At 39.6% G+C, this 72,089-nt stretch overlaps 1 protein-coding gene and 1 long non-coding RNA gene across 2 annotated transcripts; one reads left to right on the top strand and one right to left on the bottom strand.

Annotated features, from left to right (window-relative positions):
• Nucleotides 1-26,886: 26,886 nt before the first annotated feature.
• LOC125096396 (uncharacterized) lies at nt 26,887-35,614 on the bottom strand. The gene is made up of 3 exons (XR_007126166.1): nt 35,519-35,614; nt 34,971-35,057; nt 26,887-27,736 (listed from the first exon to the last, which is right to left on the bottom strand). It is a non-coding gene; the product is annotated as an uncharacterized LOC125096396 (long non-coding RNA).
• Nucleotides 35,615-57,726: 22,112 nt separating this feature from the next.
• LOC125096395 (ATP-dependent RNA helicase DDX18-like) lies at nt 57,727-59,947 on the top strand. The gene is given in 3 exon segments (XM_047723351.1): nt 57,727-58,007; nt 58,010-59,463; nt 59,465-59,947. Coding segments are annotated over 3 exon segments (1,974 nt in total). The 5' UTR covers nt 57,727-57,758; the 3' UTR covers nt 59,736-59,947.
• Nucleotides 59,948-72,089: the final 12,142 nt, after the last annotated feature.

Genomic DNA, 72,089 nt, shown 5'->3' with positions numbered 1-72,089 from the left:
GCCAATTAACTCCTATGTGATTGATAAATAGGGAATGTGTCCATATATGGTAGAAATCTTACAGCCTTATATGATTTTTTTCCCGCCACCTTAACATGTTGAAGAGATTAAGAGTGAGCTATTTTAAAATAATAAAAAAAAGCCTTATCAATATACTTCAAGAAAAAAAGAGTATAATAAAAATTATTCACAATGCTAATACATTCTTTAGTGAATTTCATTAGTTTAAATATATTTTTAAGTTTTGATAAGACTGGTATCTATTATAAGCAAATACCCTGAAGGACTTAACTCTTTAAGTAGGAATCGTGAGTCCCAGTATTTAAAGCTGATAAAGATCGTCTATTGGCAATGCTGGGTCAAATGCCTGAGAAGACTCAACGGTGCTCTTGTCTTAATTATTTTTGTTAGAAAGTTCTGTAGATTTTGAGAGGGCTGTCTGGACTATTTTTTTTTAATTAAATTTAATTTTTTTTCTTTTCAGTGTTCCAGGATTCATTGTTTTGCACCACACCCAGTGCTCCATTCAATACATGCCCTCCATAATACCCACCACCAGGCTTATCCGCCGAACCCCCTTCCCCTCCAGAACCCTCAGTTTGTTTCTCAGAGTCCACAGTCTCTCATGGTTTGTCTCCCCCTCCAATTTCCCCCAACTCACTTTTCCTCTCCATCTCCCAATGTCCTCTGTGTTATTCCTTATGCTCCACAATTAAGTGAAACCATATGATAATTGACTCTGTGCTTGACTTATTTCACTCAGCATAATCTCCTCCAGTCCCGTCTTGTTGGTACAAAAGTTGGGTATGCTTCCTTTCTGATGGAGGCATAATACTCCGTTCCATATTTCGACCATATCTTCTTTATCCATTCCTCTGTTGAAGGGCATCTTGATTCTTTCCACAGTTTGGCTATTGTGGCCATTGCTGCTATGAACATTAGGGTACAGATGGCCCTTCTTTTCACTACATTAGTATCTTTGGGATAGATACCCAGTAGTGCAATTGCAGGGTCATAGAAAGCCCTATTTTTAATTTCTTAAGGAATTGCCTCACTTTTCCAAAGTGGATGCACCAACTTGCATTCCCACCAACAGTGTAAGAGGGCTCCCCTTTCTCCACATCCTCTCCAACACGTGTTGTTTACTGTCTTAATTTTGGCCATTCTAACTGGTGTAAGGTGGTATCTCAATGTGATTTTGATTTGAATCTCCCTGATGGCTAGTGATGATGAGCATTTTTTCATGTGTCTGTTAGTCATTTGTATGTCTTCATTGGAGAAGTGTCTGTTCATGTCTTTTGCCCATTTTTTTTTTAAGATTTAATTTATTTATTTGACAGACAGAGATCACAAGTAGGCAGAGAGGCAGGCAGAGAGAGAGTGGGGAAGCAGGCTCCCCGCTGAGCAGAGAGCCCGATGTGGGCCTCCATCCCAGGACCTTGAGATCATGACCTGAGCTGAAGGCAGAGGCTTTAACCCACTGAGCTACCCAGGTGCCCCATTCTGCCTGTTTTTTAACATGGTTATCTGTTTTGTGTGTGTTGAGTTTGAAGAGTTCTTTATACATCTTGGATATCAGGCCTTTGTCTGTAGTGTCATTTGTGATATCTTCTCCCATTCTGTGGGTTGCCTCTTTGTTTTTTTGAATGTTTCCTTTGCTGTGCAGAAGCTTTTGATCTTGATGAAGTCCCAATGGTTCATTTTTGCCCTTGCTTCCCTTGCCTTTGGCAATGTTTCTAGGACGAAGTGGCTGTGACTGAGGTTGAAGAGGTTGCTGCCTGTATTCTCCTCAAAGATTTGGATGGATTCCTGTCTCACCTTGAAGTCTTTCATCCATTTTGAGTCTATTTTTTGTGTGTGGTGTAAGGAAATGGTTCAGTTTCATTTTTATGCATGTGGCTGACCAATTTTCCCAACACCATTTGTTGAAGAGACTCTCTTTTTCCCATTGGACATTCTTTCCTGCTTTGTCAAAGATTAGTTGACCATAGAGGTAAAGCTCTATTTCTGGGCTCTCTATTCTGTTCCGTTGATCTATGTGTCTGTTTTTGTGCCAGTACCATACCGTCTTGATGATTACAGCTTTGTAATAAAGCTTGAAGTCTGGGATTGTGATGCCACCAACTTTGACTTTCTTTTTCAACATTTGTTGGCTATTTGGGGTCTTTTCTGGTTCCATATAAACTTTAGGATTATTTGTTCCATTTTTTTGAAAAAATTGATGGTATTTTGATAGGGATTGCTTTAAATGTGTAGATTGCTTTAGGTGGCATAGACATTTTCACAATATTTGTTCTTCAAATCCATGAGCATGGAACATTTTTCCACTTCTTTGTGTCTTCCTCTATTTCTTTCATGAGTACTTTGTAGTTTTCTGAGTATAGATTCTTTGCCTCTATGGTTAAGTTTATTCCTAGGTATCCTTTTGTTTTGGGTACAGTTGTAAATGGGATTGACTCCTTAATTTCTCTTTCTTCTTTCTTGTTGTTGGTGTATAGAAATGCAACTGATTTCTGTGCATTGATTTAATATCCTGACACTTAATTCCTAGTTCTAGCAGTTTTGGAGTGGAGTCTTTTGGGTTTTCCACATAAAGTATCCTATCATCTGCAAAGAGTGAGAGTTTGATTTCTTCTTTGCCAATTCAGATGCCTTTAATTTCTTTTTGTTGTCTGATTGCCGAGGCTAGGACTTCTCATACTATGTTGAATAGCAGTGGTGATAGTGGACATGCCTGCCATGTTCTGACCTTAGCGGAAAAGCTCTCTGTGGGTTTTTCATAGATGGCTTTGATGATATTGAGGTATGTGCCTTCTATCCCTACACCATGAAGAGTTTTGATCAAGAAAGGATGCTGCAATTTGTCAAATGCTTTTTCAGCATCTATTGAGAGTATCATATGGTTCTTGTTCTTTCTTTTATTAATGTATTGTATCACATTGATTGATTTGCAGATGTTGAACCAAACATGCAGCCCTGGAATAAATCCTACTTGGTCATGGTGAATAATCCTTCTAATGTGCTGTTGGATTCTACTGGCTAGTATTTTGGTGAGAATTTTCACATCTGTGTTCATCAAGGATATTGGTCTGTAATTCTCCTTTTTGATGGGATCTTTGTCTGGTTTTGGGATCAAGGTAATGCTGGTCTCATAAAATGAGTTTGGAAGTTTTCCTCCCATTTCTATTTTTTGGAACAGTTTCAGGAGAATAGGTATTAATCCTTCTTTAAATGTTTGGTAGAATTCCCCCGGGAAGCCATCTGGCCCTGAGCTCTTGTTTATTGGGAGATTTTTGAGAACTGCTTCAATCTCCTTACTGTTTATGGGTCTGTTCAGGTTTTCTATTTCTTCCTGGTTCAGTTTGATAGTTTATATATCTCTTGGAGTGCCTCCATTTCTTCCAGATTGTCGAATTTTCTGGTGTATAGTTGCTCATAATTTGTTCTTATAATTGTCAGTATTTCTTTGGTGTAGGTTGTGATCTCTGTCATTCATGATTTTATTTATTTGGGTCCTTTCTCTTTTCTTTTTGATAAGTCTGGCCAGGGGCTTATCAATCTTATTTATGCTTTCAAAGAACCAGCTCCTAGTTTTGTTGATTTGTTCTGCTGTTATTTTGTTTCTATTTCATTGATTTCTGCTCTGATCTTTATTATTTCTCTTCTCCTGCTGGGTTTAGGCTTTCTTTGCTGTTCTTTCTCTAGTTCCTTTAGGTGTAGGATTAGGTAGTGTATTTGAGACCTTTCTTGTTTTTTGAGAAAGGCTTATATGGCTATATACTTTCCTCTCAGGACCTCCTTTGCTGTGTCTCACAGATTTTGAACTGTTGTGTTTTCATTATCATTTGTTTCCATGAATTTTTTCAATTCTTTAATTTCCTGGTCGACCAATTCATTCTTTAGTAGGATGCTCTTTAGCCTCCATGTATTTGAGTTTTTTCCAACTATCATCTTGTGATTGAGTTCTAGCTTCAGAGCATTGTGGTCTGAAAATATGCAGAGAATGATCCCAATCTTTTGGTACCAGTTGAGACCTGATTTGTGACCCAGGATGTGATCTATTCTGGAGAATGTTCCATGTGCATTAGAGAAGAATGTATATTCTGTTGCTTTGGGTTAGAATGTTCTGAATATATCTATGATGTCCATCTGGTCCAGTGTGTCATTTAATGCCTTTATTCCCTTGTTGATCTTTGGCTTGGATGATCTGTCCATTTCAGTGAGGGGGGTGTTAAAATCCCCTACCATCCTTGTATCATTGTCCATGTGTTTCTTTGATTTTGTTTTTAATTGGTTTATATAGTTGGCTGCTCCCATGTTAGGGGCATAGATATTTAAAATTGTTAGATCTTCTTGTTAGATAGACCCTTTGAGTATGATATAGTGTCTTCCTCATCTCTTAATATAGTCTATGGCTTAAAATCTAATTTATCTAATTTATCTGATAGAAGGATTGCCACCCCAGCTTTCTTTTGATGTCCATTAGCATGGTAAATTTTTTTCCACCCCCTCACTTTAAATCTGGAGGTGTCTTCAGGTCTAAAATGAGTTTCTTGCAGACAGCATTTTCATGGGTGTTGTTTTTTTTATCCATTCTGATACCCTGTGTCTTTTGATTGGGGCACTGAGCCCATTTACATTCAGGGTAACAATTGAAAGATATGAATTTAGTGCCATTGTATTGCCTGAAAGGTGACTGTTACTGTATATTGTCTCTGTTCCTTTCTGGTCTACTACTTTTAGGCTCTCTCTTTGCTTAGAGGACCCCTTTCAATATTTCCTGTAGGGGTGGTTTGGTGTTTGCAAATTCTTTTAGTTTTCATTTGTCCTGGAGGCTTTTTATCTCTCCTTCTATTTTCAATAACAGCCTACCAGGATATAGTATTCTTGGCTGCATATTTTTCTCATTTAGTGCTCTGGTTAAATCATGCCAGTTCTTTCTGGCCTGCCAGGTCTCTGTGGATAAATCTTCTGCCAATCTAATATTTCTACCATTGTATGTTACAGACTTCTTGTCTTGTGCTGCTTTCAGGATTTTCTCTTTGTCACTAAGACTAGTAAGTTTTATTATTAGATGATGGGGTGTGGAGGCACCTGGGTGGCTCAGTGGGTTAAGCCTCTGCCTTCGGCTCAGGTCATGATCTCAGAGTCCTGGGATCGAGCCCCGCATCAGGCTTTCTGCTCAGCAGGGAGCCTGCTTCCCCCCCACCCACGTCTGCCTCTCTGTCTACTTGTGATCTCTGTTAAACAAATAAAAAGAAATCTTAAAAGATGATGGGGTGTTATTTTTATTGATTTTGAGGGGGTTTCTCTGTGCCTCCTGGATTTTGATGCTCGTTCCCTTTGTCATATAGGGAAATTCTCTACTATAATATGCTCCAGTATACCTTCTGCCCTTCTCTCCTGTCTTCTTCTTCTGGGATCCCAATTATTCTAATATTGTTTCATCTTATGGTTCACTTATCTCTTGAATTCTCCCCTTGTGATCCAGTAATCGTTTGTCTCTCTTTTGCTCAGCTTCTTTATTCTCTGTCATTTGGTCTTCTATATCACTAATTGTCTCTTCTGTCCCATTTATCCTAGCAGTAAGAGCTCCATTTTTTATTGCATCTCATTAATAGCTTTTTAAATTTCAACTTAGTTAGATTTTAGTTCTTTTATTTCTCAAGAAAGCATTTCTCTAATATCTTTCATGCCTTTTTTGAGCCCAGCTAGCACCTTAGTAACTGTCGTTCTGAACTGTAGTTCTGACATATTACCAATTTCCGTATTGATTATGTCCCTAGCCATCGGTACTGCCTCTTGTTCTGTTTTTGTGTGATGAGTTTTTCCTGCCTTGTCATTTTATCCAGATAAGAATATATGAATAAGAGAATAAAATACTAAAGGGGTGACAAAGAACCCAGAAAAATGTACGCTAACCAAATCAGTAGAGACCCCAAGCCAGGGGGAAAATAAAGGGGGTATAAAGAAATTTAAAAAAAATACATATATATATATATATATATATATATATATATATGTGTGTGTGTGTGTGTGTGTGTGTGTGTGTGTGTGTGTGTGTATACACACACATATATATATGACTGGTGAATAGAACAGAGCCAACCACTTGATTTTGGGTATATTTTGGTCTCTTAGAAGAAACTACCTCCCAAAATTTAAAAGAAAGAAAAACTCATATATATGCAAAAATAAGGGTACATAAGATGAAGGGATGAAATATGACTGTAGAGGTGAAAATTTAAAAAAAAATTCTAAGAAAGGAATTGATAAGTTGGTTGGAAAAAAAAAGAAGATAAAAAAGGGGAGGGGGAGAGAATGTGCTCAGGCTGGAGATGAGAACAAAGCCCTGTGCTAGATTTAGGGTATATTTTGATCTATTAGAAGAGATTATATCCCAAAATTTTTTAGAAAAATCCCCACCCTATATGTATGAAAAAATAAGGTTAAATATAATGAAGGATAAGATATGACTATAATAATGAAGGTTTAAAAATATGTTTTTTTAAGGAAAGGTATTATTAAGGTAAACTAGTTAAAGAACTTTAAAAGAGGAAAGAGGAAAAGTTAAAAAATCAAATAAAAAATAAAATAAAAAAAAACTAAATTTAAGTTTGCAAGACTAAAGGATCATGGGGAGAAAGCCATGAATTCCATGCATTGCTTTCCCCTATCTTTGGAGTTCCACTGTCCTACTTGATTGGTGAGCTTGGTCTTGGCTGGATGTTCTTGCTGATCTTCTGGGGGAGGGGCCTGTAGTAGTGATTCTCAAATGTCTTTGCTGAGGTGGAATTGCACCACCCTTGCTGGGAGCCAGGCTACGTAATCTGCTTGGGTTCAGTCTTGGGAGCTTTTGTTCCCTGAATGCTTTCTGTAGAGCTCTAGAGAATGGGAATGAAAATGGCAGCCTCCCAATCTCCAACCTGTAGGAGCTGAGAGCTTGGGACCCTACTCCTCAGTGTGCCCTCAGAGAAAAAGGGTCAATCAGTCCTGTCTCCCTGGTCTCCAGCCACGCTGTGGGCTCACCCAGCCAGTGACCGAGTGTTTCTGTCTCTGGTGCACAGTCCCATTTGGAGTTACCAAAGCCAAAATTTTCCTGCCTCCAGAGGAAGAAGGTGAGTCTCCCTGGATCTGCCACTTGTGGGGTCCCTGCTCAAAGAGCAGTGGTCCGATTGTGCTGTGGATCATGTTTAAGGTAACCCCAAGCTGAGATCTCACTCTTCAGCTCTGTCTCTGTAGTCAGCTTCCCCACTCTAATACATGGGAGCTGTGCCACACTCAGACACCCCCATCTTTCAGTGACCCCGCGGGTCCTGAGACCACACTCGTTGCAAGGGCTCCACCCCTGCTCAGCCTTTGGAGCAATATCCCTCAGTGGAGCAGACTTCTAAAAGTTTTGATTTTGTGCTCCACTGCTCTGCTGCTTGCTGAGAGCTGGCCCCTCCCCCTGCAGTCTATCTCCCCCACGCTTCAGATTCCCTTCTCCGCCCCTCCTATCTTTCCTCCTATCTTCTCCTATCAATTCCTGGAATTGCTGCTCTTCTTCTCTTCAATCTCCTGTCGAGTTTGTAGGTGTTCAGAATCTCTTTTCATTTTAACTGTCTTTGTTCCTTTTGGTCAAAGCTAGTGATGTTTCTCTGAATCCTATTCTCTTAACAATACACATTACCTGTATAAGGTATTCATACCTATGAATCTTATTTGGGCTCATTTAATTAGATAAAAGCAACATTCATAAATCTCTTAAAAATTAAATAAAATTAAAAATTCAAACCTGGGGCGCCTGGGTGGCTCAGTGGGTTAAGCCGCTGCCTTCGGCTCAGGTCATGATCTCAGGGTCCTGGGATCGAGGCCCGCATCGGGCTCTCTGCTCAGCAGGGAGCCTGCTTCCCTCTCTCTCTCTGCCTGCCTCTCCATCTACTTGTGATCTCTCTCTGTCAAATAAATAAATAAAATCTTAAAAAAAAAATTCAAACCTGTTATATATGTATATAAACATAACACACATACATGTTTATGTATGTTTATTAAATGTGCATACATAAAACATGCATGTGTGTTGCATTTCACAAAATGTCTTACAGTTACATCTTTAATTTTTATCCTGAGACCATTTCTTACTTTGAGACCCTTTTGCTGGACAGGTAGATTATGTTAGATATCTTTAATTTTCTTTAAATTCTATTAAAAAATGGAGCAGTTCTGTTCCTAACTCATCTCTTTTTACCTGTACCTTATCACATGTAGCTAAAAGAAACTCTTTGGCAACTTCAATGTTCTGCTTAGAATTTTCTAGCCAAGTTCACCAATTCATTAAGAATTCTTTTTGTTTTCTACGTTATTGTGGGTGACATATTGCCAAACTTCTCACCACTACATAACACTAGTCCTTTCTTTCATCCTTCAATAGCATTATCCTCAATGTTTTTCTGGCCTTAATTTACAGCCTCTCAAGACCTTCTGGCCTCTACCCAATGTCTGATTCAAAGTCAAAGTCACCTGTTTTGGATTTTATTATGGTAGCACTCTAGTTCCAGGCACCAACTCCTATTGTGGCTATCTGTGACTGCAAAACCATCCACTCCAAAAGTTAGTGACTTAAAACAATTATTTTGTGCCTTACTGTTTCATGGGTTGACTAAAATATGCTTTGTGGCTCTCATTTGAAGTTATTCATGAGGTTATAGTCTGATGGTGGCTGGGACTAGAATCCAAGGCTTGAGTGAGCTGAATATCTAAGCTTACTTCTTCATTTACATGGTTTTTGTGCCTCAGCTAGGGTAATTGGAAGAGTGGAGACTAGCTGGGCAATTTGTTGCCTCCACGTGGCCTCTTCATTTAGGTCCCTAGGATGTCTCCAAGCAGAAAGGTCTCATGGTATCTCAACTTCTTACATGGCAGCTGGCTTCTCCCAGAGCATTGTTCCCAGTGATCAAGATGGAATACTCAAGTTTTTTAAGAACAATTTTGCACCACTTTTGCCACATTTTATTAGACACCCCTGCCAGCCTTGATTTAGTGTGGGAAGGGCCTGGACAAGAACATGAATCCTAGAGGCTTTGATTCATTGGAGGGTCTTCTTTGCAGAATAGTTACCATATGTGGATATACCATAATTTATTTAACCATTCCTCTGTTGATTATAATAACTTTAGATTACTTAAATTTGTTACTGTAAACTTCACAGCAGAGAGCATCCTTTTCATGTGATTTTGTCAGTTCTCAAATGTACACATTAATATAATGCTTTTTAATTGAACATAAATGAGGATTTTTAAGGAACTCTATAGATTTATTATAAAACTTTATGGAAGAGAAAACATGTAAGATTTGCCAATAAATTTTTGAAAAAGAATAGCAAAAAGACATTTGCCCAGATATTTCAGCAGACTCTAAAGCTACTATACTAAGAATAATAAGGTACTTACAAAGGAAGACAAGTAAATCAGTGGAATAGAGAAGAACCTAAGAACAAACTAAGGCATTTCAAATCAGTGGGATACTGATGTATCATTAAGAAATATATATTAAGATATTGATATTTTAGAAGAAAATATTGTTAGATTTCCTTGCCTAACAAATACAAAACCACATTGTAAATAAACTAAAGACTGAGATATAAAATGTAAACTTATAAAAGTATTAGAAGAAATTTAAAAACACTTTTTAAGAGTAAACTCAGAGGAAAGACCTGAAGCAAAAGAAAGATGTATTTGATTATATAAAGATTTAAAACTTCGATTTTTCAAAAGATATTACATTAACTTTAACATTTTTGTCATTAAAATGCAAACAGAAGGAAAGTATTGGTAACATAAGAAATTAATATTCTTAATATATAAAAAGCTTCTGTATATCCATATAATGATTTTTTATATAGAAAAAGAAGGCAGTGTAGATAAAATCTGCAAACAAGTATTTCATCAAAGAAGAAATAAAAATGACCAATAAATATGTGTAAAATTTTTATCCTCACCTCAACTTAAAATCCAAATTTTTTTTTTTTTATAAACATATATTTTTATCCCCAGGGGTACAGGTCTGCTAATCGCCAGGTTTACACACTTCACAGCACTCACCATAGCACCTACCCTCCCCAATATCCATAACCCCACCCCCCCTCTCCCAACCCCCCTCCCCCCAACAACCCTCAGTTTGTTTTGTGAGATTAAGAGTCACTTATGGTTTGTCTCCCTCCCAATCCCATCTTGTTACATTTATTATTCTCCTACCCCCTTAACCCACCATGTTGCATTTCCTCTCCCTCATATCAGGGAGATCATATGAGAGTTGTCTTTCTCCGATTGACTTATTTCGCTAAGCATGATACCCTCTAGTTCCATCCACGTCGTCGCAAATGGCAAGATTTCATTTCTTTTGATGGCTGCATAGTATTCCATTGTGTATATATACTACATCTTCTTTATCCATTCGTCTGTAGATGGACATCTAGGTTCTTTCCATAGTTTGGCTATTGTAGACATTGCTGCTATAAACATTCGGGTGCACGTGCCCCTTCGGATCATTACGTTTGTATCTTTAGGGTAAATACCCAGCAGTGCAATTGCAGGGTCATAGGGTAGTTCTATTTTCAACATTTTGAGGAACCTCCATGCTGTTTTCCAGAGTGGTTGCACCAGCTTGCATTCCCACCAACAGTGTAGGAGGGTTCCCCTTTCTCCACATCCTCGCCAGCATCTGTCATTTCCTGACTTGTTAATTTTAGCCATTCTGACTGGTGTGAGGTGATATCTCATGGTGGTTTTGATTTGTATTTCCCTGATGCCGAGTGATATGGAGCACTTTTTCATGTGTCTGTTGGCCATCTGGATGTCTTCTTTGCAGAAATGTCTGTTCATGTCCTCTGCCCATTTCTTGATTGGATTATTTGTTCTTTGGGTGTTGAGTTTGCTAAGTTCTTTATAGATTTTGGACACTAGCCCTTTATCTGATATGTCATTTGCAAATATCTTCTCCCATTCTGTCAGTTGTCTTTTGGTTTTGTTCACTGTTTCCTTTGCTGTGCAAAAGCCTTTGATCTTGATAAAATCCCAAAAGTTCATTTTTGCCCTTGCTTCCCTTGCCTTTGGTGATGTTCCTAGGAAGATGTTGCTGCGGCTGAGGTCAAAGAGGTTGCTGCCTGTGTTCTCCTCAAGGATTTTGATGGATTCCTTTCTCACATTGAGATCCTTCATCCATTTTGAGTCTATTTTCGTGTGTGGTGTAAGTAAATGATCCAATTTCATTTTTCTGCATGTGGCTGTCCAATTTTCCCAACACCATTTATTGAAGAGGCTGTCTTTTTTCCATTGGACATTCTTTCCTGCTTTGTCGAAGATGAGTTGACCATAGAGTTGAGGGTCTATTTCTGGGCTCTCTATTCTGTTCCATTGATCTATGTGTCTGTTTTTGTGCCAGTACCATGCTGTCTTGATGATGACAGCTTTGTAATAGAGCTTGAGGTCCGGAATTGTGATGCCACCAACTTTGGCTTTCCTTTTCAATATTCCTTTGGCTATTCGAGGTCTTTTCTGGTTCCATATAAATTTTAGGATTATTTGTTCCATTTCTTTGAAAAAAAAAATGGATGGTACTTTGATAGGAATTGCATTAAATGTGTAGGTTGCTTTAGGTAGCATAGACATTTTCACAATATTTATTCTTCCAATCCAGGAGCATGGAACATTTTTCCATTTCTTTGTGTCTTCCTCAATTTCTTTCATGAGTACTTTATAGTTTTCTGAGTATAGATTCTAGTCTCTTTGGTTAGGTTTATTCCTAGGTATCTTACAGTTTTGGGTGCAATTGTAAATGGGATGGACTCCTTAATTTCTCTTTCTTCTGTCTTGTTGCTGGTGTAGAGAAATGCAACTGATTTCTGTGCATTGATTTTATATCCTGACACTTGACTGAATTCCTGTACAAGTTCTAGCAGTTTTGGAGTGGAGTCTTTTGGGTTTTCCACATATAGTATCATATCATCTGCGAAGAGTGAGAGTTTGACTTCTTCTTTGCCGATTTGGATGCCTTTAATTTCCTTTTGTTGTCTGATTGCTGTGGCTAGGACTTCTAGTACTATGTTGAATAGCAGTGGTGATAACGGACATCCCTGCCGTGTTCCTGACCTTAGCGGAAAAGCTTTCAGTTTTTCTTCATTGAGAATGATATTTGCGGTGGGTTTTTCATAGATGGCTTTGATAATGTTGAGGTATGTGCCGTCTATCCCTACACTTTGAAGAGTTTTGATCAGGAAGGGATGCTGTACTTTGTCAAATGCTTTTTCAGCATCTATGGAGAGTATCATATGGTTCTTGTTCTTTCTTTTATTAATGTGTTGTATCACATTGATTGATTTGTGGATGTTGAACCAACCTTGCAGCCCTGGAATAAATCCCACTTGGTCGTGGTGAATAATCCTTTTAATGTACTGTTGAATCCTATTGGCTAGTATTTTGGCGAGAATTTTTGCATCTGTGTTCATCAAGGATATTGGTCTGTAGTTCTCTTTTTTGATGGGATCCTTGTCTGGTTTTGGGATCAAGGTGATGCTGGCCTCATAAAATGAGTTTGGAAGTTTTCCTTCCATTTCTATTTTTTGGAACAGTTTCAGGAGAATAGGAATTAGTTCTTCTTTAAATGTTTGGTAGAATTCCCCCGGGAAGCCGTCTGGCCCTGGGCTTTTGTTTGTTTGGAGATTTTTGATGACTGTTTCAATCTCCTTACTGGTTATGGGTCTGTTGAGGCTTTCTATTTCTTCCTGGTTCAGTTGTGGTAGTTTATATGTCTCTAGGAATGCATCCATTTCTTCCAGATTGTCAAATTTGTTGGCGTAGAGTTGCTCATAGTATGTTCTTATAATTGTCTGTATTTCTTTGGTGTTCGTTGTGATCTCTCCTCTTTCATTCATGATTTTATTGATTTGGGTCCTTTCTCTTTTCTTTTTGAGAAGTCTGGCCAGGGGTTTATCAATCTTATTAATTCTTTCAAAGAACCAGCTCCTAGTTTCGTTGATTTGTTCTATTGTTTTTTTGGTTTCTATTTCATTGATTTCTGCTCTGATCTTTATGATTTCTCTTCTCCTGCTGGGTTTAGGGTTTCTTTCTTGTTCTTTCTCCAGGTCCTTTAGGTGTAGGGTTAGGTTGTGTACCTGAGACCTTTCTTGTTTCTTGAGAAAGGCTTGTACCGCTATATATTTTCCTCTCAGGACTGCCTTTGTTGTGTCCCACAGATTCTGAACCGTTGTGTTTTCATTATCATTTGTTTCCATGAATTTTTTCAATTCTTCTTTAATTTCCTGGTTGACCCATTCATTCTTTAGAAGGATGCTGTTTAGTCTCCATGTATTTGGGTTCTTTCCAAATTTCCTCTTGTGATTGAGTTCTAGCTTCAGAGCATTGTGGTCTGAAAATATGCAGGGAATGATCCCAATCTTTTGATACCGGTTGAGACTTGATTTAGGACCAAGAATGTGATCTATTCTGGAGAATGTTCCATGTGCACTAGAGAAGAATGTGTATTCTGTGGCTTTGGGATGAAATGTTCTGAATATATCTGTGATGTCCATCTGGTCCAGTGTGTCATTTAAGGCCTTGATTTCCTTGTTGATCTTTTGCTTGGATGATCTGTCCATTTCAGTGAGGGGAGTGTTAAAATCCCCTACTATTATTGTATTCTTGTCGATGTGTTTCTTTGATTTTGTTATTAATTGGCTTATATAGTGGGCTGCTCCCACGTTAGGGGCATAGATATTTAAAATTGTTAGATCTTCTTGTTGGACAGTTCCTTTGAGTATGATATAGTGTCCTTCCTCATCTCTTATTATAGTCTTTGGCTTAAAATCTAATTGATCTGATATAAGGATTGCCACTCCTGCTTTCTTCTGATGTCCATTAGCATGGTAAATTCTTTTCCACCCCCTCACTTTAAACCTGGAGGTGTCTTCAGGTTTAAGATGAGTTTCTTGTAGGCAACATATAGATGGGTTTTGTTTTTTTATCCATTCTGATACCCTGTGTCTTTTGATTGGGGCACTGAGCCCATTTACATTCAGGGTAACAATTGAAAGATATGAATTTAGTGCCATTGTATTGCCTGTAAGGTGACTGTTATTGTATATTGTCTCTGTTTCTTTCTGATCTACTACTTTGAGGGTCTCTCTTTGCTTAGAGGACCCCTTTCAATATTTCCTGTAGAGCTGGTTTGGTATTTGCAAATTCTTTCAGTTTTTGTTTGTCCTGGAAGCTTTTAATCTCTCCTTCTATTTTCAATGATAGCCTAGCTGGATATAGTATTCTTGGCTGCATGTTTTTCTCATTTAGTACTCTGAATATATCATGCCAGCTCTTTCTGGCCTGCCAGGTCTCTGTGGATAAGTCTGCTGCCAATCTAAGATTTTTACCATTGTACGTTACAGACTTCTTTTCCCGGGCTGCTTTCAGGATCTTTTCTTTGTCACTAAGACTTGTCAATTTTACTATTAGGTGATGGGGTGTGGACCTATTCTTATTGATTTTGAGGGGGGTTCTCTGAACCTCCTGGATTTTGATGCTTGTTCCCTTTGCCATATTGGGGAAATTCTCTCCAATAATTTTCTCCAATATACCTTCTGCTCCCCTCTCTGTTTCCTCTTCATTGGAATCCCAATTATTCTAATGTTGTTTTGTTTATGGTGTCACTTATCTCTCGAATTCTCCCCTCGTGGTCCAGTAGCTGTTTGTCCCTCTTTTGCTCAGCTTCTTTATTCTCTGTCATTTGGTCTTCTATATCGCTAATTCTTTCTTCTGCCTCATTTATCCTAGCAGTGAGAGCCTCCATTTTTGATTGCACCTCATTAATAGCTTTTTTGATTTCAACTTGGTTCGATTTTAGTTCTTTTATTTCTCCAGAAAGGGCTTTTATATCTCCCGAGAGGGTTGCTTTAATATCTTCCATGCCTTTTTCAAGCCCGGCTAGAACCTTGAGAATCGTCATTCTGAACTCTAGATCTGACATATTACCAATGTCTGTATTGATTAGGTCCCTAGCCTTTGGTACTGCCTCTTGTTCTTTTTTTTTGTGGTGAATTTTTCCACCTTGTCATTTTGTCCAGATAAGAGTATATGAAGGAGCAATTAAAGTACTAAAGGGTGGCAACAACCCCAGGATAATATGCTTTAGCCAAATCAGTAGAGATCCCAAATTGTGAGGGAGGAGAAAGGGGATAAAAAGGGGTTCAGAAAGAAAAAAAAAAGAAACTATTAAAAAAAGAAAGCCGATAAAGAAAAAATATAAAAAGAGGAAAAATATATATATCTTAGATAAACTATTTAAAAAACATTAAAAAAAGAAAACGGTAAAAGTTAAAAAAATTTAGCAGAAGGAGAGAAAAAGAAAAAAAAATTGAAAAAGAAAAAAAAATTAAATTAACTGCAAGGCTAAAAAATCATGGGGAGAAAGCCATGAGTTCCGTGCTTTGCTTTCTTCTCCTTGGAATTCCGCCGCTCTCCTTCGTATTGAAACTACACTCCTTGGTAGGTGAACTTGGTCCTGGCTGGGTTTCCCGTTGATCTTCTGGGGAGGGGCCTGTTGTAGTGATTCTCAAGCGTCTTTGCCCCAGGCGGAGTTGCACCGCCCTTACCCGGGCCGGGCTGAGTAATCTGCTAGGGTTTGCTGGGTTTGCTTTCGGGAGCTTTTGTTCCCTGAGCGCTTTCCGTAGAGTTCCGGAGGGCGGGAATGAAGATGGCGGCCTCCCGTTCTCTGGCCCGGAAGAGCCAAGAGCCTGGGGCCCCACTCCTCAGTGCGCCCCCAGAGAACAGCGCCCAATTACTCCCGTCACCCTGGCCTCTGGCCGCGCTCCGAGCTGACCGAGCCTGCGACCGGTTCAAGGTAACCCCGAGCTTAGAGCTTACTCCTCGGCTCTGTCTCTGTAGCCGGCTTCTCTGTTCTAATACCTGTAAGCTCTGCAACACTCAGACACCCCCGATCCTTCTGTGACCCTGTGGGACCTGAGGCCGCGCTGACCCCGCCTGGGCTTCACCCCAGTTAAGCCTCTGGAGCGATGTCCCTCAGCGGAACAGACTTTTAAAAGTCCTGATTTTGCTCCGTTGCTCTGCCGCTCGCCGGGAGCCGGCCCCTCCCCCCGCGATCTATCTTCCCGTCGCTTTGGATTCACTTCTCCGCCAGTCCTACCTTTCAGATAGTGGTTGATTTTCTGTTTCTAGAATTGCTGTTCTTCTTCTCTTCAATCTCCCGTTGGATTTGTAGGTGTTTGAAATCTTTAGATAAGCTATTTAGCTGATCTCCCACTACCCGAAGTAGTCTCAGCCTGCTACTTCTCCACCATCTTGACTCCTCCTTCCAAATTTTTTTTAATTTTAATTTTTTTCTCAAGTTTTTATTTTAATTAAGTTAGTTAACATATAGTGCAGTATTAGTTTCAGGAGTAGAACTTAGTGTTAAAATCCAGATTTAAATGGGCTGATATAATTTATTGCCCATCAAGTTGTTTAAAAACCTGTAATCTCCAGTGCTGGTGAGAATGAGGGGAAATCAGTTCTCTTACACACTGTCGCTCAGATTAAATACATCACTTTGACACAGAAATCTCATGTCTAAGAACTTATCCTCTGGAACAAAGATGTTGGCTTTTTTTCTGTCATTTAATTTCATCTCAGGAACATTTTCCCATATCAGTAAATAGGCTTTCAAACAATGATTTTTTTAAACCGATTGTATATTATTTCTTTTCATAGCTATGACATGTATTTAAACATTCTTCTGTAATTGGGAATTTATGTCATTTTTGAATATTTTGCTTTTAGATTTAAGAGAATATAGCTGGATCTAATAAATAGATATTATTTAGATCTGATTGGAATGAACAAAAAGTTAAAAGATATTTTGGAAATAACTTGGACATTTGTAATATGGACTGGGTATTCAATGATTAAAAAGTAGCATTAGTTTGTTTTGTTTTATATTGGCTCTTTGGATCAAGGGGTCATATCAATCTCTCTACTCTTTTTAAGTCTCTGAACCATATCTTCATGAAAATTTGATTGCTGAAATTCCTTCTGGTATTTCAAGAAGGAGATTCTGTGTTTCAGCTATCCCTTTGAGAAGAGGAAAGACCTCAGGGATCCAAAGCCTTGTTTTGTTTTGTCCCTTGGGGAAAAGAGAGGGATGGGGGCATATTCTTTTAAATTCTTTTTTATTTCATGAAGATAACAAGGAGCTATGATTGCTTATTTGTTTACCAGCATTCTGTGTCACATTTTTTAGAAACATACTTGCAAATAATTTAGATTCTACTAAGACAGTAAAACGATGTTATTAAATTAACAAAAAACCGATTTGTATGTTTACAGATCCATACAAACCTAATAGGGAACAATGGGGCTTAAGTGAGAATTGGATCAATGGGATGAGAAGTTTATTTTTACAATTTCATTTATTTACAAAAATAAGGCAGTTGTATGTTCATTGTAGGAAATACCAGTAATATCTGAGGTGTCACTATTCAAAGATACTAATATTTTGGCAACTTTTCTTCCAATCTTTTCAATGTATAATTATTACTTATCTTACATTTTGTAAAATTCTCTCTCTCTCTATATATACATATAATGTAATATTCCACTCTTCATGTAAGAATTTTTCATATAATCATAAATTCTTGCAATACATCATTTCTAATGATTCTATAATACAAAGTCTATATATCACTATTTAATTATTCTATCATTATTGGAAAAATAATGTTTGCTATTAAACCTTTTAAATATAAGTTTTATCATTTTTTGAGCTGTTTCCTTAGGGATGACCAAATACATTTTCAACATGTTTGCTAACAACTTGTATTGACTCTCAAGGACTGTTTGTATTATTTGCATATTTATTTCTGTTTCCTATCCTATTGCATTGTTCAGCTATTAATCATTTAGGGGCACCTGGGTGGCTCAGTGGGTTAAGCCTCTGCCTTCAGCTCAGGTCATGATCCCAGGGTCCTGGGATCTGCCCTGCATCACGCTCTCTGCTCGGCAGGGAGCCTGCTTCCCCCCCTCTCTCTGCCTGCCTCTCTGACTACTTGTGATCTCTCTCTGTCAAATAAATGAATAAAAAATCTTTAAAAAAATAAATATTAATCATTTAGCTTAGGGGTCTATGACATTTTTTCACATTTTGTGGAGTAATTTTTAATATATATTTTTAAAGATTTTACCTATTTGTTTATGTTAAAGAGGGAGAGAGAGAGAGAGAAGGAGAGAACAAGTGCATGGGGGAGGGGCAGAGGGAGAGGGAGTCTTAAGTAGACTCCGAGCTGAGTGTGGAGTCGGATGCAGGGCTTGATCTCACCACCCTGAGACCATGACCCGAGCCAAAACCAAAAGTTGGGTGCTCAACTGTCTTTGCCCAGGCATTCCACCCCTGTTTTTAGATATTTATTCTTTTTTTATGTATACAGAAAATTTTCATTTTAGTATGTAAAATCTGCTGGTCTCCTACTTTGTGATTTCTTCTCCCTGATTTACAAATTTTAGATTCAATGACATAGAAAAACTATTAGAGCACAAAGCTGGTTTATAAATATTAAAATAGGAGACTGCCAAGGTTCTCCCTCTCTTGTACCATAGTGAAGGAGAAGGGAAGATGGCATATGGAACTGGCGTCAGGGCCTTTACAATCAGAGAAACCCAAGCAAGAGAGAGTGATGGTGATTCTTGAAGGTTTCGCGGTAACGATTAGTATGCAAGGTTGGTGGCTTTGGGTGGGTGAGGTGTGGCAAAATGCAGGGACACCTGGTTATGCTGCAAGTGATCACTATTCAGCCATTCTATTTTGTGTCTCCTTTCTTACCCAGGGACAACTCTGAGCCTGTCTTGTTCCTGCCCTCAGCTGTGTGGTATTGCTGTAGTGTCTGTAACACCAGCTGCAGCTGGGAATAAGCCATTATGAATACCATCCTCCTTCTGTTTCTCATGGGTTCAAGAAGTGGGCACCCACTTAGTACTGACTACCTTAGTAGGTGCCAGTCATTTACTATGAGAGGCAAAACAGACAAGGTGGAAAGAAATAGTCGGATTTGGGATATGTTTTAAAGATACAGGTGAGAGGATTGTTGAAGGACTGGATGAAGGGTATGACCAAGAAAGAAGCTAAGATTCATCCAGGGCTTTTGTCATTAACGCTGGACTAAGGAACTGCTATATACTGAGATGGGACAGACAGCAGAAAAAGAAGGTTCAGGAGGGAGAGATCAGGAGATCAGTATTGGGTGAGTTAAGTTTGATATGCTGTGAGCATCCAAATGGAGATGGACAAGTCCAAATGAAGATTATGGAGCAGGCTAGAGCTCAGAAGAGATACAGGCTAGAGACTCAACAAATAGGCATATGGGATCACCAAGGGGTCAGAGTACCTGGAAACATGAACAAGATGAAGGACTAAGCCCTGGGGCCTTCCACTGGGACATTATTTAGAGGACAGAGAGATAAGAATAAACTAACAAAAGAGATGGAGGGCAGCAACCAGTGAGACAAGAGGAAAACCAGGACAGTGCAGTGTCCTAGAAGCAAAGTGAAGGGAGTTTATCAGGCAGGAAAAAGTGATTGACTGGGTCCAATGTTGCTGGCAGGTCAAGTAAGATATGGGCTGAGAACTGACCTCTAGATAGAGCATAATGGAGATTACTGGGGACTTTGACAAAAATGATTTTATCGGAATGGTGAGGACAAAGGCCTGAATGGAATGGGTTCAAGAGAGGATGGGGGGAGAAATCAGAACAGCACCCAGCTGCACTGTCCAGTATGGGCCACTACACACTGGGTGCTATTGAGCATTTGAAATGAGGCTACAGTGAATTGAAATATGCTGTAAGGGTAATATACACATCAGATTAGAATTACAAAAGGAATGTAAAATATCTCAGTAATTTTAAAATAATCACACGTTTACAAGATATTTTGGATATATTGGGTTAAGTAAAATATATTATTAAAGTTCATGTCACTTGTTTCTTTTTAGTAAGAGGATTTAATGCAGCTATTAGAAAAATCAAAATTACAGATATGGATCATTGTATTTCTACTGGACAGCACTGGTATACATGATGTTTTCAAGTAGTTTTGTTATAAAGGAGAACAGATAAACAGGGTAGTAGCTGGTGGTGAAGTGGAGTTAGGAGGAATCCACAGCATGAGGGAGTGAATAGTCATACAGAGGAACCAGAGGGAAGTGATGGTCTGGAAGCAGAGAGGTGGGTATTTATGGAAGTTCCTCTTCTGCCTTCTTAGTGACATAGGAAGCCAATCTTCAGCTGAGAAACAGCCTGGGGGTGGAGGTTCTCTTTTGTAATCACACCATAGACCACAGAGTTGGACAAAAACCGCGTGGCTATAGACTGCCTAGAAGAGAAAGGACATCATAGGGTACTTTCTGGGTTCACTGGTAGTTCATTACCGAAGATGTAAAATGCAATAAACCATTGGAGAACTCGTCCCACTTGGTCATCTTCTTTTTTTTTCTTGGATCTTGATTTCTTTTTATCAGAGCAGGAAATAAAAGACCCACTTTCAACCACCTCTGATTGCTCAGTGTGCAACATGTGTCCTTCTGCTCCAGGCAGGCTTGGTTCCTTTATAATTTAACTGCCACAAAAATGTTTCAGTTTAGAGCCCTACATTTTCCAACTCATCCTTTTGTGTTTCATGTTTTCCTACTTCTTTTTTGCCTTCAGGAAAGAAGCAAGAAGGTAACTCGCTTGTCTCCACCATACTAGAGAAGACCACGTGGGCTGGGGAGGCAGCTTCCACATACACCATCGCCCTAACTTGGCTGCTCCTGGCCTGGTGGCAGCCAGGCTTCAAAGAAAAACCACTACTTCCTCCCCCAGCCCCAACACCAGCGTCACAGGCAGCTGGGCTGATTAAACATTGAAGTTTCACTTCGGGCTACTTTAAACATTTGCATTATTCCAAAACTTATTTTCAGGTATCCCATAAGGGATTTTATGCTCCAGGGTATTGTGTGGTTTTGAAACTTTTCTTCATAGTTGCAACACACAGAGGTAAAAAGTAATGTTTAAATAAAATCTTTATACTGACCTCTGAGCTCCTGGATGGGACCCTGGGCAATGTCAAAACTTCTAGACAGCCAGCCAAGCTGTGCCAACTCTGACTTCTAGACTTCTGACTCTTAGAGGTGTCAAATGATTATGTTCTGGTGTGGAGGAAATCAAAAGGGGTCTGAGGTGACCCATCTCAGACTCACATTTGGTTTGAGGTTTGGCTGGGATCAAAACTTAAAAATGGTCAGTGTGCTGAATTTTTTTTTTTCTTCCCTTGCTGTCTTGGAGCAATGATCACATAAAAATAGCCCAAGTTTATTTTCTGTGAAATAGTTGCCATTTACCTTTGAGCTGATGAGCAACTTCACTTTAAGAGAACCATAAAAATTGGAAGAGTTTGTAAGATGCTGTGAGTTGGCATAATCTGGCAGGAGTGGAGAAAGCACTCAGGCCAAGTATTTGTTTTACAGCACCCACAGTTTCAGATTGTTACTGCTTTAAAGTATAACTGCCTTTTGGTCTCCTGGCTCCCTTCTCCTCTCTTTTCCCTTTCTTGTGGCTTGCTTTCTTTCTGCCACGTTTTTGTCTCTCTCAAAATTAATTTTTTGTATTTAATTCTATCTGCTTCCTCCAGTAGTTAACTTGTTAGTGAACTATTTACACATGTTATAGAACTCTCTGAGCTTGCCATAATTATTTTCTTGACTGACCATCTGGAGTCATTCCATGGCAAGAGGTAGTCTGAACTGGAAAGACGAGAATTTGGGGGTAGGTTGAGTTGGGTTACACCTACTGTTTAAAAGCCAGGCTTTATGAAAACAGAAACAGAAACAAAAACAAACAAAATAAAAGTTAGTAAATAGCCAGCCTTAGTAAGGTACATGCCTCCTTTTTTACCTGTTGTCATTTGTGTGTGTGTGTGTGTCTGAGATTTGTTTGGGTTTTGGAAGGGATACTTCGATGTACAATCCCCATAATCCTCACTGAATTAGTTTATGGTGAAATAAGTCATTCCAAGGGGAGCCCGTAAGTTCAAGAGAGTGATTTTTTTTTTTTAACTCTAAGGAGCATTGGTTTTTGACAGCAGTTTGTTCCACAGAAATGCTCATTTAAACAGTGAAAAGTATAATGGAAGAAAAAGTGTTTGTAGACATTGTTGGGTTTTGTTCTTAGTTTAGGGCTGAGCATTAGGGCTAGTTAAATGTTTTTTCAGGTGAATGAATTTTCTTAATTTTTATAATGCTGAAAACTCAGTGAGCAGGTGGTAAAATACTCTGACTATGAGCATTATGTAAGGCATTGAAGGACACTGCCCACTGGAGGCAGCCTCAGTTGTATCCTCTGTCCTGATGACAAACTTAGATTTTCAAATGCAGTTGGGTTTCATATTCTATCTTTGTTGTCATTCCATGGCATCATGTCAGTCTACCATAAAAATTAAAGAAAGTGTCTATTGGTCAGGGAAAAAGAAAGAAAAAAGTAGAGATAAAATTGCTCTATTGAGAAGATAAATCAAGTTTATGAGGGAATAAAAATACATAGTATGTATGTGGCAAAGCTTCTTACATGAGGGCTTTCACATTCTGCTGGTGTGTAGACCAGCTCCAAGGAAGTCACAAGAAAAATAATTTGTTTCATACTTTTTTTTTTAAAAGATTTTATTTATTTATTTGACAGAGAGAGATCACAAGTAGGCAGAGGCAGACGGCGGGGGGAGGTGGGAAGCAGTCTCCCTGCTGAGCAGAGAGCCTGATGGGAGCTCGATCCCAGGACCCTGGGACCATGACCTGAGCTGAAGGCAGAGGCTTTAACCCACTGAGCCACCCAGATGCCCCTGTTTCATACTTTTTGCAAGAGGCCTGGTTTTACAAGGATCTGACAAAAAGTGTGTGGGCCGTTGAGAAGAGATGCAAATGTAATCATCAGAAAGCTAGTTCCCAATGTTTAGTGAGCATTAGGTTGAACTTTTTCTCATTTAACTCTTAAGGGGGGGCAGTAAGGAATGTTAAAAATAGTAGCAGTGGTGGGAGGAAGTCCTCTTAGTATTTATTCAAAAGTTTCAGTAATGCAGACTCAGTAAGTTCTGGAGAGCTAATGTACGGCATGGCAGCTATAGTTAATAATGCTGTATTATTACTAGAAATTTGCTAAGAGGGCAAAACTCAAGTGTTATCTCTCTCACACACACACACATACACACACACAAAGAAAATGGTCACAATGTGAGGTGATGGGATGGGAATGAGTTGGATTATGGAAACATCAAGTTGTACACCTCAGATATACATAAATTTTATTTGTATATTATATCTCATTAAAACTGAAAAAAGGGGAATATGAAAACATACAAACAAAAAACAAAAAGAAAAACTCATTGCGGAACTGAAAATGGCATAGATTTTCTTGTATGTTGTCTTCTAAAAGTTTCATAGTTTTGTATTTTACATTAAAGTCTATGAGCCATTTTGAATAAATTTTTTAAAAGGTGGAGGAAAAAAAGTGAGATTTTAAATGAAGGACAAATCCTTTAAAAAAAAAAAAAAAAAGGAAAGGAAACAGAGGACAGATAGTCTTTTGTAGCTCTGGGGCTTCTTTACTTTAGGCTGGGGCCAGAACAACTGATCCCACGCTCCTGTTGGATTTCCCAGGCATGACAGGATGAGCTGCTCAGGCAGCCACCTTGGCTCCATTACTTGTTTCCATGATGTGGACTGAAGTCCAGTATAGCTAGGTTGGCTTCTTTACAATTATTTCATTTGTGTCATAGGTTAAGTCATAATGCTCCACCTATGCTCCACCTTTTGGTCTCACTCCCTGGCCTTCTAATACGTATCTTTTCTGGTGACATCACCTCTGGAATTTTTTAAAATTATTTTTTTGTTGTGAAAAACCACTTATAAAATTTCCCACCTTAACCATTTCTAAGTATATAGTTGAATAATGTTAAGTACATTCACATTGTTGTATAAACAATCTCCAGAACTTCTCCATCTCACAAAACTAAAACTCTACTACTATTACATGACAACTCCCCCACCGTTTTCGAGCCCCTCAGAACCACCATTCTTTTGATTTCTATGAATTTGACTATTCTAGATAATGCATGCAAGTGGAATCATAAAGTATTTATCTTTTGTGACTGACTTATTTCAATGAGCATCATGTCCTCGAGGTTCATCTGTGTGGTACCATGTGTCAGAATTTCCTTCCTTTTAAAGGCTGAATAATTCATCATGTGTATATGCTGTATTTTATTCCATTCATACCTCAATGGACGCTTGGGTTGCTCTCACCTCCAACTCTGTATTTTTTAGGATTCAACAGTTTGAATGGCAGTGCTTTTCTATGAATATTTCACAACAATCTTTCCCAAAGCCTTAGTTGTCTAACTATATGAGACGTCTTTTCCTCGAAAAGTACTTGACTGATGTTAAGGGAGTATCAACTTGAAAAAGGCAAAAGGAGGGCTGAATGTTCTTTTACTGCCTTACTGGTACATTTTCTAACAGGCCCATCCAAGGACTAACTGATTCTCTGAGGGAATACACCTTATTTGACAAACTATTTGCTATTGACTAAAGCTCAGACTCTAGGAAGTGACATGTTTATTGGTAGAATTCTGTTCAGTAGCGATGCAATGCAAATGATTTCAATTTAGTAGAAGAGATGCCCCTAAAGGTTGCACTTTTATTGCTGTGTGTGACATTAAGCAATGTTCTATATAATCTAGCAAACTTATTTGTTTTTTAAGATTTTATTTATTTATTTGAGAGAGAGAGAGAGAGAGAGAGAGATAGTGAACAAGCCAGGGGAGAGACAGAGGAAGAAGTAGATGCCCCACCTAGCAGGGAGCCCGACATGGGGTTTGATCCCAAGACTCTGGGATCACAACCTGAGCTGAAGGCAGACGCTTAACCAACTAAGCAACCCAGGCAACCCTAGCAATCTTACTTGTATATGTGTTCTCTAGTTATATATTCAGTTCCTCAAATTCTCTTTGCACTGGCTTCACCATTTTGCTTGCTCTCACGTTAATGAATTAAATCCTTGCCACAGGCTCATGTTATGTTTATATGGGAGCCATATTTATGACTTTAAAAAAATTACACTTTCTTTCCAGAAACTGCCAGAACAGCCAGTGTAAATTACACATTCCTTCATTTCAGTGAGGTTTTTGTTCCCAAGCTATAGAGAAGCCTGATTGTGTCAGAAGAGTAGGCGTGAGCCCTATACCAGGATTAGGTAGAAAATGGCTTCCCTTCCCTTCCTTTCCCCCTCTCCCTTCCCTTCCCATCTCTTCTTTTCTCTCTTTCCTCTTCTTCTTCTTCTTTTCTTTCTTTCTTTTTTTTTTTTTAAGAAAACTAGTCAACAATGCAACAACACATTGAGCCTGTAAGTGTGTCCAAGCATTTTAATCTAATACGAGGGCAAGGTACATCTATATGTTGACACTTAGACTGAATGAGAACTACTAGATATCTGTCCATCACAACTTAACTCTGCAGCATGAGCCAGGAGGCTGGGGAGGCCTCAAGGTGTGTTTCCCAAAAGTCGGGGTGGGAAGGCTGACTAAGCTCACAGGTTTCAGGAAAGATAATAAAATAAACAAAAAGCTAAGTTTCCTTAAACTCTGCATTTCCATAGCCACCTGCAGCCAAACCTCCCTAATTTGGAGATGTGCCCCCTTTCTTGCTAAGGGTTTACTATATGACTCTGCTCTGTTTTGGCAAAGTGTAAGTGACTGTAGAAAGCAAGCCAGAGACACACTCAACCCCTTTTCCTTTCTACCTAGGTGTGTGTGGGGGGGAGGGGTGTGGGGGTGTGTGTGTGTGTATTATTGCACTGCACAGCCACAGCTCCGAGCATGGAATTTTAAGAACTCTAGAAATCAATTTATATGACATTTAGTGAAAAGCAACTGGCTCATTTTAAGAGCATTTCCCCAAAGATCAGGGAGTTACTCTCAAGGATGGAAGTGATATCTTAGTTGCCTTCCTTTCTAATATCTGATACCTAGATGAGAGAGCAGCATGAACTATTCAGGGCTTTATTGAATTCCGTAAATTTTGTTGCTTCTTTTGCCCCATGTGAGAGAGAATACTAAGATAAATGGTAATTTCTAGACTAAAACTGAAGGAAGATTAGAAAAGCAAATTATGTATTTTCAGCGAGTATTTCAATGCTACAGTAAACTCTGTTAAAAGTCTCCTGTACAGGTTAATCATTGCCACATTGCAAACTCTTCTTTGATAAAAAGAAAAATTTTAAACTATTGCCTTCCTCAGTTTTCTCTATGTGTGGGAGCTCCCCTCTTATGATGATCTGTTGAATTTGACTCTAAATTCTTTAGTCAGCCAGTGCTTCATTCTAAATGGAACTAAACTTGGCCAAATGGAAAGGTTGGTGGTCTCACCCCGGGACTACAAAGATACCTCCCTGGCATGTGACTTTTCCCTGTTTAGTCAATGGGGTGACAGATGAAGGAATTTGTCCACTGGAGTTGATGAGGCTACCACCTATTTCAGGAAAATCTTTCTTAATCCTAGTTTTACAATTTTATGAGCCTCTGCTTTACATGCAATACTTGTGTTTAGGACGATTTCAATCTTTGAACAAAATTAGTACCCACATTTGTTGTTGTTATTGTTGTTTTTTGTGGTGGTTTTATTTTTCATTGTTTTTTTTTTTTTTAAGATTTTATTTATTTATTTGAGAAAGAGAGAGAGAGAATGTGAGCCAGGGGTTGGGGCAGAAGAAGAGGGAGAGACAGGCTCCCTGTCAAGCAAGGAGCATGATGTGGGGCTCAATCCCTGGAACCCGGAATCATGACCTGAGCTGAAGGCAGACACTTAACCAACTGAGCCACCCAGGTGCCCCCCAGTTGTGGTGTTTTGAATTCTTACTTTGATATCATAATATTTCAGGAAGAACCCCAAGTGATCCTGTAATCCTTCCAGATGTTTTATTTTAAACCTGAAGAAAACATGGTCAGTATCAATAAATGTTTACTGATCATCACTTGGGTAGGATTCCTGTCCCTGGCACTTTAACAAATCTGTTCCAAGTGGTCTGGATTTCCAAGTTTCCCCATTACCTGGTTTGGGAGTCAGATACTTTCCCAGTGATGTCTTCATTATTTCCTAAGTTTGAAAATTAAATTTACGATTTTTAAAGACATTATCTGTGAGACAGGAGTGCTTAGTAGTTTTCATTTAGGAAGTGCTTATTATGACCTAGAAACTGTGGTGAGTCGAGTGTTTTACATACATTTCCTAATTTGAATCCCCACACCGACCCACTGAATTGGGGGATGACTCTTGTGATTCCCACCTTAGAGATGAGAGCACTGAGGGTTAGTGAGGACGTGCCATTTGTTCCAGGTTGCACAGCAAAGCACAGAAACAGATTGGAATCCAGTTCTGCCTGATTCCACAGCCTCCCTGCTGCACCACATCATTCGTTTTTTTGATAGCCTCTTGTAAATTCTCATTCGGGGCCATGATATCTCAGAACTTACGTGTCATTTGATTATACATTTTAAACCTTAGGAAACCAGGTGTGCATTGTCGAATGTTTCCCAAGTGCTGACTGACTCTGTCCTTCACATTTTACACGTCTCTTTTGCATGGTCTGGGTTTCCAAGTTACTTCATTAACTGATTACTTTGGTCGGACATGTTTCTGAAAGAGACTTTAATAGTGAAACTTATTTTAAATTCCCAATTATTCAGGGTATTTTGTTTAAAGATGAGAACAGCTGGCAGTTTTAATTCCATAAGTGTTAAAATATTGTGGAAAAGAGAAACCCCAAACCAGCTTGCTAACAAATGGCTTAGTGAATGAATCAGCAGGATTGTGCTCTCTCTGGTTCTTTCTGGATCTTTTCTATGTGTCCCCACAATCTGGGTGTAGTGTGATGAGTTATTCTGCTGAGAAACCAGAGTTGAAAGAATAAACAGGGTTGACAGAATAAACAGAGTAAACCCTGAGTGTGGGGGGAGGTTTGCAAGTCAGCCTCCTTGACTCACATGCCCGGCCTTTTGGGAATGTGCCCAAAGCTTTCCCTTCATGAACTGGTAGAAATGGCTTAACTCAGCCAATTTGTTTGATTTCTCATTGACTAGAGCAGCAGACCTGGGGGGAGCCTAGAAAGCTGGGCAGTGAACAAATGTGCAAGTGGCCATGCTGCAGAAAGAGAGGAAGAGAGTGTCACACACACACACACACACACATATGCACACGCGATTAGCTAACGGAAAAGAAACGGATTTATTGTTGTTGATCATTATGGCTGACACCTCAAATTAAATGGAACATTTGTCTAAAAAATGTCCATTTTATATTTGTCAAGTGATCTCCTCTGAGGAGCTGTAAAGGCACACACCACTCCATGAGAACTGAGAGATTCATTATTAAATGAATAAGTTGGATTAAGGGGGCACCAGAAAGAGAAACTGAAGAGGGAGTTGAAAAAAGTGCTGAAAAGCAAAGTGAAGCACAGACCTTGTGTGCCAATGGGTGCGGAGGGGTCACTTAGCAGTGGGCATAGCAAAGGTAGGAGCTGAGTCTATAGCAGCGCTCCCTTTTGGGACACCCTAGGGATGGGTGCGAGTTTCCTTATGGAGAGGAGCTGCTATCTGGGAGTGAGTTCTTAAGCCTTAAGAGCCCTTGTCAGTGTGTAGCCCTGTGCTATGGACATGTTCCAGGTGATTCAAGAAAATTATAGAAGTTTCATCATTTGTGTAGCTCCACAGCTGCATTTGGGAGCCTGGTTGGTGATGTCCCAGAGGTAGGCATGAGGGAGGGTAGGGAGCTGGTGGTCAGTGACAGGGATGCTTGTGTCTCCCAAGCTGCTTTGGAGATCACCCACAGTGACACCAGCCCCCAACCATGGGCCCCCAGTGTGCACTTGTAACATGAGTTCAGACAGATATATTGACCCCCAGGACCGCTGCAGCTTGAGTTAATAGCAAATAATTCAGCCCTTCGGTGATGCTTTCCTAGAAGTCCAGCAATGAACTCTACATGGATCCAGTCCAGGAATTCCCTTCCTATCTGAGAGAGCAAAAGTGCATCCTTTGGCGTTTGCTCATTTGCAGCCATTGGATAAAGCCTCAGACACCAGTTTCTCTATGTTTCTTTTTCTTCCTGTCACATGTATCCTCAAGGTTCTTCTTAGAGGGCTGTTTGTGAGACATAGTAGGGATCTCCCCCCATATTTAGGATTTTTAGCAATTGGACCTCCCCTTGTGTTGTAAGGAAGAGATTCCTGATTCCTAGTCACCAAGAAACAGAGCTACAGCTGAGACACAATGACACGTGAAAGTCAAGATTTTGGGGGAAAGGGGAGAAAGGATGGGATATTGAATTGGGACTCAGGGTCCCAATTGGCTGACTCAGGGTCCTTTTTTCCTTTTTAGGTGTATGCATTCTTTTGATCACATCTCCCAAACAAGCAGGAGGCTTTCCAGGTAACATTATCTTCTCGGCACTAAGACCCAGATTATAGAGCATGATGTTACTAACGAGAGCCTCTGGACCGAAGAAGGCCTTTTCTGGTACAGAGCGCATGGAAATGGAGAGCAGCAACATAGGAGGGAGCTGCTCTTTGCATCTTTTAAAGGTAGTCTAGTAATTTTTTCCCTACATTCTTTTTCCCCTTAATAATGTGCTTCCCTCCTGAAGCTGAGACTTCCTTTTCCACGTGAAGTCAGTATTTCCTTCTGCCTTTATGATAGCCTTAGAGACGTTCTCCTGCTGGACAGAGATGGATTTCACATTAGGAGAAGAGCACTCCAGAACACCATAGAATGGCCAGGGCTCTATTTATTTACTTTAGAGGTGGTGGCAGCTGAGGAAGAAGGTTCAAAAGATACAAAGTTGTGCATGAATTATGATGTGATATGTTCAGCTTTTAGCTCACCACTGGGCAGACCTTCAAAGTTAGTTTTCAATGGGCTTTTCTCAGGGGGCCATACCATCCTTTTCCAAATGTGAGTTTGAGGATGCTTCCCATCTTACATCACTCACAAATAACTGCCAGAGGAACAAGAAACAAAAGCTATACAATTTATAGTTCACCCTCTTTGATGTAAGGTGGGATGGGGGTTGCAAAGCAAGGGCTTCTGAGTAGAATGTAGTTGGATTGCCATAGAAAGCAAACTCTTATTTCCTTAAGAGAGCAAGCGGCATTAGCAAATTAAAGATATTAGAAAGCCTTTGCTCAGATTTAGTTGAGCTTGATTTTTGGTCACGGTGGGGGAGGGGAAGAGGAAAGAAACCCAACAGCCTGTGCCAAGGGTTTGCTGAACATGTTTAAAAAAAAAAAAATGCTGACGGGCATTAAATTAAGTAACAACTGAAGATTACACAAGAGTAAACATTGCTGCTAATGTTTGACTAAAAGCTAACTGAGGGCTTTAAGTGACTCCAGTTAATTTACACATCATGCCAATAACAGCCCCAGGGGACGGGGGACTACTAAAGGTGGGGGAGGCTTTTATAGCCAGAAGCCACATTTTTAAATTTAGAAAAAGAAAACTAGAGCTGAAGGGACTGCTTAAGAAACTTCAGGGAAGGAGAGACAGAAAAAGAGAGAAAGGGGAATTGTGTATCTGTGCCTGCTGGGCTTGGGGGGACATGTAACTTTTAAATAACTCTTCTAGGAGGAGGGAGTGTGCTAGGATCAAAGAGTTAACTGTTCCTGTGGGACAGGAGTCTTAATAAATTCTACACTGTGCCAAGGGTTCCATCCATCCCAAATGAAAGAGTGTAAATTCCCCTGTGAGATCAAATAAAATTGATTTAACTTTGCAACATTTAGCTTCAAGTTAAAGTGTACAGCAAATGATGTTAAAATTATAGTCCCTGTTCAGCACAGCCTCTTCTGATATACTTTTAGATGGCTTTAAAATGGGATGTGTCGTTTATTTAGTACCATAGCAGTTGATATCCTTAGATGGGAGTTTCATCATGTACTTTAATTTTCTGGGGCATTGGGGATGACCATAATTGCCGAACAATTCAATGGAATGGAATGGGCCAACTCAGCGCTTTTTGCTACATTTTTCTGCATGATATCTAAAATCTTCTTTCTCATTGCAGTATGTTTAGGAAAGTAAGTCATTTAACCCTCCTATTTCCTGGGCTTGAATAATTCTCTTAATAAGGCATAAAACGTTTGCCCTCTTTACATTAACATGTCATTGTGAAGGAAATAGCTTGGTTTAGAATGTCAGGGTTTAGGTCCTGTTGTCTGGTGCTTGACAATCTTCAGAGGATACTCGAGGAAATCCAGTCTCTCCAGAGACCCTCTTTCTTCTCACGTTTTTGTCTTCTCTCAGGCAAAGGCAAAAATATCTGCTGTGCTAGGCCAGTCTTGAGTTTAATCTTGGAGTCTCAAAAATAAACAGTGGTAAGGTCTGGATAACATTGATGGACATTTCTGTGTTTGCCCAGATGAAACTTTAAAAATGCTAAAAGCCACCCAAATCTCGGCTCTTTCCCTTAATTGTCCTGGATTATCAGACTGGAGAAGTGGAATGGGCGGGTATGTTCCAGTACTATTAAATCTTGTGCAAACTTTACTGATACCAGCCTTTTGCCTCTGGCAACCCATTCTGCTTTCCAGCATTCTCCAGGGACCCTCACAGCATCCCAGAAATCGAATACCCTGTCTGCAGGGGCAGCCCTGATGCTAAAGAAGCTAGAAGAAAAAAAAAAAAAAGCAAAAAAACAAAAAACAAACAAAACATGCTGTCTCATCCTTTCCACATTGTCCGTTGACTCACTTTATGACTTTTCTTGCCAGATCCAAAACTTGATGGCCAACCTGACTAAGGTCACCAGCCCCACGGAGCTATTTTAAAAAATTAAAATCACTTGGCATTTTCAGTTCTTGTCATTTGTGAGTTTGCTCAAATATTCTGATGAGCAATTCTCAAAGAGGAAGGTGGGCCAAACCATAGCAAAACTGAAAGTGGCACTTCACAGTGACTAGAATTAGTAGACATTGATTTGGTCCCTCGTATCCTCCAGACCTGATGTTGAAAACAAAGATGAGTGTCCCCCATGTCTACTGGGTTGTTTTGTCAAGGAAACTTAAGAGATATCTAAGGGGGATTGGCCTTTCATGAACAACTCACTGTAATTCATAAAACGTTTGACATGAATCGGTGATTACAGATATGGTCACACTGTATGAACAAACAGCCTGGTTACGATGATGTGGCATTTCCTGTCCTTATCGTCAACAGAAAAGAGGATGTCAGGTTACAGTTATCTGGCTCTTGTGCTCTTCTACTTTGACCCCCAAAGAGTAATTTATGTAATTTCTCGAAATTCTGAATCACAAAGGCGCAGAGTGGTGAATGGTGGCATAATAATGAGAACAGCCAAAATCTATTGTGAATTGACTATGTGCACTAGTCTACTTACTATGTGCACTACTGCTCCAAGCAACAATCCCATGACCCTGGTACTACTGCTCTCCCACTGCAAAGTTTAGGAAATGAGGCCCTGGGAGGTAAGCCAAGGGTCTATAGTCATCCAGCAGTTGGCAGAGGAGGCTGGATTTAGTCACAACTGTCTACATCTAGTCTTAACCTCCCCCAGGGGGAGGAGAAGTCATCATTGCATCTCCAGGCATCCACATGCACATGCTTACCATTTTAGTTCCACTGAAGCCCATTGTCTAAGCCATCTAGGCATGTCCCAACACTACACACTAGAGGTTGAGGGGAGATTGGATTTCCTGAAGCCACATCGAACTCCATTCTCCATGATGCCTAAAAGAAAATCCGCCTCTTTCCATCTCTTCCCACAATTTAGAACATTTTTTTAAAGATTTTATTTATTTATTTGACAGACAGAGATCACAAGTAGGCAGAGAGGCAGACAGATAGAGAGAGAGGTGAAAGTAGGCTCCCTGCAGAGCACAGAGCCCGATGTGGGGCTCGATCCCAGGACATTGGGACCATGACCTGAGCCGAAGGCAGAGGCTTTAACCCACTGAGCCACCCAGGTGCCCCTAGAACATTTTTTTTAAAGATTTTTATGTACTTATTTTGAGAGAGAGAGAGAGCATGTGTGCGAGCACATGAATGGATGAGGGGCAGAGGGAGAGAGAGAATCTCAAGCAGATTCCATGCACACAGAGCCCGACTCAGGGCTCAATCTCATGATGCTGACATCATGACCCGAGCCAAAATTGAGAGTTGGATGCTTAATCGGCTGCGTCACTCAGGAGCCCACACACACACTTCATTTTTTATTTTATTTTTTTTTAGACTTTATTTATTTATTTGAGTGAGAGAGAGAGAGAGAGAGTGTACAAACAGCAGGAACAGCAGAGAGAGGGAGAAGCAGACTCCCACTGAGCAGAGAGCTCAACGTGGGACTTGATCCCAGGGCCCTGGGATCATGACCTGAACTGAAGGCAGATGCTTAACTGACTGAGTCACCCAGGCACCCTCATTAGAGTAGAATATTTTATTGGAAAGGACTAATAGCTACACTGAGCTTACTACACATCAGAAAATATCCAAAGTACTTAACATGTATTATTCCTTTTATTTTTACAACTGTAGGAAATGGATAATATTTTTATTGCCATTTTATGTTTGAGTAAACTGAAGCACAGATAGGTCAATCATGTCACTTGCTTCAAGTTACGAAGTTAGGGGGACACAGAGATAAACTGCCCCCCCAGGCAGTAGCCTGGTCCCATGGTCCATGATCTTAACACTGCTCTCTGTCTCCAATGAGTGGAGGGCTAGCCATGAGAGTCAGGCTTCCGGCAAAAACTGTGGGCCGAGTTCTAGCACAGCTGATTGCGGAATTGGCCATTTCATCACTAATGAGAGCAGCATGGCCTGAGTTCCCACCCCTTCCAGCAACACGTTCCAGGACAAACACCAGGGAAGGACCCACAGGGGCCCAATTTGGTCTCCCAGCAGCTGAGGCTGGGTGATTTCTAACTCTTATTTTTCTTCTCTAGGCCTTGGTTCTCCTGCCTCAGAACAAAGGCATGACAACAATGGCTTCTTTTATTAGTGGTGTTTTCCAGTTTACAAAGCAATCTCTCACACATTTCCTCATGCGATATGAGCCTCACCAAAGTTCTACAAGGTGTGATTGTGCAAGAAAGATCTTTAAGGAGCTTGAAGTTAAAAGGACATAAAACCTTGCTTCTTGATTCTGAGCCAAAACACGTTTCAACCATATCCCTAATTCTTTCTGCAGTAGAAATAATCCGTAAGAGCAAGTTTCCCTGTCATGCGGTGGTTTCCATGGTAGAACATGACCCTTTTCATAAAACCTTCTCCTTGTTGCTTACAGCAGGTCCCTGTGTAGTGGTGCAGCTGGCCACAGGAACCAGCCACAGGAACTGGTGAAAAGCACGCACATGCTCACACTGTAATTTGTGCTTAAATCCACTTGTCCTGGTAGGCGTCTTCTAGCTGTAGGTGGGGGTGGGGGGTCAGCACTAGTTATGTTTAAAAGCACAGAGTGGAGCTGCAGCTCACAGGCTGGGCAGCAAGGACAAGCAACATTACAGAGAAATGTGCTTCGAATAAGTTGGGCTGGGAGCTTGGGTGGCTCAGTGGGCTAAGCCTCTGCCTTCAGCTCAGGTCATGATCCCAGGGTCCTGGGATCGAGCCCCACATTGGATTCTCTGCTCTGCAGGGAGCCTGCTTCTCCTCTCTCTCTGCCTGCCTCTCTGCCTGCTTGTGATGTCTCTCTCTCTCTCTATCAAATAAATAAATAAATAAAATAAGTTGGGCTTTGGTTTCCACCCTTGTGATTGTACAGAAGTGTTGCTTCTTCTTAAAGAAAAGAAATGAGCAAGTCCTGTTGATAGTGAGAGGGGAAAGCCTGGGCACTTTCCCCAGATCTGAATCTGTGACCTGCAAGCAGGCTTTTACCACATATTCTCAGGTCATGGCTGGCCAGCTGATAAAGTGATACTAAGAAAAGCTAAAATCCTGTGCTCCAACCAGGTGGAGGGAAGTCTGGGGAAGGAGGGAAAGAAAAGAGAGGAAGCTGGAAAGAAAATGGCAAAAAAAAAAAAAAAAAAAAAAAAAAAAAAAGGAAAGAAAGAAAGAAAGAAAAAGAAAAAAGACATGAGAAAGGCAAACCCGCAAAGCATTCTTCTAAGAAGGCTTTAAGCTTGAGTTGACCAGCAAGGCCCCAGCAGGCACATATGGGCAGGTTAATGTCCCTAAAATCAAGCAGGAGCCAGTAATAATGGGGTCAGGCGAGTAGAAAGTTCCAGATGCTGAGGAAGTCTGCACAGTGCACCACTAGGTGCAGCAATCGCTCAGCATAGAGGCCTGGCTCTCCAGCTCTGGGCACATACTCTGGGGCCAGAGAGACAGACTCTGCTTCTCATAAAGCCTTGTCCTCCCTCTGGGACAGATCCCTGGAGAATCAGGAGGGCTTTACAGTAAAATCAAGCATTATCTCTACTTACTGGGTTCTGGAGGCCGGGTTAGAAGCCGGTTGCCTGGTGATTGCCTGCAGCTGGCTTGGTCTTTGTCGGCAGGGACCAGGGCGGAGGAGGAACTGTTTCTATGTGCCCTGTGAGCCGTGACCTAGGAGTTGTGTGGCAGTTGTGAGACACAGCCGTGTCTGCTGCGGTGACCGGGGCCCAGACTTGCAGCCCTGTGTGTTATCACTTACCTTCCTTTGGTGGTTTGGGTCTGCACCTCTTTAGGGGAACAAACTAAATCTGACCAGTTTCCGAGCTTGGCGGTCACTGCCAAGGGCTTGCCTGCCTGTTGCACTGCTCTTTCTTTTTCTAAAGTAGTAGAGTGCCGGCTTCTATTTCACTGGTTTCTATTTCTGTAAAAAACATTGCAGAACTGCTTTCCTCATCGTTCTCACTAAAAATTAATGTTCCCTTCCCTTCTGCACTGGAGGGGCTGACCCACATTCACCCGATCTGCTCCCTCCGTGGCTGCTGCCAGCGCCGGGCCAGTGGCTGCCATCAGACGTTCCGCCCTGGCCAGCACATGTTTTTAAATGACTGTGCAGTACCTGTGGTTATAAAAACAAATGGACCTAGACGAGGTCCCAGCAGGCCACGAGGGATACACCCACGTTCTCTGTCCCTGCTGAGCTGGGCTCTCCCTTGGAGTCTCCTCGTCAAAACTCCACATGCCCTCATGTGACTATTCTCGAACTCAGAATGCTTCATGGGGCTCCTAGACTGGAAAAGGGTGCAGAGGGACTCTGGTTCTGAGCATGGGCTTGGGGGTGAACACTAGGCGTGGACTCCGATGCAGTCACTTACTGAGTATGTGCTCCTCTGAGTACATTTCTTAACCTCTGTGCCTCGGTTTTCCCACCTACAAAATGGGGCAGCAGCAACATCAGTCTGTATAGGGTTCTTGGGAGGATTGTGTGAAATAATGAGTGTAAAGTACTTAGCACAGGGCCTGATACAGGGACAAATGTTACTTTAATGTACATTTTGCTATTTGTTATTATCTCCTCGTTTTCTCCAAAAAGTAGCTGATCTTAGTGCACGTCTGCTCCTGTATATGGGGAGGTCTGATGATTTGGAGTATGTGTAGAGGGGAGCCACTATGAAGCAAATGCCACATTTGACTCATTACCATTATCAACCAGCAGCAGCCCCTGGTCTGCTTGCCCTGACTCCCTCACATAGGCCATCCTAAACTGGAGCCCAGGAGAGGACAGAGTACGGACGGCTCCAGAACTCTCATGGGAAGGGACTTGGTTATTCATCATGGTGTCAACTCGGCATCACCAGGCTGGCACATTGCACATGGGAGATGGCTGGGGACTGGCAGGCAATGCCCAAGGCATCCTTGGAATCTCATGGCACCGTGAACCAGAGCCTTTCTCCTACTGGTGAACATTTGTAGCCCAGGGCTTAGTAGGTACCCGCAAGAAGGCTGGTGATGAAAATGTCTGTCCATCATTTCCTTCCAGAGCTGCAATTTGTTTCTGCAGGTCGAGCTACAGATTCAAGTGAGTCCACGGTGCCATCCACAGACCAAGTCAGTCAGCAGAGCTGTGTGTAGAGAGGCAGAGAGACAGACCTGGGTGTAGATGCAGTGAAACACCTTTTAAATTAGTGATTGGCAAACCAGGAGCCCTCATGGCACCCACCTCGGGAAAGCTGGACTAAGTGAAGTGGCAGGAGACTTTCTCAATGAAGGACCAAGTTAGCCAATATGAAGGTTCTCCATTTTAACTTTTCCTTATACAGGTTTTAAAAAAACAAACAAAAAAATGTCGTGCCCCTCTCTGTATGGACTGCTAAATAAATGTCTAATTGATAAACCAGTAACCAGGGCATAGTAAGAGAAAACAAAACAAAACAAAACAAAACAAAACAAAACTCATGAAATAAATAAGGCAACTTCTTTGTGTGACATGCAGTTCAGGTATTTTGTGCTTGAGGTAGTAGCCTTTAGTGATCAACTCCAGATCAAAGCGGATTATGAAGTCTGTGTGTCTGTGGGTTTGAATTTAAGCTGACCAAATGCCCTGTTTTCCCACCTTCCTTCTCACTTGTCTCCAGGATAAGAATTGATATGAGCTACAAATATTCTTCCAGGACTAGTTATTAATCATACATGTTGAGGGGCCTTGACAAATATAAAATGTTCTATATAGGTACAGCGGTAGATCAGAGAGTTTTCTGCATCGGGTGAGACTCAGAGTTTTTCTTAAGCACTGCAATCTCTTAGTTTTCCAGCCATTCCAGGGCAGACCAGAGTTCCGTGCTCTATCTTTTCAACATGGCAAGCCTCAAGGGTAGATTGAGTTAGGCAATTTATCCCCTTTTATGCTCTGTATTCACGGACAACACTCCAACGGGGTAACATAAAACCACAGATAGGTTTCTTTACAACAGTATTTAGGCGAACCAGGAAAGTGGCCCAAGCCATGTATGTGTGGCACCAGGAAGAGAGGGATCACGGGAGAACATGGATGTTAAAAGAAATGATGAAAATGAGAAACCTTCCTAGCTGCTCCAACCTTATGCTTAAAGGTGCATTTCTTTGGCGTCTTATATGTTTCTGAAATTTGTTCTCAGGCCTTGGATCTCCCCCAGGGTGTTGATGTTGCGTTTTGACTCAGTAGGGGCCATCCCTCCCCAGACCTTCCAGTCCTTGCCCGCAGACCACACTCTCACACTATTCAGCAGTCAGATGACAGAGAGGAAAGGTTCAGAGAGGATCGTTTCTCAGAACTTGCTGGCTTATCTCTTCTCCAGTGTGTTACTGACACTGGAGATGTATAAAACCTGTAAAAATATGTTGGGACTCTGCGATGCCTGTGTGTGTGCATACCACCCCCAACACGCACATACGTGTGTCGTTGGTACTCCATGCCATGCGGGCCGCCCTTCCTGCTGGCTCCTCTACCTTGTCAGGCTTGCCTGGGCATGTCAGCCCGACTGAAGTCAGGCCAAGTTTCACGGGAGGAATTTCCCTGTGTCTGGAGCTGGAGTTCAGGTTTGCTGACATGGAGACTGATCTGTTGGTCGTCAGCAAAGAAAACATGGCTTTTGAATGAGCAGCGGAGGACATTAGAAACAGCAGTAGCTAGTTGCTAGTTGCTAATGGCTGGCTTTAGTTCCATTTGGAAGCTTGAGAAATAAAAATGTTATGGAGAACATATAGGGCCAGAAAACGTACAGAGGTACCCAGTGGTTGAGGGTAAGAACAAGGAGACTGATTCCAAGAAGCACAGAATTTCTCAATATTAGAAACACCTGTCTTGTTTGAGGTGGCGGTTATTTGATTGTATATGTTTGTCAAAATTCATAGAACTGTGTCCTAAAAAGGAGGAATTTTACCATATGTAAATTATAACTATTTAAAAATAATTAATTAAAGGAAGACACCAACTCTTTCTATTAAATTGGCAAATGTTAAAAACAATGAAACAGATAATTACATATTTGGAAGAAACTTCAGGGGGAAAAAATATTATACACTGTTCAGGGGAAATGTAAAGATATTTAAATTTTTCTGGTTGGAAATGTGGCAATGTGTATCCAAATACTTAAACCCATGGGTAATATTTTACGTGATAATTCCTCTTCTAGGAATCTGTCCTTAGAAAATTTTCAAGGAGTTTAAAGATCTAGGTACAAGGATGTTTACTGCAGTGTTATAATAGAAAAAAATTCAAAAGTAGGTTTATTTAATTATAATTCATCTGTAGGCAATAAGAATTATGTTCTCAAAAATATTTAAGACCAGAAAAATGTAAAAAATTAATGTAAAGTGAAATAAATAGGATTCAAAGCTACACATGCAACATGCTTTTTACCTTCCGTTAAAAAGAGATGCGTTTGGTTATATATGTGTATATATACAGAAGTACAAACGGAAAAAAGACTGGAAGGATTTGCACAAATAAAGTGTTAATAGTGGCTCTCAGGATAGTGGAATTAATGGTGGTTTAAAAAAATTATCTTTATTTGGTACTTCTCCAGATTTTCTGCAGAAAGAATGTATTAACTTTATGATCAGAAACATAAATATTATTTTTGTAATTTTCTTTGCTATCAAGGGCTCCCCCTGCTGCTCACCTAAAAAATTATGGAGGGTTGGCCTCCTACTGCTTATTTCTGATTTTCCTCATCTTCCAAAAAGTTCTGTTCTTGACCTTGATCCGCTCTCTACCTGTTACTTGTCTTAGGAGCAAACTCTTCTAATCTGAATACTTGGAATATGTCAAGTTCTAGCCTTTTTGTAAAAATTGCGATGTAATTCACATACATGAGTCATTGATTTGAAGTGTAAAATTCAGTGTGTGTGTGTGTGTTTAGTATATTCATAAAATGGTGCAACTGTTTAATTTCGAATTCCCTAACATTTCTATCATTCCCAAAGAAACCTCATAACCATTAGCAATGACTTCTCATCATCCCCTTGTCCAGTGCCTGGTAAACACTAAGTTACTTTCTGTGCCTATGGATTTGCCTATCTGGATATTTCATTTAAATGGAATCATACTATATGTGGTCTTTTCTGTCTGGTTTCTTTCACTTAGCATAATGTTTACAAGGTTACAATCCCTGTTGTAACATGTATCAGAACTTCATTTTTCTTTTTTTTTTTTTCAGTTTTAGTTTATTTTTATCACTTTTCTTTGTGATCCAGATATTTTAAAATGGGAAGAAGATTAATGGAACTTCATTCCTTTTATGACTGAATAATATTCCATTTTTGAATATTCCACATTTCATTTATCTACTCATTAGTAACAGACATTTGGGTTGTTTCCACTTTTTGGCTATCATAATTAATCCTGCTATGAATATTCACATATAAATTTTTGTGGACATGTGTTTTCGGTGCTCTTGGGTATATACCTGGATATGGAATTGCTGAGTCATATTAAAACTCTGTACTTAACTTTTTTTTTTTTTTTTTTTTAGACAGCGAGGGAACATGTGAATGCATGTGCATGAGCAGTGTGGGGGAAAGGGGTATGGGGGAAGGGCAGAAGGAGAGGGAGGGAGAGAATCTGAAGCAGACTTCATGCTCAGTGCAGAGCTGGAGAGGGTTCAATCTCATGACCCTGAGATCATGACCTGAGCCAAAATCAAGAGTCAGACACTTAACTGACTGAACCACCCAGGTGCCCCTATACTTAACTTTTTGAGGAACTGTCAACTCTTTTTAGAAGTGACTGTCATTTTATATTTCCACTAACATTGTATGAGGCTTCCAGTTTGTCCTTACCCTCACCAATACATCTATACTGCCTTTTTCATTAAAGCTATCCTAGTAGGTGTGAAGTGTTATCTTATGGTTTAGATCTGCATTTCTCTAATGACTAATGATGTTGAATATCTTTTCATGTGCTCACTGGCTTCAGTACAAGGCTTTCAAAATTGGGAAATATGAGTCTTCCAACTTTGTTCTTCTTTTTCTGGTTATTTTGTTTATTCTGAGTCCCTTGAATGTCTATATGAACTTTAGTATTAGTTTGTCAATTTTTGGAAATAAAAGCTTTTGGGATTTTGATACAGATAGGGACTTTGAATTCTGTAGATTAATTCAGAGAATATTGCTATCTTAATAGTTTTAAGTTCTCCAGTGCATGAATGCTGGCTATCTTTCCAGTTATTTATGTCTTCTTTAATTACTTTCAATGGTGTTTTGTGTTTGTCAGTGTACAAGTCTTACACTTATTTTTTTAAATTTATTCTAAGAATTTTATTCTCTTTGATGCTGTTGTAAATGAAATTTTCTTAATTCCATTTCCCGATTGTTCATTGCTAGAATATAGGAAAATACAATTGATTTTTCTCAATTGGCCTTATGTCCTGCAAACTTGCTGAACTGGTTTATTAGCTCTAATAAATATTTGTGGATTCCTTAGAATTTTCTGTTTACAAAATCATGTCATCAGCAAATGGAGATAGATTTACTTCTTCCTTCCACCTCTGGATGCCTTTTATTTCCTTTTCTTCACTAAATACCCTGGTGAGAACATCCAATGTAATCTTGAAGTGTCCAGAAAGTTTTTTAGAAGTGTCTAGAAAGGTCCCTTTCCTGATCTTTTAGGAAAGCTTTCAGGCTTTCAGCATTAAGTCTGATGTTCACTGTGGGCTTTTCTTAGATGCTGTGTATCAGGTTGAGGAAGTTCCTTTCCCCCACGGTTTGTTGAGTATTTGAACATGATTTTTTTTTTCGTGGATTTGTTCAAATGCTTTTTCTTTGTCAATTGATCATGTGATTTTTGTTTTGTTTTGTTTTGTTTTTCTATTAAAGTGGAGGATGACATTGATTAATTTTGGTACGTTGAACCAATCTTGCACTTCCGGGATAAATTCCAGTTAGTTGCTTTGTGTAATCACTTTTCTTTTTATATTGCTGAATTGATTGTGTCAGTACTCTGTTGAGAATTTTTACATATATATTCATTGGAGATATTGGTCTATTGTTTTTTTGTGATTTCTGGTTTTGGTGTCAGGGTAACACTGATTTCATGGAATGAGTTAGGAAACATTACCCTCTCTTTTGTGTTTTTTTTTTTTTTTTTGGAAGAGTCTGTGAAGGGTTGGTGTTAATTTTTCTTTAAACATTTGGTAGAATTTACCACTGAAGCTATCTTGTGCTGGGCTTTACTTTTATAGAAAGTTTTTTCATTACTAACTCAATTTCTTTACTTCTTTAGGTTAGTTACATTTTCTATTTCTTTCTATTTTTATTTCTTTCTGAATCAGTTTCAGGAGTTTGTGTCTTCCTAGGACAAAATAATTTGTGTATAATTTGTTGGCTAATTATACAAATAAACAAGACTTTATTTTATTTTTGTAAGTTTTCTTTTTCATTCTTGATTTTGAAATTGGAGTCCTCTCTTTTTCTGTGGTAAGTCTAAGCTAAAGGCTTGTCAATTTTGTTGATCTTTTCAAAGAACCAACTTTTAGTTTCATTGAGTTTCTCTATTTTTTCCTTTTCTATTTCATTTCTGCTCAAATATATATTATTTCTTTCTTTCCTTTTTGGAGGGTGTTATTTTTTAAATTTTTCAAATTTCTTAAAGTATAAGATTAGTTTATTGATTTGAGATCTTCTTTTCATAATAGATATTTATGACTATAAGTTTCCCTTTTAGTGCTACTTTAGCTGCATCATATAAGCTTTGATGTATTTTTTTTAATTCATGTCAAAGTATTTTCTAACTTCTTCTGTGATTTCTTCTTTGACTCATTTAATACTTAAAAACATGGTGCCCAGTTTCCATATATTTGTGAATTTCCCAAATATCTTACAGTCATTGATGTCAAATTTCATTTTATTATGATTGAAAAACATACTTGATGTGATTTCAATCCTTGTAAATTTAGTGAGACTTGTTTTATGGCCTAACATATGGTATATCCTGAAAAACCTTCTATTTGTACTTCAGAAGAATGTGTATTCTACTGTTGTTGTGTGGAGTTTTGATAGACATCTGTTAGTTTTACTTGGATTATAGTGTTCAAATTTGTATTTCCTGCTATGCTCTTATATCTAGTTGTTCTATATATTATTAAAAGTGTGTATTGAAACCTCCAACTATTATTATTGAATTATCCATTTATTCTTTCAATTTTATTTTTGGTTCATGTATTCTGGTACTCTGTTTTTAGGTGTATACATGTTTATATGAGCTGTATTTACTTTATGGATTGGTGTTTGTCTCTAGTAACAATTTTTGTCTTAAAATCTATTTTTTCTGCTATAAGTATAAATAGTCCTGCCCTCTTTTGTTTACCATTTGTGTGGCATATCTTTTTCCATCCTTTTACTTTCAGTCTTTTGTGTCTTTGAATCTACACAAGTGTGCCTTGTGTACCCAGCATTGAACTAGGTCATTTTTTTCCCATTATGCCAATATCATCTTTTAATTTGAATATTTACTCATTTTTATTTAATGTAATTACTGATAAGGTATGATTTACATCTGTCAATTGATGTTTGCATTTTATGTTTCATGTCTTTTTTTATTGTTTCTGTATTCATCCATTACTGCTTTTTTTGTGTGTTTAATAAATATTTTCTATTTATTTAGAAAAAAATAATTTGAAAAAATTAAAATTTTTTAAAATTAAAAATTACTTCTGCAATTCTTTGTTGTTATTTTTATAGCAGTTACATAGGGGATCACAATTAGCACCTTAATTTGTAACTATCTTGTTCAGATTAATACCAACTTAAATTTAATAGTATATCAAAACTTTGCTCCCCTATATAACTATTCCTTATTGCTTCTTTTGTGTCTCTATTGTCAAAAAATTACATATTTATATATGTGTGCTCATCAACATGGATTTATAATTATTACTTAACGAACTTCTAAAAATAATTTAGGAGAAAAAAGAGAGTTATAAACAAAAAAATGCATTTCTATTGTCTTGTGTATTTAGTTACCTTTACCAATGCCATCTATTTTCTTCATGTGAATTTCAGTTATTAGCTAGCCTTTTATTTTAGTTTGAAGGACTCTCTTTAGTGTTGCTTCTAGGAGGGCTCTGCTAGTAATAAATAATCTCAGTTGTTTATTAGAAATATCCTAATCTTTTCTTCATATTTTGAAGGATAGTTTTGCTGGATATAGAATTCTTGGGTAATAAACTTTCTCCCCCATAACACTTTGAATATATAATTCCACTGCTTCTGGCTTTCATGGTTTCTGATAAGAAATCAGCTATTAATCTGATAAGATTAGAACAACCTCCAATAGAGAATCCATTGTACCTGATGAAATGCTTCTCCCTTATTGCTTTCAAGATTCTCTATTTATGGTTCACCAGGTTTATTATGATGTGACTAAGTGTTTCTTTTCTTTTTTTTTTTTCTTTATCCTACTTGGAGTTTGTGAGCTTCTTGAATATGAAGATTTTTTTTTTAATTTTTTTATTTTTTTCAGCATAACAGTATTCATTATTTTTGCACCACACCCAGTGCTCCATGCAATCCGTGCCCTCTACAATACCCACCACCTGGTGCCCCCAACCTCCCACCCCCCACCCCTTCAAAATTCTCAGATCGTTTTTCAGAGTCCATAGTCTCTCCTGGTTCACCTCCCCTTCCAATTTCCCTCAACTCCCTTCTCCTCTCCATCTCCCCTTGTCCTCCATGCTATTTGTTATGCTCCACAAATAAGTGAAACCATATGATAATTGACTCTCTCTGCTTGACTTATTTCACTCAGCATAATCTCTTCCAGTCCCGTCCATGTTGCTACAAAACTTGGGGATTCATCCTTTCTTTCTTTCTTTTTTTTTTTTTTTTTTTTTTTAACAGCTTTATAAACATATATTTTTATCCCCAGGGGTACAGGTCTGCGAATCGCCAGGTTTACACACTTCACAACACTCACCATAGCACATACCCTCCCCGATATCCATAACCCCACCCCCTCTCCCAACCCCCTCCCCCCATCAACCCTCAGTTTGTTTTGTGAGATTAAGAGTCACTTATGGTTTGTCTCCCTCCCAATCCCATCTTGTTTCATTTACTCTTCTCCTACCCCCTCGACCCTCCATGTTGCATCTCCTCTCCCTCATATCAGGGAGATCATATGATAGTTGTCTTTCTCCGATTGACTTATTTCGCTAAGCATGATACCCTCTAGTTCCATCCACGTCGTCGCAAATGGCAAGATTTCATTTCTTTTGATGGCTGCATAGTATTCCATTGTGTATATATACCACATCTTCTTTATCCATTCATCTGTAGATGGACATCTAGGTTCTTTCCATAGTTTGGCTATTGTAGACATTGCTGCTATAAACATTCGGGTGCATGTGCCCCTTCAGATCACTATGTTTGTATCTTTAGGGTAAATACCCAGCAGTGCAATTGCAGGGTCATAGGGTAGTTCTATTTTCAACATTTTGAGGAACCTCCATGCTGTTTTCCAGAGTGGTTGCACCAGCTTGCATTCCCACCAACAGTGTAGGAGGGTTCCCCTTTCTCCGCATCCTCGCCAGCATCTGTCATTTCCTGACTTGTTTTTTTTTTTTTTATTAAAATTTTTTATTTTTTTCAGCATAACAGTATTCATTATTTTTGCACCACACCCAGTGCTCCATGCAATCCGTGCCCTCTACAATACCCACCACCTGGTGCCCCCAACCTCCCACCCCCCACCCCTTCAAAATTCTCAGATCGTTTTTCAGAGTCCATAGTCTCTCCTGGTTCACCTCCCCTTCCAATTTCCCTCAATTCCCTTCTCCTCTCCATCACCCTTTGTCCTCCATGCTATTTGTTATGCTCCACAAATAAGTGAAACCATATGATAATTGACTCTCTCTGCTTGACTTATTTCACTCAGCATAATCTCTTCCAGTCCCGTCCATGTTGCTACAAAACTTGTGGATTCATCCTTTCTTTCTTTTTTTTTTTTTTTTTTTTGCAGCTTTATAAACATATATTTTTATCCCCAGGGATACAGGTCTGCGAATCGCCAGGTTTACACACTTCACAACACTCACCATAGCACATACCCTCCCCGATATCCATAACCCCACCCCCTCTCCCAACCCCCTCCCCCCATCAACCCTCAGTTTGTTTTGTGAGATTAAGAGTCACTTATGGTTTGTCTCCCTCCCAATCCCATCTTGTTTCATTTACTCTTCTCCTACCCCCTCGACCCCCCATGTTGCATCTCCTCTCCCTCATATCAGGGAGATCATATGATAGTTGTCTTTCTCCGATTGACTTATTTCGCTAAGCATGATACCCTCTAGTTCCATCCACGTCGTCGCAAATGGCAAGATTTCATTTCTTTTGATGGCTGCATAGTATTCCATTGGGTATATATACCACATCTTCTTTATCCATTCGTCTGTAGATGGACATCTAGGTTCTTTCCATAGTTTGGCTATTGTAGACATTGCTGCTATAAACATTCGGGTGCATGTACCCCTTCGGATCACTATGTTTGTATCTTTAGGGTAAATACCCAGCAGTGCAATTGCAGGGTCATAGGGTAGTTCTATTTTCAACATTTTGAGGAACCTCCATGCTGTTTTCCAGAGTGGTTGCACCAGCTTGCATTCCCACCAACAGTGTAGGAGGGTTCCCCTTTCTCCGCATCCTCGCCAGCATCTGTCATTTCCTGACTTGTTCATTTTAGCCATTCTGACTGGTGTGAGGTGATATCTCATAGTGGTTTTGATTTGTATTTCCCTGATGCCAAGTGATATGGAGCACTTTTTCATGTGTCTGTTGGCCATCTGGATGTCTTCTTTGCAGAAATGTCTGTTCATGTCCTCTGCCCATTTCTTGATTGGATTATTTGTTCTTTGGGTGTTGAGTTTGCTAAGTTCTTTATAGATTTTGGACACTAGCCCTTTATCTGATATGTCATTTGCAAATATCTTCTCCCATTCTGTCAGTTGTCTTTTGGTTTTGTTAACTGTTTCCTTTGCTGAGGCTACCTGAACTGCACAAGGAGTGGACAAGTATCCTCTGCTTCTTTCCTTTGCTGTGCAAAAGCAAAAGCTTTTGATCTTGATAAAATCCCAAAAGTTCATTTTTGCCCTTGCTTCCCTTGCCTTTGGTGATGTTCCTAGGAAGATGTTGCTGCGGCTGACGTCGAAGAGGTTGCTGCCTGTGTTCTCCTCGAGGATTTTGATGGATTCCTTTCTCACATTGAGATCCTTCATCCATTTTGAGTCTATTTTCGTGTGTGGTGTAAGGAAATGATCCAATTTCATTTTTCTGCATGTGGCTGTCCAATTTCCCAACACCATTTATTGAAGAGGCTGTCTTTGTTCCATTGGACATTCTTTCCTGCTTTGTCGAAGATGAGTTGAGGGTCCATTTCTGGGCTCTCTATTCTGTTCCATTGGTCTATGTGTCTGTTTTTGTGCCAGTACCATGCTGTCTTGAGGATGACAGCTTTGTAATAGAGCTTGAAGTCCGGAATTGTGATGCCACCAACTTTGGCTTTCTTTTTCAATATTCCTTTGGCTATTCGAGGTCTTTTCTGGTTCCATATAAATTTTAGGATTATTTGTTCCATTTCTTTGAAAAAAATGGATGGTACTTTGATAGGAATTGCATTAAATGTGTAGGTTGCTTTAGGTAGCATAGACATTTTCACAATATTTATTCTTCCAATCCAGGAGCATGGAACATTTTTCCATTTCTTTGTGTCTTCCTCAATTTCTTTCATGAGTACTTTATAGTTTTCTGAGTATAGATTCTTAGTCTCTTTGGTTAGGTTTATTCCTAGGTATCTTATAGTTTTGGGTGCAATTGTAAATGGGATGGACTCCTTAATTTCTCTTTCTTCTGTCTTGTTGTTGGTGTAGAGAAATGCAACTGACTTCTGTGCATTGATTTTATATCCTGACACTTGACTGAATTCCTGTACAAGTTCTAGCAGTTTTGGAGTGGAGTCTTTTGGGTTTTCCACATATAGTATCATATCATCTGCGAAGAGTGATAGTTTGACTTCTTCTTTGCCGATTTGGATGCCTTTAATTTCCTTTTGTTGTCTGATTGCTGAGGCTAGGACTTCTAGTACTATGTTGAATAGCAGTGGTGATAACGGACATCCCTGCCATGTTCCTGACCTTAGCGGAAAAGCTTTCAGTTTTTCTCCATTGAGAATGATATTTGCGGTGGGTTTTTCATAGATGGCTTTGATAATATTGAGGTATGTGCCGTCTATCCCTACACTTTGAAGAGTTTTGATCAGGAAGGGATGCTGTACTTTGTCAAATGCTTTTTCAGCATCTATGGAGAGTATCATATGGTTCTTGTTCTTTCTTTTATTAATGTGTTGTATCACAGTGATTGATTTGCGGATGTTGAACCAGCCTTGCAGCCCTGGAATAAATCCCACTTGGTCGTGGTGAATAATCCTTTTAACGTACTGTTGAATCCTATTGGCTAGTATTTTGGCGAGAATTTTTGCATCTGTGTTCATCAAGGATATTGGTCTGTAGTTCTCCTTTTTATTGGGATCCTTGTCTGGTTTTGGGATCAAGGTGATGCTGGCCTCATAAAATGAGTTTGGAAGTTTTCCTTCCATTTCTATTTTTTGGAACAGTTTCAGGAGAATAGGAATTAGTTCTTCTTTAAATGTTTGGTAGAATTCCCCCGGGAAGCCGTCTGGCCCTGGGCTTTTGTTTGTTTGGAGATTTTTGATGACTGTTTCAATCTCCTTACTGGTTATGGGTCTGTTCAGGCTTTCTATTTCTTCCTGGTTCAGTTGTGGTAGTTTATATGTCTCTAGGAATGCATCCATTTCTTCCAGATTGTCAAATTGTTGGCGTAGAGTTGCTCATAGTATGTTCTTATAATTGTCTGTATTTCTTTGGTGTTCGTTGTGATCTCTCCTCTTTCATTCATGATTTTATTTATTTGGGTCCTTTCTCTTTTCTTTTTGATAAGTCTGGCCAGGGGTTTATCAATCTTATTAATTCTTTCAAAGAACCAGCTCCTAGTTTCATTGATTTGTTCTATTGTTTTTTTGGTTTCTATTTCATTGATTTCTGCTCTGATCTTTATGATTTCTCTTCTCCTGCTGGGTTTAGGGTTTCTTTCTTGTTCTTTCTTCAGCTCCTTGAGGTGTAGGGTTAGGTTGTGTACCTGAGACCTTTCTTGTTTCTTGAGAAAGGCTTGTACCGCTATATATTTTCCTCTCAGGACTGCCTTTGTTGTGTCCCACAGATTCTGAACTGTTGTGTTTTCATTATCATTTGTTTCCATAAATTTTTTCAATTCTTCTTTGATTTCCTGGTTGACCCATTCATTCTTTAGAAGGATGCTGTTTAGTCTCCATGTATTTGGGTTCTTTCCAAATTTCCTCTTGTGATTGAGTTCTAGCTTCAGAGCATTGTGGTCTGAAAATATGCAGGGAATGATCCCAATCTTTTGATACCGGTTGAGACTTGATTTAGGACCAAGAATGTGATCTATTCTGGAGAATGTTCCATGTGCACTAGAGAAGAATGTGTATTCTGTTGCTTTGGGATGAAATGTTCTGAATATATCTGTGATGTCCATCTGGTCCAGTGTGTCATTTAAGGCCTTGATTTCCTTGTTGATCTTTTGCTTGGATGATCTGTCCATTTCAGTGAGGGGAGTGTTAAAATCCCCTACTATTATTGTATTCTTGTTGATGTGTTTCTTTGATTTTGTTATTAATTGGTTTATATAGTTGGCTGCTCCCACGTTAGGGGCATAGATATTTAAAATTGTTAGATCTTCTTGTTGGACAGACCCTTTGAGTATGATATAGTGTCCTTCCTCATCTCTTATTATAGTCTTTGGCTTAAAATCTAATTGATCTGATATAAGGATTGCTACCCCAGCTTTCTTCTGATGTCCATTAGCATGGTAAATTGTCTTCCACACACTCACTTTAAATCTGGAGGTGTCTTTAGGTCTAAGATGAGTTTCTTGTAGGCAACATATAGATGGGTTTTGTTTTTTTATCCATTCTGATACCCTATGTCTTTTGATGGGGGCATTTAGCCCATTAACATTCAGGGTAACTATTGAGAGATATGAATTTAGTGCCATTGTATTGCCTGAAAGGTGACTGTTATTGTATATTGTCTCTGTTCCTTTCTGACCTACTACTTTTAGGGTCTCTCTTTGCTTAGAGGACCACTTTCAATATTTCCTGTAGAGCTGGTTTGGTATTTGCAAATTCTTTCAGTTTTTGTTTGTCCTGGAAGCTTTTAATCTCTCCGTCTATTTTCAATGATAGCCTAGCTGGATATAGTATTCTTGGCTGCATGTTTTTCTCATTTAGTACTCTGAATATATCATGCCAGCTCTTTCTGGCCTGCCAGGTCTCTGTGGATAAGTCTGCTGCCAATCTAATATTTTTACCATTGTACGTTACAGACTTCTTTTCCCGAGCTGCTTTCAGGATCTTTTCTTTGTCACTAAGACTTGTCAATTTTACTATTAGGTGACGGGGTGTGGACCTATTCTTATTGATTTTGAGGGGGGTTCTCTGAACCTCCTGGATTTTGATGCTTGTTCCCTTTGCCATATTGGGGAAATTCTCTCCAATAATTCTCTCCAATATACCTTCTGCTCCCCTCTCTGTTTCCTCTTCTTCTGGAATCCCAATTATTCTAATGTTGTTTCGTCTTATGGTGTCACTTGTCTCTCGAATTCTCCCCTCGTGGTCCAGTAGCTGTTTGTCCCTCTTTTGCTCAGCTTCTTTATTCCCTGTCATTTGGTCTTCTATATCGCTAATTCTTTCTTCTGCCTCATTTATCCTAGCAGTGAGAGCCTCCATTTTTGATTGCACCTCATTAATAGCTTTTTTTATTTCAACTTGGTTAGATTTTAGTTCTTTTATTTCTCCAGAAAGGGCTTTTATATCTCCCGAGAGGGTTGCTTTAATATCTTCCATGCCTTTTTCAAGCCCGGCTAGAACCTTGAGAATCATCATTCTGAACTCTATATCTGACATATTACCAATGTCTGTATTGATTAGGTCCCTAGCCTTTGGTATTGCCTCTTGGTTTTTTTTTTTTTGTTGTGAATTTTTCCGCCTTGTCATTTTGTCCAGATAAGAGTTTATGAAGGAGCAAGTAAAATACTAAAAGGGTGGCAACAACCCCAGGAAAATATGCTTTAGCCAAATCAGAAGAGATCCTGAATTGTGAGGGGGGAGAAAGGGGATTAAAAGGGGTTCAGAAAGAAAGAAAAAAAAAACTATATAAAAAAAGAAAGCCGATAAAGAAAAAATATAAAAAGAGGAAAAAATATATATATATTAGATAAACTATTTAAAAAACGTTAAAAAAAGAAAACGGTAAAAGTTAAAAAAAATTTAGCAGAAGAAGAGAAAAAGAAAAAAAAATTGAAAAAGAAAAAAAAATTAAATTAACTGCAAGGCTAAAAAATCATGGGGAGAAAGCCATGAGTTCCGTGCTTTGCTTTCTTCTCCTCTGGAATTCCGCCGTTCTCCTTGGTAGGTGAACTTGGTCCTGGCTGGGTTTCCCGTAGATCTTCTGGGGGAGGGGCCCGTTGTAGTGATTCTCAAGCGTCTTTGCCCCAGGCGGAGTTGCACCGCCCTTACCCGGGGCCGCGCTGAGTCATCCGCTCGGGTTCGCTTTCGGGAGCTTTTGTTCCCTGAGCGCTTTCCGTAGAGTCCGGAGGACGGGAATAAAGATGGCGGCCTCCCGGTCTCCGGCCCGGAGGAGCCGAGAGCCCGGGGCCCCACTCCTCAGTGCGCCCTCAGAGAACAGCGCCAAATGACTCCCGTCATCCTGGCCTCCGGCCGCGCTCCGAGCTGACCAAGCCTGTGACCGGTTCAAGGCAACCCTGAGCTGAGAGTCACTCCTCGGCTCTGTCTCTGCAGCCGGCTTCCCCGTTCTAATACCGGTAAGCTCTACGACACTGAGACACCCCCGATCCTTCTGCGACCCTGCGGGACCTGAGGCCGCGCTTACCCCGCCTTGGCTTCACCCCAGTTAAGCCTCTGGAGCGATGTCCCTCAGCGGAACAGACTTTAAAAGTCCTGATTTTGCTCCGTTGCTCTGCCGCTCGCCGGGAGCCGGTCCCTCCCCCCGCGGTCTATCTTCCCGTCGCTTTGGATTCACTTCTCCGCCAGTCCTACCTTGCAGAAAGTGGTTGATTTTCTGTTTCTGGAATTGCTGTTCTTCTTCTCTTCAATCTCCCGTTGGATTTGTAGGTGTTTGCAATCTTTAGATAAGCTATTTAGCTGATCTCCCGCTACCCGAAGTAGTCTCAGCCTGCTACTTCTCCGCCATCTTGACTCCTCCCCCTGAAGATTTTTTTTTTTAATCAAATTTGGGAAATTATGTCTCAGATATTCTTTTTATTCCTTCCCCCCAACCCCGCTTCTGGGATTCCATTTATGCATATGTTAGTATGCTTGATGATCTCTGAGTCTGACTTTTTTTCTTAATTCTGTTTTATTTCTATTATGGAGACTGGAAAATCTCAATAGACCTATCTTAGGGTTCACTGATTCTTTCTTCTGCTTGCTCAGAATTGGTATTGAACTATCCCCCTGGTGAATTTTTTCATTTTAATATTGTATTTTTCAGTTCCAGAATTTCTATTTAGTTTATTTTTATAATTGTTATCTCTTCATTGATATTTTCTCTTTGTTGTGACCATTCTCATACTTACCTTTAATTTTGTAGACATGATTTCCTTAGTTATTTACCCATATTTAAAATAGCTGATTTAAAGTCTATGACTACTATGTCCAATTACTGGTTGTCCTCAGGGACACTTTCTCTTGGCTATGTTTTCCCCTTGTGTGTCAGCTATATTGTTTTTAGAAAAATTTTTGCATGTCTTGTAATTTTGTTTTCTAAGATTTTATTTATTTATTTGACAGAGAGAGAGAGAAAAAGAGATAACATGCACAAGTGGGGGATCAGGAGAGAGATTAGCAGGCTCCCCACTGAGCAGGGAGCCTGATGTGGAGCTCAGTCCCAGGATCCTGGGATCATGACCTGAACTGAAGGCAGACGCCCACCTGGTGGAGCCACTCAGGTGCCCCTGTCTTGTAATATTTTGTTGAAAATTGGATATTTTGTAAAATATTGTATGTTCACTGGAAATCAGATTCTTCTCCCTCATAGGGTTTGGTTTTGTAACTTTTCTGAACAAATTTTGCAAAGTCTGTAGTTCTTGTTGTGTGTAACCACTGAAGTCTCTTCTCTGGTCAGTTAACAACCAGAAGGAGATTTTTAACCAGGAAGTCTCCCAGTATTTGCTGAGGGACTCTGTGCACATGGTAGATTACATCTTCAACACTCAGCCAGGAACTTGAGAATTCTGCCTTAGCCATCATTTCCTTCTTATTACAGAGCCACAAGTTTAGTCAGAGGTGAGAAGTTAGGAACGTCTCTGATAATCTCTGAGCATGTGCACAGTCATGGGCTTGTGCAGGACTCCACATATGCATCTGGCTTTCTAGATTTCCAGGAATAAGTTGGAGGTTTTCAAAGTTATCTATGGGCATATCAACTTTTCCTTTAAAGTTTTATGTTTAGTCTATGGTTTGCAAAAACTGTTTTCTACTACTTCAGGCAGCTGCAATATTCATTATTTACCTCTGATGGTTTTTAACAAATAGCCCTAAGAAAAAGTCTGTTTGTTTAGGCGACCTGTGAGTCGGATCAAATAAAGGCAATCTTGCGAGTGGACTTTTCCAGGGTATTCCTAGACAAATAGTTTCAGTTCTCTGGAAGTGAATGTTTGAAGAAACTCTAACCACTTTCTGCCCTTTCCAGTGGCTACAATGCTGCTGTTTCAACGTGACTGTGGGCTATTAGTTTTCAAGGCTACTATGTATCTGAGGAAGATCGAGTAGGAGAATAATGGGATGAGGATGAGTAAAAAATGTCACAAAGCTCTCTATACTTACTGAGATTGAACCATGTTATGGACAAAGATTCCTCAGATCAATGTAAGCTTATGGTTCATGTCTAAAGTCCTAAAAATGTTAATTCTGACAATTTTTCCAGTTTTCTCATGGCTTTGATATAGGAGAGGATTTTGGGAGGTCTTTACTTTCCCATTTTTTGTTGATGGCACCGTACATTCTAGATGTTTAATGAAACAAATAATTTTCTTGAGAGTTCTCAAAAGTTCTCTTAAGCATGCCTAAATGGGTCACAGTTTTTTAAATTTCTCCTCCTCCTTCTCTTCCTCCTTCTTCTTTTAAAGATTTTGTTAACTTATTTGTCAGAGAAGGTAAGGGAGAGAGAGAGAGAGCACAGGCAAGCGGAGCAGCAGGCAGAGGAAGATGCAGGCTCTCCATTGAGCAAGGAGCCCAATGTGGTACTCGGTTCCAGGACCTTAGGATCATGACCTGAGCCAAAGGCAGACACTTAACTGACTGAGCCACCCAGGTGCCCCTAAACTTCTGTTTTATTTATTTTTTAAAAGATTTTATTTATTTATTTGACAGAGAAAGACACACACAGAGAGAGAGAACACAAGCCAAGGGGTAGTGAGAGAGGGAGAAGCAGGCTTCCCTGCCTAGCAGGGACCCTGATCTGGGCCTGGATCCCAGGACCCTGGGATCATGACCTGAGCCAAAGGCAGCCGCTTAACAACTGAGCCACCCAAGCGCCCAACTTCTGTTGTTTTAACAAGGACAGAGTTCAGTTTAACTTTCTTGGCAAAAGTGGTGAAAGCAGAGTCATCTGAGGCCTTAGTCATTCCCTAAACAGTACTAACTGAATGCATTGTCACTTAGAGCCTGCAGTCAAAAGTGTTCAGTAATATGTAGGTGTCTGTATTTGATACATTTTACATCACTTCACTTCTGCACAAAATGAGGGTGAAACAAAACAATATGGCCCTAGGGGATGGTAATGGCATCCTGGAGTGCCTAGTGGTTTTGGAGGTGAATAGATGGAGTAGAAAAGATTATGACTCTTAGCCAACAAGTATATGAAAAGATACTCAACAGCACTAATCATAAAAGAAATACAAATTAAAACCACAATGAAATAAAATATTATTTCCTACCTGGTAGGATGGCCAGAACAGAAAATAATGTGTTGGCAAGGATATGGAAAAATGGGGACACTTCTGCACCCTTGGAAGGAATACAAAATTGTGTAGCCACTATGTAAAACAGTATCGAGGTTCCTCCAAAAAATTAAAAATAGAATCACGTAATGATTCAGCAATCCCAATTCTGGGTATATATACAAAAGAATTCAAAGCAGGATCTTGACGAGATATTTGCACATCCGTGTTCATGGCAGCATTATTCACTATGGCTAAGGGCTAGAAGGAATTCACATGTCCACTGAAAGGTGGATGGATAAGGAAAATGTTGGATATACATGCAATGGAGCATTATGCAGTCTTTAAAAAGAAGGAAATTTTGTTATGCTGCAAGATCTATAAACCTGAGGATGTTATGCTTAGTGAAACAGGCCAATTACAAAAGGGCAAATACTGTATGATTATACTAATATGAAGTATTTAAAATAGTCAAAATCATTTAAATGAAAAAGTAGAAAGGTGGTTGTGAAGGTGGAGGAGAGGGGAAGGAGAATTAGTGTTTAGTGAGTATAGAGTTTCACCCTTGAAAGATAAAACATTCTAGAGATCTGTCATGCAACAATATAAACATATTTAATACTATTTAACTCCACACTAAAAAAAAAAAAAAATGGTCAGCAGTTCAATAGAAGAACTACTGAAGGTGTATGTGGCAGTAGGTCATGGGATGTTGATTTTATGACAAAACTTTTAGGAAATTTTTTAAAGTCCTTATTTTCTAAAAAAGAGATCTTTTCTCTCAGTTGCTGGTCGTATCACCTGCTCCGACCATGGCAAGGTACTGAGTTCCACTTAAAAACTTGGGCTGAACGGATAGGTAGCATTTTATACTCAGTAGGTTGTTAATGCTTATATTTGCTTCAGGGGGAAGCACTTTAGTCTATATAATTTCTGGGCCTTCAGTTTTGGAGTCTGGCAAAATTGTTTAGAGATAGAAGGATCCTTAGGTATCACCTCCACTGTCATGTCGCAGAAGGTGTGCTAGAGGTATTAAGTGGTGCTAAAGAACTATTCTGTGAAAAATTGCCTTAGGGAAATGATGGTTGGACAAAGTTAAACAGGTTTATTTACTGCTAGAGTTTTCATATACTTCAATATACTATTTTGCAAGTTTTGAAAGGAAGATACAGCCTCTGTATTGCCCAAATTAATTGGAGAATGACCTCTTCTTCTTCTTTTTTTTTTTTTTTAATTAAAAACCATGCCCTAAAAAATAGTGTTCTGCAGGGTTAGGGAAACAGTGGCCTAATCAAATGCAGAAATTTGATTTATGCAGAAGTTTAGTTCAGAGAGGTTAAATCCAATTTAAATGCAGGATACCCAGTTCAATTTGAATTTCATAAAAATAAGAGTAACTATTTAGCATTTGCATGAGACATACTTATACTACAAATTCATTATTTATCTGAAATTCACTTTTAATTAGGTATCCTACATTTTACTGCATTTTACCTGGCAGTCCTACAAATTAACTTGCCCAAAGCTAGCCAGCAAATGCATGGGAGAACTGGGGCTAAAATGGAAGCTTCCATTCTCCGGTTCAGTTCTTTTATTCTCTTAGGCACATAGTTTGGTCGATGTTTTAGTGGCATTCCAGCAACTAAGGAGATACTGTGAAATATACTGAACTATTTCACTCTTCTGGGATACTCCTTTAAAGAGTCTACTGACGTGCTAACAGGATAATACTACAGTTGGTACTACTGTAATTTAAAAATGATAATAATGGCCAACCTTTATTAGTTGCTTACTATGTACCAGGAATTGTTCCATGAAGATTCTATCTTTTGTCATTTAAGCCTCACAACAGTCCTATGAGGTAGGGGCTAGGACTATCCCATGCTACAGATGAGGGAACTAGGCGCAGAGGGTTAGGCAGCTCATTCAAGATCTCTCCCAGCAAGGGGTAGAGCCAAGAAAGAAAGGAACTTCTATAAATGGGGAATTATATTATGTCATATTTCAAAGATGATCCCCATTCATTGTGGTGGAGTGAAAATTAACTTCCTCTTTGACCAGATACTCTGGTTTGAATGAGGCTTGAATGAATTCACTTATAAGATATAAAGCCTTCAAGAGACAGGTAAATATCTTTATCACAAAAGGAAATCCACATAATACAGCTCCTCCTAAGCAAGGAAAGGCATAAAGCAGAGATCTGTGTTGTGCTGGGCTGTTTCTTTCTAGGTAAAAGTTAGAGACACAACCACAGGTCTAAGGCTTTGAGCTGCAAATAGAAACAGGTCCTACAAATGGTACCTGTAAATGGAGGACAGACACCGTATCTTATTCCTCTTTCCTCCACAGAATGCAACACAGTACTTTGAGCATAAAAAGAGCTGAGTAAAGATTTGTTGAGTTGAATGGGAATCAAAGAGCGTGTTTATGGGTACACAAAAGGGTGGAAGACACTCACTGATCCTTTGAGTCAGAGCCACACATTTCTAGTACCACCACCAAAGCTTTCTTTTTCCATAGAAAAAGGCTTTGCATAGAAGAGCAACTACAAGCTCCTTCTTTGCCACTGGAACCTGACATTCTTGTAGGTTAAGTCCCCAGTAAGCTCTCTGATTCTCTGGCTGCAAAGCTGCCTTGGGGGATTCAGAAAATGGAGGTTTCCTACCCGGTAGCTGAGTTGTGGCGCCGCAGTGGAGGCGCGTTACCGACAACATGTCCCATATACCCATGAAACTCCTGCGCAAGAAGATTGAGAAATGGAACTTGAAATTGTGCCAGCAAAACTTAAAGCTCCAGGGAGCCTCGGGTGTGAGCTTATCAGGAACGCAAAATGGAGATATGTCTGAAGAACCAGTGGGAGGTGGGAAGGTTAAAAAATCCCTGAAACAGTCTGTGAATGTGGGCTCCTCAGAAGCCCAGAATGGAGAGAGAACTAAAGAAACAGTGAAAACTGTACAAGTTAAAAAAAAAAAAAAAAGAAATCTACCATAAAAATCAATGGAGAAGCAGCAACACAGCCTCCCAATTCAGAACCAAAAAAGAAGAAAAAGTAAAAGAGAAAAATAGAGGATGATGCTGGGCCTGATACCAAAAAAGTGAAAACTGAAGACAAAGAGGACTGTGAAGAAGGAGCCCAAGCTCCTGAAGGGACAGAAAACAGTGTGGAGAAGCCTGACGATCAGGAAGAGGACAGTGAAGTGCCCAGCCTACCCCTAGGACTGACAGGTGCTTTTGAGGATACTTCATTTGCTTCTCTTACTGATCTTGTCAATGAGAACACTCTCAGGGCAATAAAAGAAATGGGTTTTATAAACATGACTGAAATTCAGCATAAAAGTATCAGACCACTTCTGGAAGGCAGGGATCTTCTAGCAGCCGCAAAAATAGGCAGTGGCAAAACGCTGGCATTTCTCATCCCTGCAGTCGAACTCATTGTCAAGTTAAAGTTCATGCCTAGGAATGGAACTGGAGTTCTTATCCTCTCACCTACTCGGGAACTGGCCATGCAGACTTTCGGTGTTCTTAAGGAGCTAATGACACACCACGTTCACACATACGGCTTGATAATGGGCAGCAGCAACAGGTCGGCTGAAGCACAGAAACTCGGTGATGGGATCAACATCATCGTGGCCACCCCAGGCCACCTTCTAGAACACATGCAGACTACCCCAGTGTTTATGTATAAAAATTTGCAGTGTCTGGTTATTGATGAGGCTGATCATATCTTGGATGTTGGGTTTGAAGAGGAATTAAAACAAATTATTAAACTTCTGCCAACACGCAGGCAAACCATTATCTTTTCTGCCACACAAACTCGAAAAATTGAGGACTTGGCAAGGATTTCTTTGAAAAAGGAGCCATTGTATGTTGGTGTTGATGACAATAAAGCTAATGCAACAGTGGATGGTCTTGAGCAGGGCTATGTTGTTTGTCCCTCGGAAAAGAGATTCCTCCTACTCTTTACATTCCTTAAGAAGAGCCGGAAGAAGAAACTGATGGTCTTCTTTTCATCCTGTAAGTCCATGAAATACCACTATGAGTTGCTGAACTACATCGATTTGCCTGTCTTGGCCATTCATGGAAGGCAGAAGCAAAATAAGCATACAACCACATTCTTCCAGTTCTGCAACGCAGATTCAGGGATATTATTATGTACTGACGTGGCAGCGAGAGGGCTGGATATTCCTGAAGTCGACTGGATTGTTCAGTATGACCCTCCAGATGACCCCAAGGAATATATTCATCGTGTGGGAAGAACAGCCAGAGGCCCAAACGGGAGAGGGCATGCCTTGCTCATTTTACGCCCTGAAGAACTGGGTTTCCTTCGTTACTTGAAGCAATCCAAGGTTCCAAGTGAATTTCACTTTTCCTGGTCCAAAATTTCTGACATTCAGTCTCAGCTTGAAAAATTGATTGAACAACTACTTCCTTCATAAGTCAGCCCAGGAAGCGTGTAAGTCCTACATTCGAACATATGATTCCCACTCTCTGAAACAGATCTTCAATGTTAATAACTTAAATTTGCCTCAGGTTGCTCTTTCGTTTGGTTTCAAGATGCCTCCTTTTGTTGATCTGAACATGAACAGCAATGACGGCAAGCTTAAAAAGAAAGCTAAAAAAGTCGAGAAGTCCAAAATCTTCAAATACATTAGCAAGAAGTCCTCTGACAGCTGGCAGTTCTCCCACTGAAGACACACCTTCCTTTTGTCTCGAATAGCTTTGTCCTGAAATGGATATTTTCCCCCCTTTCTCTAACAAAGGAATTATAGCTTCAGGATTGGGACTGATGGAACAGGAGTATGAGTTGATGGTTGCAAGCTCCAGGCACTGATACTTCCAGGAGATACTGCTCTTATTTGGGGATGTAGAACAGAGTTCAATTTTTCTAGGTTGTTCAAGAGCAAAACAAGGGATCTTTTGGATTTTGTTGGGCAACAGAGTATTTTAGGTCTTTTGCCTCCGAATTTGTCATTGTTTTGGGGGGCGGGGTATTTTTTATGTTTTTATTTAAAATCAAGTAATTAACATAACATTAACATAAAATATATTACTGGTTTCAGAGGTGGAATTAGGTAATTCATCAGTATTCTATATACCCAGTGCTCATTACATCACGTGCCCTCCTTAATGTCCATTACCCAGTTCAGCCTACCTTAGAAGGCAGTGACCTGGTACACTGGGGGTGGTGATGCAGAAAATTATCTCATTTTTTTGTTTTTGTTTTTTGTTGTTGTTTTGGTTGTTTCTTGGACCTTAACCATAGTTCTTGTCCTCCCCTGAAAATGCTACTGTGGCTAGGAAGCATGTTACATTAAAGGTGGCATTGGTTTTTGTATACTCCAGATTTTAAAGCAGTGAGCCTTTCCTAATTTTTTTTTAAGAGCCCACAGTGTAGGTTATTTGTTATTGTTATTTGAATAAAGCACCCTTCACAGTCCTAATATTTGTTGGAAACAGTGGGAACCTGAGATTTTTGAGCCTCGTTTATACCAATATATGTGTAATAATCTGTTATTCTCCCTTTAATAACTTAGCAAGTATCTTTTTGCAAAAGGCTCATAATGATGATAACGCTCATTCAACTTTGTTCCAAGTGGTTTGGATTTTGTTGACCTCTTCTAACTCTGCAGTGTATTCAGGGAGGCAGAACATTTTTTGAGGAAAAATTGCCCCTTCCAGATCTGTGAAATGAAAATAGGTTTATGACAAAGATTGGAAATGAACAGCAGTCAAAAAGAGCAGCAAAGATGGGGGTTTCATCACATGGGGTTTTTGTTGTAGGAACTCTTGACTTCCAGAGTATTTAGTATGTCTTGTTTTATTTCCAGTGCGTTTTATAACTATAAAATGGTTATTACATTTTGATCAATTTGAAACCAAAAAAAAAAAAAAAAGAAAAAAAAAGAAAAAGAAAATGGAGATTTCCAGAAAATTGAGGTGAGGGGGATACAAGCCTCTCAAAGCAATCACATTAAAGTTAATATGCTGACCTTCATTTATAGGACACTTAGCTTACAGAGAAGAAGGTGGACTGGGATGTGGTGGAATGAATGTAATCTCAGTAATTAGTCTAAGTCTCTGTACGTGGATGTCCTCATTCAAGTGGCTTCTCTTGCTGATACCCAGCCTGTGTTTACCCAGTTTCCTTGGTCTGAAAGGACCTGTTTTACTAGTTACAGGGATGGATTATTTGGATATGATGCTTATTGAATGGTTCCTGAGCTTCTCTTCCTCCCTTGGAGTGGTTTATGAATTCCCTCTTGGGCTTTTGTCCAAGTCACTTTAATTGTTACAGGGTTTTGGCCCTCAAATCTGAGAAATTTTAAATTGGTATCTAAAAATGGCAATTGAGCCCTCCATAGTCTATCTCTATGACTACAACTGATATAAACAATAGTTGTTATTTAATGAGTGCCTACTTTGCTCCGTGGACTCTCTAAACATTTTATATCCATTAACTCATTGGTCAAATAGGTACTATTATTTCCCTGGAGGAATAAGCTGAGGCTCAGAGAGGTTAAGTAGCTTGCCTAAAATCCTGCAGTGCGTTCATGATCTAGGAACAAAGGCGCACTAAGGAATTGAAGTAAAAATGTACTATTTCAGACAAATGGGGGCAAGACAACCTGAATTTGTGAGACACATGCTTTAACAAATGATATTTAAAGCTAAAGGGTTTACCACCTTCTCAGACACTGAGCAACTTAAACTATGTAAGGAAAGAGAACATTTCCTCCTAGAGGGTCTTGGAAGACGTACAGATGAGCATTATTTATAATTATCCTGTCACTCTTAAAGCATTATTTATAATTAGCATGTCAGTTACTTATAGTCAAAGAAATACTTCTAGATTATTTTAAAAGGACTTTAAGAAGCAATATGTCTTAAGCTATTTAAATTATACTTCTTTACATCCTTGAATTTACTTAGCAAACTTCAGGCCAGTCCCATAACTGACCAAATTAATGGGAATGTGGACTAATGCAGTTTAATGTAAAGAATTTGTAGCCATCCTTGTTTGGTTTTCTTATTTAAGTTATAGGTCTTGTTGACTGGGACTGACTGGGTATCTGTGAGATTCATTCTTTGTAATGATAATACAGTCAAAGCCTCTAAGGAACTGGATTGAGTTCTAAGAACCTGAAGTTTTCCTTTGAAGTGACCCTTTAAAAATATTAACAAGTATCAGCCTTAATATCCAACTTGTATGCCTCACTGAGTTTTCCTGAGATGAGAAGCCATTACTAGTTCTTTGGAAGTGGAAATGAAAAGCACAGAGTTGCAGTGAACTGAGAGAACACTTCTGTTTCATGTCCCCATGCCTGTTTTGGCCCAAATGACTCAGATACAGTACTACAGCTGTTTCAGCATTCTGGGGGTTTGTTTGCCGGCTCTATTGGAGACCAAAGCTTATATAAGTAATATAAAACCTCAGCATTTACAACATAAAGGCACCACAAGATCTCTCAGACATTGAGCTTTGGTAGGATTTTATTTGGAGGAATTTTATTTTAAAATGTAATATCCTTTTCCTTTCTTTGGCAAATAGAATCAGGGAGAACTTGGATGGAACTCTGCTGCTTATGAAAAGTCTCACCCTGTTCATATAAGCAAGTCTGTCACCCTTGATCGGAAAGTAATAATTCATAAAGCTTAATGTTATTATCATCCCTCTGCCTGGAGTGATAGATATTCTTGAGGTCTTTTAAATAAAAAGTTTAAAATTGAATTTGCAACTCAAAAGATTGGTGGGTTCAAATGTTAGTTTCCTGCTGAGTAACTGTGAAAACAATTCTAAAGTAGCTAGTAGTGTGTTAGGAATGGCAGTTTTATTAAATGTCTTGATGGAGTGCAATGAAAACATGCTTTTGGTGTCTTTATGCAGACTTTCCTTCTACAAAAATAATAGTTTTCTTATAGACATTAGTGTTCGCCTTCACTCTATTTATTTGGTTATTCTCCCCGTTCAGGTTTTCTGCAAAGTTTTCAATAAGAAGATGAGATTTGTTTTTATTAGTAGCAGACCAGGAAGATTCTCCTATGGAAACTGATTGTACGGCCCTGCTCAGAGATTACTGATTTGCATCTCATCATCTCATTTGTAGAATAAAGTCTTAACCCATCTGTTTGGTCCAAAATAGTGCCATTGAGTATTATGTTCTTGTGGCTATATGCCTTCCAGCATCCCCGATCTTCAGTGAAGTCCTTGAAGAACCATCCACATGTAGGAAGACTCCCCTCACCCAGTAGAAAACCAGCAAGTTCATTTAAAAAGGTATCTTTCAATTATGAGAACTGGCAGGCATCAAAGGACACTTGGCAGTTGAACTTTGCAAAAACATTTGCACTGGCGGCTACAGAGGACCTTCTCTTTTGCTGGTTTCATGAAAAAATGAAGCATTTTGCAGTTTCACTTCCATTTCCTCTCTCCTTTTTTCCACAAAAACAAAAGGTGATTTTTCAAGGTCCCTGTATCAGCATTATTTGACATCTTTATATGGATTTGACCCAATAACTGACCAAATCCCTCAGGATGAGAATTGAAAATTTGTTGTGATTTCTACCCTTCACTCCCAGTCCTGTCTCTTAGTCAATGGCAAATTGTCTCTTTTCCCAGTTCCTTTGTTTTTCCCCCTATGGGCAAAACACTGCTGCTATAAAAATAAAAACAGTGAAATTCCAGTCTTGACTGAAGTTGGGAATTCTTGCACACATTAAAAATAAAAATCTTTGTTTCTCCTTGGGAAATTGGCAAAGTGCAAATTGACAGCTTAGCTCTTCTCACATTGACACTTACATTAACTGCAGGGATTGTATTTTTAAGAGATCTTAAATATAATTTGAGGAAAAACAATGCTGTCACACGTAACTGTGCCGTACGTTTATCTCCATGACCTTATGTCCTGTGTAGAGATCTTTATAAACAAGACCTGGAGCTTCCCTTCCTTTCTGGGCAAGGATGTAACTTTGTGCGAATGAGGGTAGTGTTCATCCAATCAAAATGTTGTCCATTCTTGCTTAGGTAGTTGGAGATAGTAGAGGGTAACTGCTGGTTACCCTCTACTGACTGGTTGATTAAGTGCATCCATGAGTTTTCTGGCAGGACATGCATAAGGCTCTCACACCAGCAGACTTTGGGTACTCTGTGCTTTAAAAGATTTGTCTAAGATATAAAATAACTCTGGATATTTTATCCATATCATTTGACACATAAGCAGTTCAATCCCACTATATAGTTTGTGTGTACAGGGTTTGTACTTAACAGAATAAAATATTTGCTTTAAAATTCTGGGGCCACCTGGGTGGCTCAGTAGATTAAGCCTTTACTTTCAGCTCAGGTCATGATCTCGGGGTCCTGGGATCGAGTCCTGCATCGGGCTCTCTGCTCAGCAGGGAGCCTGCTTCCCCCTCTTTCTTTGCCTGCCTCTATGCCTACTTGTGATCTCTCTTTCTGTCAAATAAATAAATAAAATCTTTAAAAAAAAATCTATGCATAGGGACTGCTGGATGGCTCAGTCAGTTAAGCATCTGCCTCCAACTCAGGTCATGATCCCTGGGTTCTGGGATTGAGTCCCCCATCGGGTTCCTTGCTCCGCGGGAGCCTATTTCTCCCTCTGCCTGCTGCTCTCTCTGCTTGTTCTCTCTCTCTCTTTCTGACAAATAAATAAATAAAATATAAAATGCTATGCATAAATATAGGCATAACAACAGGTGAATAAGAGAAACCGCAACTCAGATTTTAAAGCCCTGACTTTACTCTCCTCTTTCCTACACATGTCTATTTTGTAGCTTTCTTTCTAAAACCCAGATCAGAAAGAAAATCTAGTTGTCTTCTGCAGTTTGGGTGAAGCTTTTGGCCCCGCCTGTTTAACACACAGAGGGATTGATTTGCATTCTGCACTGAAATGTACCTGTGGGGAGCATTAATCTATTCTGTTATAAAGAGAGTGGTGAGCTAATGGAAGTAGCAGGGAGAAATCTTGGCTGTTGCTGGTGAGGAGACTAAGCCATCTTGACTTACCACGATTTACTGATCCATTCCTTAGCCCCCACCCCCCCACTTCTAGCCTCTCCCTTTTTGTAGTAGGCTAAATAGTGGCCTCCCAAATATATCCAGAATAGGCCCCAAAACATATGAATCTGTTACTTTACTTGGCAGAAACTGCTTTGCACAGGTGATTAAATTAAGGATCTTGAAAGGGGAATATTTTGCTAGATTGTCCAGGTGGTCCATCATAATCACAAGGGTCCTTATAAAAAGAAGGCAGGAAGGTAAGAGAAGAAGGTAGTGTAGCTGTAGAACCAGAGATTGGAGTGAGGGGGACCATAAATCATGGCCATTTCTAGAAAGTGGAAGAGGCAATGAACAAATTCTCCCTTAGAGTTTCCAGAAGGTAACAGCCCTGGTAAGACTTTGATTTTAGCCCCTTAAAACTCCTTTTGGACTTTTGACCTCCAGAGTTTTAAGAGAATACATTTGTGTTCTTTTAAGCCACTAAGTTTGTGGTACCTTGCTACGGCAGCCACAGAAAATTGATATACCTTCCCATTCTCTTCTCATCTTCTGTTAGGAATGTTTGCTTTTGTTTCCATCTTCATTTTTGCCTCTGCTCAAATTTCTTTATTCTGTCCTCCATCCTTCTGGTGAAGGATTTACCTACTCTTCCTTTAATTAACCATCCTCCAAACAAGATTCTTGCATAGCCACAAAATTTGTCAATTTTGCCCTTCAATGAGGGTCTGTGGTTACAGAGCCAGAGTAGCATTTCCTAAAATGTTCCATGACATACAGGTCCTTGAATATGTAAGCAAAGGGTATATAGTGATGAAACATTGCATATCATATCCCCCTTTTAGAGACTCACACTCTTTATTAGCATGTTAATGATCCTCAGAAACTCTATAATCTTGTTTAATGCAATGTTTTCCAAATTTATTTGGCCACAGAGCATTTTTTTTTTCATACAACAGATATGAACATGTCTCACAAGTGGTGTTCTAGGAAACTGGCTTGGGGAAAAGCCGCTCTGGGATACACCTGGGGTCTTTGAGATACCAATATCCTTCTCCTGTGCCCTGAAACAAATGTCCATTGGGCTCCAGATGTGAAGGGAAAGCCAGCTTCCATCAACCAGTGGGGGGGTGTGGGGGAGCTCTAGGGACTTGTCCTGAATTAGATGAAAGGTATAATAAAATCAACTGATTCAACAGTTTCCCACTTGACTTCTTGGAAAATGTGTTCGGAATTTACATGGATAGACCTGACTCGTATTTCATAGATCAGTATGATCACTATGATCATAGATCAGCAAGGGGACTTAAATCCACAGACCTAGTGGATTTGCCAGACAATGGTCTGATCTTGGAATATGCAAACTCTTTTAAGAGGTGTGCCTATGATCCAGGGAAGATAGAATCTGTGAGACCCTCCCAATCAATGCAACCTTCCTGGTTTCTGAATCTAGGAAAGGTAGTCACTGGCCTACCCTGAGTCAAGTGTCCCCCTCTAGACCAGTTAGCACTGACTAGGTCACCTGTATAGTAGTAACATTAGCTAACATTTATGTGGTATTTGGTTTGTATTAGGCATTGCTCCGCACATGTTAATTCCTTCAAACCTCACAAAAATGTTATGTGAAATCCTGAAGCATGGGAGTTAAAAAATGCATGAGTCATATGGCTCAAAAATGGCAGTGTGGAGCTTTGAATCTAGGCAGGCTGGGCCCAGATACCCTTTTCTCAAACCATTGTGTTCACAAGTGAAAAGAGAGCAAACTTGGATTCGGGTAAATTTGGGTTTGACCCTAGTCTCCTTCCTGTGACTTTGGGCAGGTCTCTTAATCTTTCTCAACTTCTATTGGAAGTTAGTTAATAGTTAACTAGTTAATAACCTGGAAGTGGCTCTCATTGGAAAATCATGAATACCTGGTGTCAGAATTATATGGTATGCTTGCCAGTCTGTTAATATACCTATCTCTCCCACTTCAGTGACCCTCTTTCCAGTCTGTTGTGGGAGAATCATGACTGTCATGGGTATCTGATTCTGGGGATTAGATTCTTTCTTTTGGTAAACCATACTGAGTTTAGTTTTTCTTTCTTGAATTGTTTTCTTATTAAAAAAGATTTTTTTCCCCATTTGTTTGTTTTTAAGTAGGCTCCATGCCCAGTGCGGAGCCCAGTGTGGGGCTTGAGCTTACGACTTTGAGATCAAGGCCTGAGCTGAGATCAAGAGTCAGACACTTAACCCACTGAGCCACCCGGGGACCCCACAAAGTTTTTTTTCTTTCTTTTTTTTTTTTATTTTTTTATTTTTTATTTATTTTTTTTTATTAAAAGATTTTATTTATTTATTTGACAGACAGAGATCACAAGTAGGCAGAGAGGCAGGCAGAGAGAGAGGAAGGGAAGCAGGCTCCCTGCTGAGCAGAGAGCCCGATGCGGGACTCGATCCCAGGACCCTGAGATCATGACCTGAGCCGAAGGCAGCAGCTTAACCCACTGAGCCACCCAGGCGCCCTCTTTTTTTTTTTTTAAAGATTTTATTTATTTGACAGAGAGAGATCACAAGTAGACAGAGAGGCAGGCAGAGAGAGGGAGGGAAGCAGGCTCCCTGCTGAGCAGAGAGCCCGATGTGGGACTCGATCCCAGGACCCTGAGATCATGACCTGAGCCGAAGGCAGCGGCTTAACCCACTGAGCCACCCAGGCGCCCCACAAAGTTTTTTTTCTTATAACAAAAGTAATACACACTCATTTTAGAAAAGAAAGGGAAGCAAAAGTAAGAAGAGTTTTTAAAATCACCAATAATTCTGGAAGATAATTACTATTAACCTTTTCATGATGATATTATTTCTAATGCTTTTTAAATTTATATTTTCTAAATAATGCTTTTATGCTATGTATTTTTTACTCTATATGTTCTGCCTCAAATTGGTAATATTCAAAAATGAAGTTTTGTAAAAATTGCTTCTTTTCACTTGATATAATCTTGAACAACTCTTATGTACTGAATATTCTTCTACAACTATATTTTCTTTAATGACTGCATGATGAGGTCTAACCAATTCTATATTGTTGAAGAGTTAGATTGTTTCCATTCTGTTTTTCCTGATTGGTGTTAAATAATGTTGCAATGAACATCTGTGAAATATATTTTTGATTCATGATTAACAGAATCATTCTGGGTGGCAACATTTTAGATCCCTGGAAAGCCATTTCACTGAATTGAAAAGAGAAGAACCTGCCTTGTTCAATTTACTTTTACTGTACCAGTGCCTAGAAATATAATTAGGTGATAGCTAAATGAATACCTATCATCAAAGATGAACAGACTCTAAAGCAGTTGCTTCTTTTCCAGGTAGCTTCATGCCAGCAATCTAGCAAGTGGGATCTGCAAGAGTGCCCAGATCTCACTTGGCAGATGACTAGTGCGGAGCCTCATAAGGCCCTAGTTCTCATTAGTTGGGTATAAATTATGACCAATGTGTCTCACATTTTGATAGATTCTTGTCTCGTATTCCTGCCTCACATCCAGCCTTTCATCCATTTTGAATTTATTTTTGTGTATGGTGTAAGAAAGTGTTTCAGTTTCATTCCTCTGCATGTGGCTGTCCAATTTTCCCAACACCATTTGTGGAAGAGACTGTCTTTTTTCCATTAGATATTCTTTCCTGCTTTGTCAAAGATTAGTTGACCATAGAGTTGAGAGTCCATTTCTGGGTTCTCTATTGTGTTCCACTGATCCATGTGTCTGTTTCTGTGCCAGTACCATACTGTCATGATGATTATAGCTTTGTAATTCCACTTGAAGTCTGGAATTGTGATGCCTCGAGCTCCCCCCACCCCAACATTACTTTGGCTATTTGGGGTCTTTTCTGGTTCCATACAAATTTTAGAATTGTTTGTTCCAGTTCCATAAAAAAAATGCTGGTGGTATTTTGATAAGGATTTCATTGCATGTATAAATGTGTGGGCTTCCAGCATTTATAACATACCCTTTAAAAATGTGTTATGATAATAAATGAAACAAGATGGGATCGAGAGGGAGACAAACCATAAGAGTACTCAATCTCACAAAACACACTGAAGGTTGCGGGGGGAGGAGGTAGGGAGAGGGTGGTTGGGTTATGGACATTGGGGAAGGTATGTGCTATGGTGAGTGCTATGAAGTGTATAAGCCTGACGATTCACAGGACCTGTACCCCTGGGGCAAATAAGACATTATATGTTAATAAAAATAAATAAATACATACATACATACATACATACATATTTAAAAATGTGTTATGATGATTAAAAAATATTCCATATTGCTTAGGCCACTTTTCCTCAAGTCTTCTCATAAATATATATTCCTTAAGGACATCAAAAGCATTTTTTTGGTACATTAATTTATTCACTCATTCATTCTTTCAGTAGGCATTTATTGAATGTTTTCTATTTCTCGTACTGAGCCATACAGGACATAGAGTTGTGAGCCAACAGACAAGTTTCTGCACAGATTATAATCTGTTCATTGCAAGTGCAAAATTAATTTTTTTTACTAGGTAATGGGTATTGGAATAGGTAGCATTTCACTGGTATCACTAGTTCAGAAGAAAATTAACTTTGGAAATGTGAAAGTAGTGATGAAAAGTGAAGAATCAGATATTTAAGAATTTATTGCATGAGTCATATCAAGTGCTCAATTCCTAAAATCTTTCAAAATAGGTTATTAACTAGGACCCCTGGTATTATACTCGTTCTCTAACCTGCATGGTCTTGAAGAAGATAATCTTCACTCTTTGGAGAATGTTAAATGAGGCATGCAGGAGTAGAGGGTGGCCTAATATTCCTTTCTTCTATTCCATTCTTTCTGTGTTTATCATTAGCACATGGACATGTGGCCTGTGAGGGACTTCCAGTACTAAAACCAGGGAAGTCCCAAGTAAACTGGGATGACCTGGCCATCCTAAGTAGAAGAGAGGCTGTGAACTTCTGTAAATATTGAAGAAGAATGGTATGAAATGGGTTTGCTGTTCTCCCTGTATTTACTATGCTTTCAGAAGAAAGATGACATTTCTATGTCCTTTATGATAGTAACCTAGGATGTTCTTTCTCTTTAATAGTTACCCAGTTTTCCAATTTTTCTTTTTTACCTTTATGTCCAACCTAGAGAGGATCAGATACATGCAACAATGAGAGAGAACTGCAGGTCACAAAACCAGTGGGTTCTTGACTAATGGGAGCCATGTGTCCCTAGTGGGAGAGCTACTTCCAGGGGCTCCATTAGGTGGCCAAAGCCAGGCCACAGCAGCCAGCCCCGTCATGACAGCATACCCTCAAGAGTTTTTGAACAAGAGTTTTCCAAAAACAACACCACAAAGTGCGTCCTTCATCGTCTCTTTGTGATGGTCTGTGGAGTGGCCAGGGGTGGATTTGGGTAGCAAGAGGGTAATCACTTTATATTTTTGGAAGCAGAATGCATGTCTACATATTGGCAGCTAAAACACTGGCATAGGCCAGAGGGAAAAGTTTAGAATTCATGGTTTCCCTGTGCCCTTGTTTATCTAAACCAACCCCTGGGGCAATGGTTTTGGCAAATCTCTCAGTAGTTGCCTTTGAGGAAATCTACCAGAAGTCCTATTCTTGTTTTTTTTTTTTTTTTTTTTAAAGATTTTATTTATTTATTTGACAGAGAGATCACAAGCAGGTAGAGAGGCAGGCAGAGAGAGAGGAGGAAGCAGGCTCTCTGCTGAGCAGAAAGCCCGATGCGATGCGGGGCTCCATCCCAGGACTCCGAGGTCATGACCTGAGCCTAAGGCAGCGGCTTAACCCACTGAGCCACCCAGGCGCCCCCCTATTCTTGTTTTGAAATGTGGTTATCACTTGTAAAAAATGAAACAAAACACAATAAAACAAAACAATCTTTTCAGTGACCCCCAAGCTTGGTCTCTGCTCCCGCATTACTTGGTCTCTGTGCTCTTGCTGTTGTGGCTATGTTGGGGGTGGGGCAGTGCCCTGGAACTGAGTGTCAGCCTCTCTGTCAGGCCTTCCTTACCTGGCAAGACCCACAACGCTTATGCAGTCTTCTTGAGTGGATCTGGCTTTCTGTAAGGAGTAGCTGTTACTGCCATGGTTATGTGGAGAAAGGAAGTTGGTTTAAACTGTGGGTATAAAGGGACTGACACAGGTAAATTCCATTTTGCCAGAGAGAAACATTAAAATCTGCTTAGAGATGATGTAGCGGAAATGCATTTGAATGCAAATAATAAATCATGCTTGCTGGAAAGAGTGGAAAGATCATGACATTCAAAAGCCATGGGTTCCAATCTTGACTCTGCTACCACCTAGCCCTATGAGCTAGGTCAATCTCACCAGTCAGCCCTCTGGATTTCAGTTTTTCTATCTGGTGAATGATGAGGATAGATGGTATAATCTTGCTCCAAAATTACTTAATTTGGAGGGTTATACTCATTGACTCATTCAATGATTCAACTTTTTAAATATCAATTGAGTTTAAACACTCTGTTACTTCATTACCTACTTCAACTTAATCAGTGTTTATTATGCTCCAGGCACTGAGATGTGGGAAGACAAAGATTCTTCCTGAATCCTTAATAAGGATTAAGTATTATGGTATTATCCTTCACAGTTACCTGTTAAATACTACTATTTCTTCTTCTTTTTTTTTTTTTAACAAATTTTGCTAGGGTTTTTTTTTTTAAGATTTTATTTATTTATTTGACAGAGAGAGACAGAACACAAGCAGGGGGAAGCGGGAGAGGAAGAAACAGGCTTCCTGATGAGCAGAGAGCCGGATGTGAGCGTTGATCCCAGGACCCTGGGATCATGGCCTGAGCAGAAGACAGCTGCTTAACGGCTGAGCCGCCCAGGTGCCAAATACTACTATTTCTAAACACATTTTTAAATGTCATCTCTTCCATATGCCTCCATTTTTTAATGCTACCTTGAACTGTTTCATGCATCACTCAAAATCTTTTTCATATTCTTCTTTGCATTATTAAGTACTTGTATTCCTATGTAATCTGCTTTTTTTTTTTTT

Source organism: Lutra lutra, chromosome 3 (assembly GCF_902655055.1).
Source record: "Lutra lutra chromosome 3, mLutLut1.2, whole genome shotgun sequence".
NCBI classification, from domain to species: domain Eukaryota; kingdom Metazoa; phylum Chordata; class Mammalia; order Carnivora; family Mustelidae; genus Lutra; species Lutra lutra.
The sequence above is the reverse complement of the archived record's forward strand: the minus strand, read 5'-3'. Positions and strand labels throughout refer to the sequence as shown.